General features: G+C 37.5%; 1 protein-coding gene across 1 annotated transcript; it reads right to left on the bottom strand.

Moving 5' to 3' along the window:
• Positions 1-33,477: 33,477 nt before the first annotated feature.
• Positions 33,478-68,642, bottom strand: ARL5B (ADP ribosylation factor like GTPase 5B). Its single transcript, XM_036759507.1, has 6 exons — positions 68,503-68,642; positions 47,867-47,927; positions 46,149-46,296; positions 43,424-43,507; positions 42,129-42,280; positions 33,478-39,907 (listed from the first exon to the last, which is right to left on the bottom strand). Exons 1-6 carry the CDS (start codon positions 68,546-68,548, stop codon positions 39,859-39,861), a joined length of 540 nt encoding a protein of 179 aa, XP_036615402.1. The 5' UTR covers positions 68,549-68,642; the 3' UTR covers positions 33,478-39,858.
• Between the last annotated feature and the right edge of the window lie 3,447 nt (positions 68,643-72,089).

The following is a 72,089-nucleotide window of genomic DNA, read 5'->3' as shown; positions in this document are numbered from 1 at the left end:
CTCCAAAGTACAGTCCCCATGATAAATCGTATGTCTTTTATACAAGTACCATCATTACTTAGTTCACAGGGGATCACTACCAAATTGCCCATAGGTTCATTGTTTGGTCACAATCCATCAACAAACATTTATTAAATGCAGACTATATGAAAAGCACTATGCTAGATGTGGAGGATACAAATACAAAGACTGCAATAAGCCCTACTTTCAAGTAGCTTACCTTCTAAGAGGGGAGACAAGAAGTTGGGTTGCGATTTGCTCCACTGGAGAGAGTGTCCTGAGTAATGAAAGCATGGATCCATGGAAATTATTTGCACTAGCATGGTGGGTAGGGAGGACAGCTAGACAGTACAGAGGATAGAACACTGGGCCTGGCAGAAAAAGCAAAGTTCAAATATGACCTCAGATACTTGCTAACTATGTGACCCTGGGCAAGTCCTTTAACCCTGCTTGCCTCAGTTTCCTCATCTGTAAAATGAGCTAGAGAAGGAAACAATAAACCACTCCATATCCTTGCCAAGGAAATCCCTTGGTCCATGGGGTCACAAACAGTTGGACAAAACTGAACAACAAGAAGTAGATAGGATGCTGAACAAGAAGACCTAGGCTCAAGTCCTCTTTCTAGCTTTGTGGCAGCAGGCAAGTGACTTAACCATCAACTAAAAGTAATCACTATTGGGATTAGTGATAGAGGTTTCCACTCCAGGAGTTTCACAAACCAATAACTCACAAATTTGAACAACAACAACAAAAATGTGTTATGCCTCCAAGGTAATACATTCACATTTTAACAGGTGCTTTCTGGAAACATCATGCTTTAGAAAAATGGACACCACTGATAAGAATTTGAAGAACCTTATCAAGTTGATAGGGCAGATATTTGGGGGCAGACAAAACTTTTGGGTATTCTTCCTACATATGAAATATAGCCACATCTCCATCCTTAGTATACCAAAAGAGAGAATGTACCTGAGATTAAACCACTGAGTGAATCATTAAGGATACCCCAGACAAGTAGCCTCTAACTTGTTTGCCTTTCCACACTAATTGCACACAGCACTCCCTTTCGATATGAGCTTCAGTTGGCTGATTTTTGTTCCCTGTACATGATATTCCATTTCCAACATCCATAATGTCCTTCCCTCCTCATGTCTGAATCTTAGACTCATTAGTTCTTCAAGGTTCAGCTCAAGTACTACCTCTTTTACAAAACCTTTCTTATTCCCTCCATTTGTTTATCCCCTCCTATTGCATATTACTTACATATACTTTATATTTATTTACATGTACACATGTCCCTCTAGTGCAATGTAAGTTCCTTGAGGACAGGAACTACTTGGTGTTTGTCTCTGGGTCCCCACTGCCTAGCATAGGTCCAGACACATATCAGGTACTGAATCAATGCATGATTCCTCTTCCCTGGGTGTTAAAAAGAAGATACCACTGAACCTAGCACCATTTCAATCTTTAATGAATTTTCTATGGATCCCACTTTTCAGGATTCCAAATAAGGATTTGCCAAATATCCCTAGACATGAATTCGGTACTGTAAATCTTCAAACTAATTTGCTATTTCCATTATTCAGATCTGACAGCCCCAAACCAGAAAGTTCAATTTCTGTCTGTAATGATGTATGTTAGAGAAACTGCCCATCCTCTGGCCTTCTAAGAGCTTAATAGATATATCATAAAAAGAATCTGATTTACTTTTTCCTAGAAATCAATAGGCACACCAACCTTCTTTATAGTCACCTTCTTCCTCATCAGCATCACATTAAAAAGTAGGCTTTTCAAGTGTCATCTCTGGCTTCCTAACCAATTCTAGTCAGTGACAATTTTTTTCAGTCATCCAGCAATTACATAGAATCTCTGCTGCAATTCATCAACTTTCTGCAAATAAGTTATTTGCTGACATGCTGATCTATTAAGCAAAGTAAGAAATAAACCACTGTCTTAAGAGATTCAATTAATTTTTTTAAAAAACTTGACAAACTGCAGCAAAATGTGGTGATGCCATGAAAATAGGTATTTGGTTATAAACATTGACTGTTTGTTTGTTTATTTGTTTTTCCCTAAGCAAAGCTGTTTTGGTACGAATGAGTTTACTCATTTACTGAGATTTGTTTTGAGAAAGAAACCTAATGACTTCCTTAAGAACAAATTTAAACACTTTTCTCTATGTTCTTCATCTTCTTTTGTGACATAGAGGAGAAAGGGAAGAAGGATCACTGAACATTTGGTAGGAAGTAACAAATACGACCTTCTTCCCCAAGAGTTAGACCCTCTAAAGAGACAGCTGATGCTTTTCCTCCAAGAAAGAATTATATGGTTCTATAGACCCTGTCCAGGTAGCAAGGTGTCACAGTAGAGTGCTGGGCCTGGAGTCAAGAAAAGTCATCTTCCTGAGTTCAAATCTGGCCTCAGACACTTACTAGCTGTGTGACTATGGGCAATTCACTTAACTCTGTCTCAGTTTCCTCATCTATAAAGTGAGCTGGAGAAGGAAATGGCAAACTACTCAAGTATTTTTCCCCAAAACAAACAAAAACAAATGGGGTCACAAAGGGTTGGACATGACTGAAACAAGAATGGCTCCTGTCGTGTAGGAGATAATCCATTAAATCTCAGAAGAAGGTGAGACAAATACAGGCAGTTAATGACTCCATCCACAGGAAGCTTTTTTTGTCAATCTTATAGCAACAATAAAGAGTTCTACCAACTCCAGTGGGCATGTTTTTAATAAATACATGTAAAAGTATAAAAATGACAGGCTCTTGGCCAGGGATGTAGTACACTTGACAAGGACCTGTAAGAGGAAATTTGTATGAAGCTGAGAAAGTCTTATCAGAAGGATTTTAAACCAAAGAGTAAATAGGGAGCCAAAATCAATGTTTGTTCAATGAATGTTTTTAAGTAACTAAAATGGACGTTGCTGGATTGCTGAAAAATGAAAAGCAGTCCCTGATTCATGGAACTTACCATCTACAGGAATCCACTTTGTTAGATACCATAAAAGAGAAACTACAATGAGGAAGACGAAAAAGAGAAATAGACACAAAAAGGCCAGATATCTTGACCTAATAGTTATGAATAAGATCTGGTGAAATGAGACCTGTCAAAGGAATTTAGATTGGGAAGGTAATACCTTATACAAAAGAAATAGAAGAGGTAAAAGGAAAAGGTAGGGCTATCTAAAAAGTCTGAGGTAGATGCATAATGAATTAACCAACAGATAGATATTTTTAAATTTTCTATTTTAATTTATGGAATAATACAAGCATTTCCATAACACAGTGTAATAATAAAAAAGATGATTGCACATGAAACTACAAATATATTATGTACAGATTTTTTAAAAGATGTGCAAAAGATGAAAGCAAAAGTAGACAGAGGGGGACATTCACTACAAAAGGATGGCATGGGCCTTTACAAATAATGGAAGCATGGAAGCTCAGAATGAGACTAATGTGGTGAGTAAACCCATGGACAACTAAAGAAGGCAAGTTTTTAGCTCTATTAGAAAAAGAGAAAGTTTAATCAATAAATTTAGCATTTATGGAGCACTTTATGTGAACTGGTCACAGTTCTGGGGATGGAGAGATAAAAGTGAAACAATCATTGCCTTCAGGGAGCTTACATTCTATTTGGGAAGATGATGTGTACAAATAATATATGCACACAAATATATATATTGCGTATATTATATTATGACATGTAAAATATATATATATGTGTATCTGTGCATATGTTATTGTGTGTATATATGACAGATACAAGGTGATTTGTGGAGAAGAGAACTGACAGTTGATAGAGGTGGTCAGGAAAGGTTCCACGTAGGAGGTGGTTTTTGAGCTGTCTTAAAGGAAAGTCGAGATTCTTTCAAAAGTAACAGAGGAATGCACTGCAGGTATGGGAAGTGGTCAGTTCAAAGGCAGAGAGGTGGGATATGGAGTGTCACGGAACAGCAAGGAGGCCAGATTGATTAGAACTTGTATAAAAAGGGAGTAATGTGTAATACAGCTAGAAATTTTGGTTGAGACCAGATTGTGAAGGGTCTTAAATGCCCAGCAGAAGAGTTTATATTTGCTCTGAGACATATTAAGTAACCACTCAAGTTTAAATTGAGAATATTGTCAGACCTGCAGTTTAGGAAAATCATTTCAGCAGCTATTAAAAGGATGGATTGGATTGGGAAAAGACCAATTAGAAGGCTGTTGAAATAGTCCAGGTAAGCCTGAACTGGTGAATTAGGGTCAAGGGGATGATGGCAAGAGACCTTGTGGGAATAGAAATGACAAGATTTGGTGACTGATTGATTTTGTGGGCTGAGGAAGATGGAAGACTGAGGTTGTGAACCTGGGTGAATATAAGGATGACAATGCTCACAGTAGTAATCAAAATATCTATAAAAGGAGTGGGCCTGGGGAAATGACAATGAGTTTTGCTTTGGACATGCTAAATTTGTGACATGATATAGGTTATACAGCTTAAAAAGTCTAATAGGCAGTTGGTGATATGAGCTAGAAACTCAGGAGATAGATATTCAGGCCAGATATATTGATCTGAGATGGATGATAGATGTTAAAATGGAAGACAGAATAGAGAGGATAATGATGATGAATGACAAAGAGAAATCAGAGCTGCTCAACAATTATTTTTCTTTGTCAAAGAGAGTGATCTTTAGATTGGAAAGGACAGAATAAAAATGGGTAATAGAAACTGGATATCCACAATAAATAGGAAGGCCACATGAGAGCAGATAAGTATTACTCTTACTATTATCAAGGCCATAAGAGTTACATCATAGAGTATTGAAAGAACTGATAGATATGACTGTTCAGCTACCATCAGTAATTTTCAAAAGATCATGGAGACAGAGAGATATACTACAGGCCTCAAGAAGGGGAAATATCTGAATTTTTAAAAATATATGGGGGGTGGGACAGAGCCAAGGTGGAAAGCAGGGACTTGCTTAAGGTCTCCCCCAAATCCCTCCAAACACCTGTAAAAAAAAAAGGGCTCTGAACAAATTCTAGAGCTGCAGAACCCATGAAATAGCAGAGGGAAGCAGGTCTCCAGCCCAGGATGGCCTGGATGGTTGATGGGAAGGGTTTATCACATGGTTCTGGGAGGAGACCACAGCCCAACATGGGCCACACCAGGACCAACCAGACCAGGAGTTGGGTGGAACAGGGTTGAGGGCCATGAATCATTGAGCTGTGGCAGTTATCAGACTTTTCAACCCCAAAACACCAAAGACCATGGAAGAGGTTAGTGTGAAAACTTCTGGATAGGGGTGAGAGCAGTCTGGCCCCAGCCCTGGGGATGGCAGAGGTGGCGGGCAGTGGCAGCAGCAACAGCAGGAAGCTCCTGCAGATGCTTCCAGAGCTCTGGCTGTGGCTGCTTCCAGAGTCCCTGGCTCACACGGTGGGAGGAATCAAATAGCAGATTGGAGTGGAAGTGCAAGGAGAACTTTGCTGGTGCAGAGGCAGGTTCTCTTGCTGTGCCCTGCTTGGATCTGGGTCAGGATCCTGGTTGGTGGTTCTTCAGGGAAGAGGAGCACTGCTGTGGCAGAACTTGAGGTGACAGTGGAGTAGAAGTAGCTCTGAAAACAGCAGCACAGCCCCTAAAGCTTGGGACAAAGTAGTCTCTACTCTATAAGCAGTCATACACTGACAAAAAACTCAAAGGTCAAGTAGTTAGCTGGGAACATGAACAGGCAGCGAAAAAGTACTCTGACTCAGACTCAGACTATAGAATCTTTTTTTGGTGACAAAGAAGATCAAAACACACAGCCAGGAGAAGTCAACAAAGTCAAAGAGCCTACATCAAAAGCCTCCAAGAAAAATATGAATTGGTCTCAGGGCACGGAAGAGCTCAAAAAGGATTTGGAAAAGCAAGTAAGAGAAGTAGAGGAAAAATTGGGAAGAGGAGTGAGAGTGATGCAAGAAAACCATGAAAAACAAGTCAATGACTTGCTGAAGGAGACCCAAAAAAATACTGAAGAAAATAACACCTTTAAAAAATACACTAACCCAAATGGCAAAAGAGCTCCAAAAAGCCAGTGAGGAGAAGAATGCCTTGAAAGGCAGAATTAGCCAAATGGAAAAGGAGATCCAAAAGACCACTGAAGAAAATACTACCTTAAAAACTAGATTGGAGCAAGTGGAAACTAGTGACTTGATGAGAAATCAAGATATTATCAAACAGAACCAAAAGAGCAAAAAAATGGAAGACAGTGTGAAATATCTCATTGGAAAAACCACTGACTTGTAAAATAGATCCAGGAGAGATAATTTAAAAATTATTGGACTACCTGAAAGCCATGATCAAAAAAATAAAGAGCCTAGACATCATCTTTCAAGAAATTATCAAGGAAAACTTCTCTGATATTCTAGAACCAGAAGGTAAAATAGAAATTGAAAGAATCCACCAATCGCCTCATGAAAAAGATCCCAAAAAGAAAACTCCTAGGAATATTTTTACCAAATTCCAGAGTTCCCAGGTGAAGGAGAAAATATTGCAAGCAGCCAGAAAGAAACAATTTGAGGATTGTGGAAACACAATCAGGATAATACAAGATCTAGCAGCTTCTACATTAAGGGATCGAAGGGCTTGGAATATGATATTCCAGAGGTCAAAGGAACTAGGATTAAAACCAAGAATCACCTTCCCAGCAAAACTGAATATAATGCTCCAAGGAAAAATATGGATTTTCAATAAAATAGAGGGCTTTCAAGCTTTCTCAATGAAAAGACCAGAGCTGAATAGAAAATTTGACTTTCAAATACAAAAACAGAGAGAAGCATGAAAAGGTAGACAAGAAAGAGAAATCATAAGGGACTTAACTAAAGGTGAACTGTTTTGTTTACATTCCTACATGGAAAAATGATGTGTATAAATCATGAGACCTTTCTCAGTATTAGGGTAGTTGAAGGGAATACATATACAAGGGCACAGGGTGAGTTGAATATGAAGGGATGATATCTAAAAAATAAAATAAAATTAAGGGGTGAGAGAGGAATATATTGAGAGAGGGAGAAAGGGAGAGATAGAATGAGGTAAATTATCTCACATAAAAGTGGCAAGAAAAAGCAGTTCTGTAGGAAGGGAAGAGGGGGCAGGTGAGGGGGAATGAGTGAATCTTGCTCTCATCGGATTTGACTTGAAGAGGGAATAACATACACACTCAATTGGGTATCTTAACCCACAGGGAAGTAGGGGAAAGTGGATAAAAAGGGGGGATGACAGAAGGGAGGGCAGATGGGGGAGGAGGTAATTAAAAGCAAACACTTTTGAAAAGGGACAGGGTCAAGGGAGAAAACTGAATAAAGGGGGACAGGATAGGATGGAGGGAAAGATAGTCTTTCACAACATGATTATTGTGGAAGTGTTTTACATAATGATACATGTATGGCCTATGTTGAATTGCTTGCCTTCTTAGGGAGGGTTGGTGGGAAGGGAAGAGGGGAGAGAATTTGGAAGTTTTAAAAACAGATGCTCAAAAAAAATTGTTTTTGCATGCAACTGGGAAATACGATACATAGGGAATGGGGCATAGAAACCTATTCTGCCCTACAAGAAAGTAAGGGGAAAAGGGATGGGGCAGGGAGTGGGGTGACAGAAGGGAGGGCTGACTAGAGAATGGGACAATCAGAATATATGCCATCTTGGAGTGGAGGGGAGGGTAGAAATGGGGAGAAAATTTGTAACTCAAAATCTTGTGGAAATCAATTTTGAAAACTAAAATATTAAATATGAAAATATATATAGGAAGCAAATTCAATATTCATACTGTGGACCAGTGAGCTTGACTTTAATTACTAAGGAATTTGTAAAATGCGTTTGTAATACCCTTTCTGGACTACTTCCCTAACTTGTGCTGACAGGTTGATTCTCCAGAGGGCAACTGCTACCTTGGGTTCTAGGGATAACTCTTTGGAGGGCCACTGTTAAAACACTAGCTCATAGCAATTATTGATGTGGTTCTCTTTAACTATCATCCTATAAACCTAGGGCACAGTCTCCCACCAATATATATGATGTCCACACAAAGAGTGGGCTCAAACTTAGAATATAATAGTGAAACATACACAGCAACAACAACTCACAACTTCTAGTGCTAATGGAACTTTCTCAATCCATAAATCCCTCATGCGACACCCCTTAAGCACATCATCTCTGTTGGGAGTGTTGTTCAGATAGGTTCCCAGGGTTTGATCCTCTCTACAATTCAATTCTAGTCAGGGCTAGCTCTCTTGAGTCCATATCCAATTCTCTTTTCTGCTGCCAAGCGTCCCACTCCTCCAAGCAGCTCACTCCCTCAAGTGACTGCATTTTTTAATCCACATCTACATGAAATTTATTATAGATGGATAGATAGATTGGTCCCTTCAGTCATGCATCAAGCTCTCTTAAATTGACAAACACACAAACTTCTGGAGAGGGTATCTCCTGGTCAAACCACTGCTGGATGCCATGGCTGATGGAGGGAGAGGAGGAGAGAGAAATTCCTTTCTTCATGAGACACTCCAGAACCCACACTCCTATTCTGAAATTCCTTCTAAGGCTTAGCAATATATAATCCCTCAAAGTTATTTCCAATTTTGACCTGTTCAATGAGGCTATTCCATTTAATTCCCTCAGAAAAAAAAAGGTTCACACTTCAAATTGGAATCAACCTTTTGACTACAATATGATATTTAGTTTAACATCCTATTCCATACTTAAAACTCATCACCTGTGCATAAATCCTGTGTCTATATCAACTAAATTTGGGAGAGGGAAGAAATTACAGTCCTCAACACTTACACATTATTACAGAGCTCTTAGTGACTATCTATCTAGAAAAGAAAATAGCTAACACAAAGAACCATCATGGCTCCATCAGTAACAGATCATACTAGGTCAAACTCATTCCCTTCATTTATGAAGTTGCTGGACTGATGATGGATCAAGGGTATATTGCAGATATAGCTATACTCATATTTAGACAAAACACCTGCTAAGTGACACATGCTATACAAAATACAGTAATACAGTAAGATAGTTGGAACTGCTTGAATGACCAGCCCCAAAGAGAAGCCATCACCATACAAATGGCAACTTAGAGTATAGTGGAGTAGCCCAGGGATCTGTACTTTGCTCAGTGTTGTTTATCCAAGCTGTTGATAAAAAAAGAAATGTTAAAAGCAAATAGTGTACTTAATACATTTGCTGATGAACCAGAGCTGCGAGAGACAGTGAACGTATTAGGTGACAGTCAGGATCCAAACATTTCTCGACAAGCTAGAAAATTGAGCTAAAATTTTTATGATAAAATTTAACAAGGATAAACATAAAATCTCACATGTGGGTTCAAGAATCTGACCTCAAAAGTGCAAGATGGAGGAGGCACGATTAGGCAAAAATTTATCCTAAAAAAACCTGAAGGTTTTAGTGGACAACAAGTTCAATATAAATCAACAGTTAATATGGCAGCCCAAAAAATATGCTAATCTGATCTTGACCTGCACTAATGGAGGTCTCACTTCCAGGAATCAGGTGGTGATAGTCCCTCTGCATGTTGCCCTGGTCAGACAGCATTTGAAGTAGTGTGTTCACTTCTGGCCAGCTCTTATTAGGAAAAACAATAATAAGATAAAGATAAATAATCCAGTACACAACAAACAGAATAGTGAAAGGCCACAGCTTCATTTGACAATCATATCAACTGAAGGAAATAGGAATGTTTACCCTGGAGAACACTTAAGGAGACAGTATAGGTGTCTTAAAGCATTTAAAAGGGTGATTCTTGTGTGGGGAGGAACTAGACTTATCCTATTTGGCATAACTAGGAACAATGAGAAGAAGCTACAGAAAAAAAAATTTAATTTGATGCAAACAAAAATTTTCTAATGATTAAAAATATACATAACTAGAATAAGCTCCTTTTTATAGGAAATGTTTCTTAGCGCTCCTAGTTGAGTGTGCTCTCTCTCTCCCCTCAAATTATCAAAATACCTGTTTCTGTGATGTATTTCCCAAGTAAGGTAAACTCCTCAAGTCTAGGAACTGATTTACATTTCGTCTGTGTATCCCCAGTACTAAAGACAGTGCCTGGCACACATTAGGTGCTTAATAAATGCTCGTTAGTTTGGACTGATTAAAGAATGGTATCCTATTGTAAGGTCTCACTGATCAAGTATTTGTGGCTCTGGAGGCTATAGTTATATGTCAATGGAATCACCACTGATGGAGTCCCATGGTAAACTTTCATATGTAGATTCTTGGGTGAGAATAAACTAAGGTATCATCTTTCTTCAAGATGAGGCAAGACTAAAATGGGATAACCTTCCAATTTAGTGGCAGTAACTTCATAGTTATAACATATGTCTAAGGCACTTTAAGTCTTACAAAATATGTTCCTCAAAAAAACCTGTGAGGCACATGATGCAAGTACATTTTACCAATAAGGAAACTGAGGCTTAAAGGCAATGTAACTTGCCCAGAATTACCTAGGGAATTTGAATCCAAAGGGATCCAAACCTGGGTCTTTCCTGACTCCAACACTACATTCTTTCCATCATGTGAGGCCTAGGTATTTGATGAATATGCTTATTTACATTTCTGTTTTTGATTTGTTTCTCTACAACACTGCTCATTCTTGGACATTTGACCCCAAAGTTACAGTTGTAGTATCTCCTACAACAATTTCTATTTTATATCTATACATAACTAAAAAAAAGATAAAAGTTAGGACCTAAAAAAGCATATGATGGGACACAAATGGATGCAAACATGAACCCTCTGGAAGAAGTATCAAATCTTTATCTTCTGAAAATTTGAAACTCTGAGTTTAGAGCATTACAAAATGTAAAACCTCTCCAAATGTGAAATACTTCCAGGTTTCATGCTGCTATATCATAGATTTAGAGTCATAAGGGACCTCAGAAATAAACTCATCTGAAATAAATTCAATGGATTCCTTACCCACAACCCAGCTGTCACTGATGGTTCTTCCTAGCATAAAACACTAAACAATTTTATGTACTATGTGGAAGAGCTCATCAGAATTTTGAAGTCATTGATAACCATGTGACTATGAAAGAATTAGCTCCCTTCTCACTCGAAATTCTCTTAACTAGGTATTAAAATAATCACTGCCATTTGAGATGCAAAAATATTATTTCAAAATTTAAATTTTCATTTCAAATTTTCCTTTCAAAACTTTAATCTTACAACTTTCAGACTTTCTGAAAACTTTAAAAAATCTTCAGAACTTACAGGAAATCACATAGAGACTATGTGAAAGTCCGCATAGAAAGGTGTTTTTTGATTGTTTTAAATTTCAAAGCAGTATTTATCCTTAGAGGGCGGGGAGACAGAGAAAGAGAAACCATCTTCATAAATATCTCTATAATCTCCAACCCAAATAAGTTCCCTTGGGAACCAGAGTAGCCCTCCAAAGTGCTACATGTATAAAAACCCAGCAACATTCTGCTGCAGAAAGTATTTCAGGGCAAAGAAAATGAAACTTCATGTTACCTAAATAGAAAGAAAAAAAAAACCTCTTTTAAGAAGTTAAGTGCACAGCAAAGATGTACTTCTATTCTGAGATTCTCTGAGTCCAGAATTGAAATCTGGCAAGCCTTACTCTAGACCATAATATAAAACCACCCCAAACTTTTTTTGATATATAAAAACAGTTTGGGCGGGGGGACAGAGCCAAGATGGCACCTGGAAAGCAGGAACTTGCTTAAGCTCTCCCACAAATTCCTCCAAACACCTGTAAAAATGGCTCTGAACAAATTCTAGAGCTGTGGAACCCACGAAAAAGCAGAGGGAAGCAGGTCTCCAGCCCAGGACAACCAAGATAGTCACTGGGAAAGGTCTATCTCATGGTTCTAGGAGCGGAGTGCAGCCCAGCATGGGCCGCGCCAGGACCAACCAGACCAGGAGTCGGGAGGAGAAGGCCTGAGGGCCATGAATAACTGAGCTATAGCAGTTATCAGACCTCTCAACCCACAAATGCCAAAGACCACGGTGCAGGTTAGTGGAAAAACTGCTGGATCAGGGGAAGAGTGGTCCAGCCCCAGCCCCGGGGGTGGCTGAGATGGTGCTGCAGCTGCTTCCCAAGCTCTGGCTGTGGCTGCTTCCAGAGTCCCTGGCTCACACGGTGGGGTGGGAAGAATCAAGCAGCAGATTGGAGTGGAAGTGCAAGGAGCTCTTTGCTGGAGCAGAGCCAGGTTTTCTTGCTTTGCCCTGCTTGGATCTGGGTCAGGATCTGGGTTGGCAGTTCTTGGGGGAGGAGGAGCACTGCTGTGGCAGAGCTTGCAGTGACAGTGGAGTAGAAGTAGCTCTGAAAACAGCAGCACAGCCCCTAAAGCTTGGGACAAAGTAGTCTCTACTCTATAAGCAGTCATACCCTGACAAAAAGCTCAAGGGTCAAATAGTTGGCTGGGAACATGAACAGGCAGAGAAAAAGGACATGGACTATTGAATCGTTTTTAGGTGACAAATAAGATCAAAACATACAGCCAGAAGAAGTCAACAAAATCAAAGAGCCTACATCAAAAGCCTCCAAGAAAAATATGAATTGGTCTCAGGCCATGGAAGAGCTCAAAAAGGATTTGGAAAAGCAAGTAAGAGAAGTAGAGGAAAAATTGGGAAGAGGAGTGAGAGTGATGCAAGAAAGCCATGAAAAACAAACCAATGACTTGCTAAAGGAGACCCAAAAAATACTGAAGAAAATAACACCTTTAAAAAATACACTAACCCAAATGGCAAAAGAGCTCCAAAAAGCCAATGAGAAGAAGAATACCTTGAAAGGCAGAATTAGCCAAATGGAAAAGGAAGTCCAAAAGACCACTGATAAAACTACCACCTTAAAAATTAGATTGGAGCAAGTGGAAGCTAGTGACTTTAGGAGAAATCAATAAATTATAAAACAGAACCAAAGGAATAAAAAAATGCAAGACAGCGTGAAATATCTCATTGGAAAAACCACTTACCTGGAGAATAGATCCAGGAGAGATAACTTAAAAATTATTGGACTACCTGAAAGCCATGATCAAAAAAATAAAGAGCCTAGACATCATCTTTCAAGAAATTGTCAAGGAAACTCCCCTGATATTCTAGAACCAGAAGGTAAAATAGAAATTGAAAGAATGCACCAATCACCTCATGAAAAAGATCCCAAAAAGAAAACTCCTAGGAATATTGTTGCCAAATTCCAGAGTTCCCAGGTGAAGGAGAAAATATTGCAAGCAGCCAGAAAGAAACAATTTGAGGATTGTGGAAACACAATCAGGATAACACAAGATCTAGCAGCTTCTACATTAAGGGATCAAAGGGCCTAGAATATGATATCCCAGAGGTCAAAGGAGCTAGGATTAAAACCAAGAATCATCTACCCAGCAAAACTGAATATAATGCTCCAAGGAAAAATATGGATTTTCAATAAAATAGAAGACTTTCAAGCTTTCTCAATGAAAAGACCAGAGCTGAATAGAAAATTTGACTTTCAAATATAACAACAGAGAGAAGCATGAAAGGGTAAACAAGAAAGAGAAATCATAAGGGACTTACTAAAGTTGAACTGTTTTGTTTATATTCCTACATGGAAAGATGATGTGTATAATTCATGAGACATTTCTCAGTATTAGGGTAGTTCTAGGGAATATACTTATATACAGACAGAGGGCACAGGGTGAGTTGAATATGAAGGGATGATATCTAAAAATTAAAATAAAAATTAAGGGGTGTGAGAGGAATATATTGAGAGAGGGAGAAAGGGAGAGATAGAATGGGGTAAATTATCTCATATAAAAGTGGCAAGAAAAAACAGTTCTGTTGGAAGGGAAGAAGGGGCAGGTGAGGGGGAATGAGTGAATCTTGCTCTCATCGGATTTGACTTGAGGAGGGAATAACACACACACTCAATTGGGTATCTTACCCCACAGGAAAGTAAGGGGAAGAGGATAAAAAAGGGGCATGAAAGAAGGGAGGGCAGATGGGGGAGGAGGTAATCAAAAGCAAACACTTTTAAAAGGGGACAGGATCAAGGGAGAAAATTAATAAAGGGGGACAGGATAGGATGGAGGGAAATATTCTTTCACAACATGATTATTGTGGAAGTGTTTTACATAATGATACATGTGTGGCCTATGTTGAATTGCTTGCCTTCTTAGGGAGGGTGGGTGGGAAGGGAAGAGGGGAAAAGTTTTAAAAGCAGATGCTCAAAAAAAAGTTGTTTTTGCATGCAACTGGGAAATAAGACATATAGGGAATGGGGCATAGAAATCTATCTTGCCCTACAAGAAATAAGGGGATGAGGGGGAGTGGGGTGACAGAAGGAAGGGTTGACTGGCGAACAGAGCAATCAGAATATATGCCATTTTGTAGTGGGGAAGGAGGTAGAAATGGGCAGAAAATTTGTAACTCAAAATCTTATGGAAATCAATGTTGAAAACTAAAATATTAAATAATAAAATATGAAAATGTTAAAAAACAAAAAGACAGTTTGGTACAAATTTCTCAAGTTCTTAAATATGTATTTACATTATAGATCTTATATATTTATGTGTGTTATACGTTTATACATATATGCATATGCAAGAGAAAAATAACTATGAAATAAAAGTATAAATTTTAATAGTAAGAGATAGGCAAATCTTCAACACGACATTCCTGCATTGCTATAAAATAATAATAATAATAATAATAGTCAACAATGATATAGCACTTTAAAGTTTGTAATGTGCGTCACATATATTATTTTATGTGATTGTCACAATAACCCTGGGAGATAGATGCTATTATCTCCAGATGAGAAAACTGAGGCTGAGATCAATTAAGTGACTTGCCCAGGGTCACACAGCTAGTAAGTGTCTGAGGATATGAACTCAGGTCTTTCTGACTCTATGTCCAATGTTCTATGTCCTGTACCACCCAGCTGCCAGCCACTTAAATGGGCTGTCACCCCCAAATTACTGCAAGGCAGAGTTAGTATAAGGAGGCAAAGAGAATTTAAAAATTGACACCGGACCACAACATCTACATTGCAAAACAGAATAAATGTCCAAATGCGGATGCAAAGTCTCTGGACACTATAGATTAAAGCAACAAAAATCACCCACTTTCTTCTGGACTCTCCTTTTCCTCTGTGATACTTCGCAGGAAGGAATCTTTTGGTTGCTCATTCCCTGTTTCTTAAGTCCTTTGAAGAAGCTACTGCCTTTTGGCGACAGGTTTCTAACCCTGGACCAAAGCAAAGGAGAGTTGGGGTGGGGGAGGGGAGGGACTTACAGGTAAAAAGCACACAGGGTGATTTAAAAGGAAGCCAGGCACTACAATAAATAGAACAATAAGTGACATAATGAGAATACACAATCGCGGGAACACAAAGCTAAGCCAAGACAATTTTATAAAACAAAAACTCAAATTGTCACCACAGTTTCATCCTAAGGAATTTCTGGCAGTTTCAGTTTTCCGTATAATAAGGAAAAGAGGTGTGCAACCATTCAGATCATAATTGCTCAGATTTGTGGGGTTTGGGGTGTGTTGCTGCTACTAAAAATGAACTCATCTTCTTTGCTGAAGCTCTTAACAGTTCCCACTGGAGTCCCACACTGGAATAGGAAGTTCTCATCTGAGAAAGCAGAGCAGATGAGAAGCCCGTGGCAGGTTTAATAAAAAATCAGCTCAGGAAGGCATTACTGAGAAGACAAAGGGGCAGAAGGTCCTTCTCAGGGCAAAGCTAAAAAAAATGGAAATTCTCTCTTCATTTTCTCCCCTTACAAATCCACATTTTAAGGACCACATCTTTATAAGAACAAATTGAGGGAGGGAATTGTGGGGAGACGGCGGAATAAGGCCAGAAACAACTGGCTCTCCAGAATTCCCTCACAAATAAATTAAGACCTCAAATTAAGTTTTAGAGTGGCAGAAATAATTAGAAGTTGGGGTAAAGCTGTCTCTAGCCTAAGACAACTTCGGAGGATGGTGGGCCAACCTGATACCTCAGTTAACGAATCACAAGCCCCAGGGGCAGCCTGTGTCAGTGGGGGTTGGGCAGCTGATTAAGGGAAGAATATTGAGGCCCAGGTGCACTGAGCAGACACGGGCCCAGGTTGTGGGTGCAGGTGAGGAGGAGCTAACACACGCTAATGAAAGTGGTCCCAGAAGGACAGCAGTCACTACCATGTGAACAGAGTCCCTGGTTTGGATTCCATGGCAGAAGCCCTGCCTGGGGGACAACAAGGAGAAAGACCCTTTGGGGTGGCAGTGGGGTTCAGTGCCCTGGTTATGGCTCAGGGGCAGAGAGTAGTGCCTGAGGTCACTTATAGCCCAAGGCGGGAGCTGGAGGGGCAGCATCCACACCTGGCCTTTGATTATAGAACACTGGAAGACCCAAGAGGTCAAATGCCTCCAGATAAAACTCAGAAAACAACAGCATGAAAAAGGTGAAACCTGAGACATTAACCCCTCACACCCAGGGAGCAAAGTGGGACTCACAGCCAAAGCAGTAAATTATTGTAGTAACCTTGTGTTTGACAGATGTAAAGATTTGAGCTTTCCTGATAAGAACTCACTGGTAAAAATTGTTGGGAAAACTAAACAGTCTGGCAGAAACTAGGTATAAATAGATCAACATCTTACACCACTTACCAAGATAAGGTCAAAATGGATACATGACCTAGACAGACTAAAGGGAGGTATCATGAGAAAATTAGAACATATTGCCTATCAGATTTATGGATGGGGGAAGAATTTATGAATATACAAGAGGTAGAGAGCATTGTGGTATGTAAAATGGATAATTTTGATTACATTAAATTAAAAAGATTTAGTACAAATAAAGCCAATGTGGCCAAGATTAGAAGGAAAGCAGAAAATTGGGTGGAGATTTTTATAGACAGTTGCTCAGATAAAGGTCTCATATCTCAAATATGTAAAGAACTTTGTCAACTTTAAAAGAATACAAGTCATTCCCTAATTGCTAAATGGTCAAGGGATATGAACAGGCATTTTTTGGATAAAGAAATCCAAGCTACGTATAGTCCTATGAAAAAACACTCTAAATCATTATTGATTAGAGAAATACAACAAAGTGAAACAACTTTGAGATATCATCTCATACCTGTCAGATTGGCTAAAATGAGAGAACAGGAAAATGACAAATGTTGGAGGGGACATGGAAAAATTGGGACACTAATACACTGTTGGTGGCACTATGAACTGCTTCAACCATTTTGGAGAGCAATCTGGAATTATGCCGAAATAGTTCTAGAACTGTGTATACTCTTTGACCCAGCAATACCATTATGAGGTCTGTTTCCAAAAGTAATCAGAGAAAAAGGAAAAGAACCTATATATTATAAAATATTTATAGCAGTTCTCTTTGTGGTGGCAAAGAACTAGAAATTGAGAGGATGCCCATCAATTGGGGAGTGGCTAAATAAGTTGTGGTATATAATTGTGATGGAATACTACTGTGCTGTAAGAAATGATGAGCGGGCTGGTGTTAGGAAAACATGGAAACACTTGCATGAAATAATGAAGAGTGAAATGAGCAGATCCCAGGGAATGTTGTATATACTGACAGCAATATTGTTCAAAGGGTAAATGTAAATGACTAAGCTATTCTGAATTATATAAATATTCAAATCATCTACAAAGGACCTTTAAAGGAAGATGCTTACCTACCTCCAGAAAAAGAACTGATACATAAAACTATGTATTGTACAGTTTCACCTATATATCTGTGTCAAATGTTGGCCTTCTCTAGTTTGGGAGGGAGGGAGGGACACAGCTTAGAACTCAAATGAAACAAAAAATAAAATAAATATAATTTTAAAATAAATTTTAAATCTTTTTAAAAGAACAAGTGGAGGGACATTAAAATTAAATTCCTATCTACAATGGGAATCGTTAAAATGTACTTATATTTCACTGCTGGTGACTAAAGAAATGTAGAATGGGCTCTGATTGCCTCAACGAATAACCACATTTTTTATTCAATGTGCAATAGCTCTGGTCTAGCATACAATTTCTTTTCATACATATTTGTGTAAATAATATATTTAAATTGCAGATTTGCGTTATAAATGTGTGTGTGAATATAAGTATGTGTTTGTACGTATGTCGCACATGATTCAAAAATGAGGCTCATTTTAAAGTTAACACAACCTACTTAAACCTCCACCAATTTGTATATATTAACAGTGTTTGCCCCAAGGCTTATTTGATTTAGACTGGACTTACACAAAGCTAAGTGTTGGAAGAACCCCAGGACTACGTAAATAAAACTCTAAAGGTCAATCCATTTTGAATCTGCTCTGTGTATAGACCACAAGAGTTCAGTTAGGATTGGCTTGAAAAATAATTCTAATGAGGACATTCATTACTCAGTCATCAGGTCTAGCCAGCAGCTATCTACTAGCCCCTACAGGTTTCTACTGCTGAATTTTTAGGCAGACTTGAGTTGACCTCATGTTAATGGCTGAATAAGCAGCTGTCTAATCATTGGGGGAATTAAAAGGAATAACCAGAAAATCAAAGAAAAGGTGATGGGAAAGGAAACAAGAATGTAAACGCCTCGAGGGCAGGATCAGTTTCACATCCGTCTTCTAGAAGCTAAGTATCATCACTGACAGTGATAGGTGCTTAGTAAATCCCAGATTGATTCGCAAAGAAAGTTAGGCCAGTGAAGTATTTATTAAGGGGAGAGGAAAGGGAACTGGAATAAGCATTTCTGGAGTGTTTACTCTATGCCAGGCATTGTACGAAGTACTTTTACAAATATTATCTTGAATATTTGAAATATTTGAATTATTTGAAACTCACAATCACCTTGCAAAGTAGATGCTATTAATATCCCCATTTTACAGCTGAAGGAGCTCAACTTAGTAAGGGCTTACTACCTATCAGACACCAGAGTAAGAGATAAAGATACAAAGAAAATCAGAACCAGTTCCTACCCTCAAACAGCTTATAGTCTACTGGGGAAGACAATATGCAAACAACCATAATTTGGAATTAAAAAAAAGATAGGAGAATAAATTAAAAGAAAGAAAGGCACATAGTGGTGAAACATGATAGGATGACCTGAAACTCAGGTGACTTACCTTGCTTAGAGACAGTAAATAACGTGTGTTTTTCAACATATTTTCAGAATTCCATGCTGTATAAACTCTTAAGGTTCCTTCCAGCTATAAAGTTATGACTTGGGATAGTTTTTGTAAAGATAAAAATGATACTCCAAAAGAACAGCATTTATTCCCTGCAACATTTACTTCCCACCCCCTTTCCCCATGTGCTTTGTAGTTTTTAGTTCATAGACTTCCATGGCAGCCACCTGGGTATTGGCAATAGAACCAAAGATTTCGCCATAATTCAGGAAACCTAAGAATTTCATCAAAGCATGCAATGTGCCACAAGGGTCCCCTAGGGCCTTCTAGTCAGCGAAACAGACACAAGGCTTTCTTTCTTTGATCATTGGGCCCTAAAGTTGGCTTTCCTTTTTTCTTCTTCATAATCATTCAAATCAGGCTGTCTTTGAATGTACTAAAATGACTTTTTAAAACCAAACAGAAGTGAGGGAAATTATAAAAGTCCTTTCCATCTCCATAAGTTCCTTGGATTTCAGGCTAGAAGGAACTTTTGTAGATCACCCCATCTTGTCAGTCCCCAATAGAATATTAACAAACCGCTGAAGCTAGAAGTTTGCTCCCTTTTTCATCTTTAAATTGAACTGAGTCACATTGAACTTAGAAGATATATAGCAAATATTCTTCAAGGTCATAAAATGAGCAGGTGTTGATACGGCCTTGTCTCTGACAAAGGCCTCACTTCTGAAATATATAGAGAACTAAGTCAAATTTTCTATAGGCATATGAAAAAATGCCCTAAATCACTACTGATTAGAGGAATGCAAATCAAAACAACTCTTAGGTACCACATCTCTCTTGTCAGATTGGCTAACATGACAAAACAGGAAAATGATAAATGCTGGAGAGGATGTGGGAAAATTGGAACACTGTTACATGGTTGGTGGAGTTGTAAACTGATCTAGCTATTCTGGAAAGCAATTTGGAACTATGCCCAAAGGGCTATAAACATTTTCATACCCTTTGACCCAGCAATACCACTTCTAGGGTTGTATCACAAAGAGATCACACAAGTGAGAAAGGGACTAATATGTACAAAACTACTTATAGCAGCTCTTTTTGTGGTAGCAAAGAATTGGAAATCAAGGGGATGCCCATCAATTGGGGAATGGCTAAACAAGTTGTGGTATATGAGTGTAATGGAATACTACTGTGCTGTAAGAAATGGGGAAGATATGGACTTCATAATAACCTGAAAGACCTACATGATATGATGCTGAGTGAGTGGAGCAGAACCAGGAGAACATTGTACACAACCACAGATATATTGCTTCTGTGATGACTAACTTCAATACTTGGCTCTTCTCAGCAATGTAAGGTTCAAAGACAACACCAAAGGACTCATGATGGAAAGAGCTATCTACATCCAGAGAAAGAACTAGGGAGTCTGAATGCAGATTGAGGCAAACTATTTGCTCTCTCTTTTTTTCTTTATTTTTCTCTTTTTTTTTTTGGATTTTGTATCTTCTTTCTCATGATTCATTCCATTGGCGATAATTCTTCTTTACAACTTGACTATTGTGTAAATAAGTTTAATGCAAAGGTATATGTAGAAGATATATCAGATTCCATGCCATCTTGGGGGGCAGGGAGGAGGGTAAAGAGGGGAAAAAAATCTGGAACTCAAAAACATGCAGAACTGAGTGTTGTAAACTAAAAATAAAAAATCTTAGTTAAAAAAAAGAACACAAGTTATTTCCCAGTTGATAGATGGTCAAACAATATGAACAAGCAGTTTTCAGATGAAGAAATCGAAGCTGTCTATAGTCATATAAAAAATTGAAACAACACTGAAGTACTACCTCACACCTATCAGATTGGCTAATATGACAGAAAAGGAAAATGGTAAATACTGGGGAGATATGGGAAAATTTGGATTGTTGGTGGAGTTGTGAGCTGATCTAACCATTCTGGAGAGCAATTCGGAAATATGCCTAAAGGGCTATAAAACTGTGCCATCCCCTTTAACACAGCAATACTACTACTGGGTTGGTAGCCCAAAAAGATTTTAAAAGGGGGGGAGGGGGAAGGACCTATTTGTACAAAAATATTTATAGTAGCTCTTTTTTGTGGTAGCAAAGAATTGGAAATTGAGGGTATTTCCATCAACTGGGGAAATGGCTGAACTAGTTGTGGTATATGATTGTAATGGTATACTATTGTGCTTTAAAAAACGACAAATAAGATGTTTTCAGAAAAACCTGGAAAGACTTACATGAACTGAAACAAAGTGAAATGAACAGAACCAAGAGAACATTGGACACAGTAAGAGCAATAGCGTATGATGATCAACTCTGAATGACTTAGCTATTCTCAGCAATAGAATGAATCAAGACAATTTCAAAGGACTCATGATGAAAAATGCTATCTGCCTTCAGAGGAAGAACTGATGGAACCTGAATGCATATGAAAGCATACTATTTTTAACTTTATTTTTTCATGGTCTGTTTTTTCTTTTATAACAGGACTAATATGGAAATATGTTTTGCATGATTGCACATGTATAATGTATGTTAAATTATTTACCATCTCAGGGTCAGGGGAGGGGAAGGAGGGAGGGAAAAAATTTGAAACTCAAATTTTCTTTGAAAAAGAATGTTTAAAATGTTTTTACATGTAATTGGGAAAAAAATAAAATATTATTTAAAAAATAAAATAAAAGTGTGTTGTGTATACATTTGTTTGTTTTTTTGGAGAGACAGTTGTCAAACTTTTAACAGGACATCTCTATTCATATCTACTGTTTCTTATAGGGTAATAATATTCCATTATATTGATAAGCCATAATTTGTTCAGTCACTTCCCTTTCTATAGACGTCTACTTTATTTCCAGATTTTTTTTGTTGTTGGTTTTTTTTTGTTTTGTTTTTGCTAACAGAGTCTGCTATAAATCTTTAAAACCAATGTTTATAAGCAAAGCAAAAATGGGGCAAAGTTTGTTTACAGAAATCTCAAGTATGCTTTGTCTCCTTTAGAGAACTCTTTCCACTCTCAAAAACATCTCTCAGAGCCTTCATTCATACCAATGTGTAAGTAGCTGATAACAACTTAATGTGTCCCTCTCCCAATGGTATTTGCATCTTAGCAAGAATTAGTGCTTTAAACAGATTTTTAAGACTAAAGTTCTGGAATTATAGCCATTAGACAGCACACAATATAATTTGGGCAGAAGTTCTTAACTTTTTTGTATCATGAACATCTATGGATCCTTTTTCAGAATGTTTAATTCATAATGGAAAGAAATGCTAAATTTTAGTCACGAGGTTGGTGAAAACAAATACGTAAATTTTTCTCATCCAGGTTCATGGATCTCTTGAAATTCATCCATGAAACCTAGTTAAGGATACTGTCTTAGGGCACTGGGGCCTTGACAGTTCCCTGGAATTATACCACGCAGGTGGGAATCTACTCAGATTGTGTGTGTGACCATCTCAATTCTTCAGCACACTTTCAGACTCATAATCTTGAGTGTTGGCTGGTAACTGGTTGGTCCAACTCTCCTGAAAGAGAAGTGGTACACCTCCTCCTCTCCAATGTGCTCTGGCTCTTTTTCCATGAGTCTATGCCCCAAATCTCCTTTGCTCTCTCCATCTTTACCTCCATAAATATGACTAGTCTCCAGCTGTTACTTGTACACTCTTGAGTTATTTAACCAATCTCTTGGATGTCCCTCTTTCAGTTTGCCTGAAAGGACTCTAATTGCAGACATTGTTGACAAGAACTTTATTGCTTCCTAACAAATGGGCAGGATGTGGAACCACCAGAATGGGATATTTAGATAAGCTCAGGAAAGGAAGGCTGCTTTACAATTTTCGCTGGGAACGTAGGATCCAATTAATGATAACTGGCAGCCTCTTTCCTAGGGAATCATTCTTTTCCAGTCCATGATAGGTACCAAGTCACAGACCTATCTATCTATATTTTAACTTGTTGAGCATCTTTTATTCTTCTACAATAACAAACTTTCATTTCAGACTAATGACTTGTGCAAAAATCAGTAGAAGGCAGAGTAATGATAATAATACCACACACAACTAAAGGGTGCTCATCAATTGGGGAATGACTGAACAAATTGTGACATGTGGAAGTAATAAAATATTATTGTAATATAAAAAAATTATGAAAGGGATGGATTTAGAGAAACTGGGGAAGGTTTGTATGAACAGATACAAAGTGAAATGAGCAAAACCAAAAGAACAAATTGTACAGATATCCCGAAAATCTTAGAGCATTTTTAAGGTTTAATAGCAAAAAACTACATTAAGACTTTTGGGACATGCTATATGAAAACCATACTTTGAAGATAAACAATTAAGACTTAAGAATTATGATTGATCAATGCAATGACTAACCATGATTCCAGAAGACTGATGATGAACAGTGTTTCTCACCTCCTGATAGAGAGGTGACAGATTCAAGATACAAAAAAAGACATACATTTTTGGTCATGGACAATATGTGACTTTGTTTGGTTTGATTATGGATGTTTTTTTTTTCCTTTTTAAATTGGGAAAGGATGCCTAGAGATAGGAAAAATGCTTATTAATTGAAAAATAAAAGAAAATGAAAATAGATTAGACAATGACATAGCACTTTAAAATTTGCAAAGAACTCAATAGACATGGTTTTCTTCATCCCAATAATAGAGTGAGCCCTAGGAATATACCCATTACTTGATTGCAGAGTGGAAAAAATTGCCTGGGGAGTAAACATCACCTGGACCCAAGCTAACTTTCAGCATGTTGTTTACAAGCCTTTGCCTAGAGATCCTATTTGCTCCACAACTCACTTCTCTCCTCCTAAGGAAGGATGTTCTTTAGTTACATTAGCAGTCTTAAGCTGTTAAGAGCAAAATTCTGGCGCCAACTGTCACATCCCTAGGTTTCAGGACCTATTTGGGAGAGGTGAGGTGAATGAGTGGGTGGGGAAAAGACTGTATGAAAGTAGCTATGACTATTTAGAACTACTTAGAGACTTCTAAAGAGGTATCATGCATAGTGGACAGAGAGGGGGAATCAGAACCAAGAAAATCTCCATTCAAGTCACATTCCTGAAAGACACTGGCTATGTGTGTTTTAGACTCACATGACCTAGGCAAGTCATTTGACCTCAAAAAATTCAAAGCCATTCTCTAAAACTATTGTTGCAGAAAGGTGCTGACTTTCCTTGATAGAATAAAGTTTCTCATCTGGGAGTTCTCATCTGGGAGTTCCCTATACCACTGAAATCACAGGTATTATCCCTATCCCTAGACTTGGCTAACTTCTCTCCAACTCTGCACACTTAACTAAATCTTGTCAATTAAGCCACAACATGCTCCACTGTGCCAGACCATGGGAATTATTTTAACCTGAAAACAAGAACTCACAATGCCAGGAGTCAATAAATTCAATGATAATGTTGATTCAAAGTTGGTCTTTTCATATAACTTTACCTTTTCTCCAAAGATCATCTCTAAAGAAACTCTTTCTTCAATGAATGGAACTCTTCAAATATTCATCCTCTTCCACCTTTATAGACTTAGATTTTCATCATAATGCCAGCACTGACCTTCTTTTCTACCCTGTCTTTAGAAACAGCATCCAAATTCTTTGGATGAAAGTTTTATAGATGTTAGAGTTGACCAGTGAGGATCACATTTTTGCCTCCAGTTGTCCCAAACCTGACACTCGTCTCAAAGAGGCAGTTTTTGTCTTTGAAGCCTAGATATCTTCGAGTCAATCCACCTGTGTAAGGTTGGGAAAGCATTGCTCTTCCACAATCTCTGAAATCTATCATATCTTGTAATATGCATATATTTGAGTATTAAAAACATAATGAATGATATAAACATAATGAAGAAGTAAGTTAGGTTAGATCTTTAATATCTTGGGACCTTACACATAGCACAGAAAAAAAAAATAATTGAAGCTGCTTTAAATAAGGATATTTTTCTTCTTCTTCTGAAACTTTTGTTTCAGAACTACAGCTGCTCTTTTATTTCCCTTAAGAGAGTTTTATGGACTTAGAAGAGAACATCCAAAAACTAATTTTAGGAGAGCCCAAAGCCAGAAGATTTCCTTTGTTATTAAGGAGAAATGTCATTTTTCCTTCAGGCTCCTTCACCCGTATGATTTATTGTTCCCCCGATGGTAAGGTCATAAAAACACCAAGCTGCACTCCAGAAGTTCACATTATAAAATTCTACACTGGTCAGACATTCTCGTTTTTAAAAAAAGTAGAGAAATAAAACGTATAGGGATTGGAAATCTGAAATGTCTTAAATAACTCAGTTGCTCTCTGTTTTATGAGCATGATCTCCTTAATTAAGCAGCCTTGACTTTCCATTGAAGTATGAAGGCAACTACAGGTTCTTTGCCAGATATGCCAATAGAGTTTTGGCAGGTCCAACATAGTTTGAAAAAATTATACTGTGGATATCATCATTTGGTAGATTGTGTGTCTACCACATGAGGACCAGCCTAGCTAAATTCAAAGATTACCAAATTCAGCTCGGGATGATATATTTTTCAGCTATTTCCACTCCCCTCAAACCACTGACTAAGATGCAAAGGTGTTGACAACCTACTCAGTGGATGGAAAACCAATGCCACTGAAATCATAGATCTTTGAAGCATGAGAGTATGTGGTATGCTGAAACTGGGCTGAGCCAACTTGCAAGAGCCATTATTAAATTTAAATGTATTTACACCTCAGAAATCTGTCAATGCTACAAATTGGAACTTGATTTATTGTTTTATTGATTGTCTAAGAATGTGATGAAGAAAATATTAATAATGCAGAACAAACCTAAAAATGTCTTGGGAATATTTTTTTAATGGAAGGTTGGCTGTTAAACATTTACCAGCACATCATGAATAAGAAGAGGTGGAGTCTATAAGAGTGAATATGAAATATAAAGAATACACCGCATACACACATCCATTCACTGCAGAATTAACTTCATTTGACTTTGATCCCCCCAAATTACCTTTGTAGTTATTTGTGTGTGTATATATATATACATATGTACGATATATTATCTGATAGACATAATACATATTATAGACATTAAAGATATTAATTTATATTAGAGATACAATACTGACATAAATATATATGGATATGTGTATATATAATATTCCCATATGATATATAAGCACCATGTATATGCATATATACGTGTATATATGTACATACACACGTGTATAACTGGAGGCATGTGTGTACGTGTATTTGTTACAAGTGTTTGCTCTCTACTGGAGAGGAAAGAGGGAGACAAAATAAATGTTTATTACTTGAAAAAAATTAAATTTTAAAAAAATGACTTTTACTTATCCATCAAAGTAAACCCAGAAAAATCTCTACCTGACAAGATGGTTGATAACTGTTCATTCAGGTTCCTATATGTATTTGAAAAGTAATAAAAAGGGTGTTTCTTTTTGAAACTCTAGAAATCAGACTTTTCACTAACTCAGGTTGACCATTCTCTCAATTAGTCTGAGTCATTGAAGTCTACTGTGTTATGTACGTTTGTAAAAAGCCATAGACTCTTTTTTTTTTTTTTTTGCTACCAAGTGACCAAAAGCTTTTGCCAATGGAAATACCTTGGTCCAATATCCGAGAAATCTTCAAAATTGTAAAACAAAATCCTTTTCTGCCATCTAGAGGACATATGCTAAATGAGATACCAACAATTTGCCTCTAGATGGCTCCTGGAACTCAGAATGCCAGGAATGTAAATGTAAAAGCAGACAAAGATTTTGAAGACCATGAATTGCTGTGGAGGTCCATGAAATTTAACCAGCCTTCACTCCAGACATTAAAGTATCAGGCAAATTCTCTCTTCTTTCTATTGTAAATGGAGAAACCGTTTCTATGCTGATGATCCATACATCCAACAAGGATTTATTAAGCATCTGTTATTGTGGTCTGCCTCTTTGCTAGGCCTTGGGGATACAAAGATGAAAAAAGAGAGAAATACTCTTTACCTTCAAGAAACTTGCATAATAAAGATTAGTGTTAGTATGCAGTCTATTTGTATTTATGATTTGTTTTACATGTAAGCAGAGCAAAAAGCTGCTTGTAGGGAGGACTCCTCATCCAAAACTAACTCTTTTACTGATGCCTCAGAATTACACTTTTTCTGATTCATTCAGTGGGTTAAGCTTTGGCCTCTTTCTATACACCCACTTTTAAATGCAAATCTATAACCTGGACAAGGAGTTACAAGTTAGATCGTAAGCTAACAGACCTAGAACTAGAAGAAACCTCAAAGGCCATCTAGTCTAACACTTCACCCTCCTCCCATTTTACTGAGGCCCAAGAATATTAAAGTGACTTGCCCAAGGTCAGATGGGTTAGTAAGCATCAGAGGTGAGGTTTGAACCCAGGTTCTGATGCCAGGTGATCTTTCCCTATGGTGTTACTATCAATGAGTCTCCGCTCACCTTTCTTCCCTAGGAGGAAGAACTAAGGCATAAAGAAAACACTGTTTACCTCATAGGGAAAAGGGCATGGGAATAACAGGAAATGATTCAAAAAGGGAAACCAGGGTTCTGCCAACAAAGCTAAAGGCAAAAGTCATCTACCACAATGCCATTTAGCCAAAGCTGCTTTAACCAGGGGAGATCAGAGGTGGAGGCCTCTCCTTGTCTTCAACTTTTATTTCTTCTGGGATCAGATCTTTAAAGATAACTCTCCCCCTCCCCAAGGCCCTAGCGTCCCCTGCTGTGTAAATCATTGGAATAAAGGAACCAGAAATTTTCTGTCTTTCCTCAGAGATTTAAATAAAACTAGTTGTATAAACTACACTTTGTTCTATGGCATTTAAAAAGTTGAGAGAACATTCCTGGGTGATTAGTCATTTTATTAATAATGCTAGCATTTTTTATGGAGGTGGGCTTATAGAGAGGTATTCCTGAGGGTGGCCTTTGATTGGTTAACAATTGAGAGGTGTACTTTACAAAGAGAAGTGAGCTCACTCCCATGAAGGGCTGAGTGACCTCAATTCATTCTTGGACAGACAATCCCTACACCCAAATTACTCCCAGCGTCAGGAAATCCAGACAAAAGGATGTATCTCTACCAAAGCTAGATGGAGTGAAATTCACCTTAGATTAGAGATTCTTTGTAAGGTTTGGTGGGGGTTGGCCAAGATTGAGGAGAGTTAATTCACTGTCCTTCAAGAGACTTTACTTTGAAATAAGGACAATCCAGACAAAAGGTTCCATTTCTACCAAAGCTAGATTGAGTGAAATTGAACTCAGATTGGAGATTCTTTGTAAGGTTTGGTGGGGTTTGGCCAAGATTGAAGAAAGTTAATTCACTGTCCTTTAAGAGATTCTACTTTGAAATGAGGACTATAGAAAAAGGGGGAATTTGGGATGTCCTCAAATCATTGGTTAGTAATTTCTTTCAGTTCATGCATTCTACTGACTGGGAAACAAGAAAATTTTCTAGACAGAAAAAGATAGGACCACAATATGTTAGCTAAAAAAAAAACAACAACCCACAATTCTTAGTGACAAATATTGAGGTGACATCCCATAGAAAGACATTTTAGTGCTTCTGTTTAGAGTGTCAAAATGTTGCCTGCTCTACATCCTGTTTCTGAGTGAAGAGGTGGTGGAGTAGGACGGCAGAATGTTGTCCTCATTGTCAGATGTGGTCATGTTATTTGTTGTTTTGTTTTCCTGTTTTTCTTTGTTATAATGGAGAATGCAACTTTGGGTGGAGATAAGGGAAGAGGTACATACAGAAGTGATGTCAATATAAAAATAAAAGGTATAAATAAAGCTCATTTTTAAGCTTTATCAATGCTGCCTGTTCAAAAGAGCAATTCCCAAATAGCATCTGTCACTTACTTCCTCTCTCTCTCTCTCTGTCTCTCTCTCTCTCTTTCTCTCACATACACACACACACACCCCACCTATACATAATCTGATGGCCTATATATTTGAGGGAGTCTCTTTTATTTCCTCCAATATTTTCACATAACTGTCTAGCACACAGAGGGAAGCTAAGTGGTGCAATAAGAGTGCTGGGCCTGGAATCAGGAAGACTCCTCTTCCTGAATTCCAATCTGGCCTCACATACCTACTAGCTGTGCAACCCCAAGTCACTTAAGTCACTTAAGCCTGTTTGCCTCTGTTTCCTCTGTAAGCTAGAGAAGGAAATCGCAAACCACTCCTGTGTCTTTGCCAAGGAAACCCCAAATGGGGTCATGAAGCATCAGATAACTGAAAACAACTAAACAATGACTTCCTGACGCCAGTCCCAGTACCCAGTACTGAAAACAATGATATCATCCCACACCTATCAGATTGGCTAAAATAACAGAAGGGTTGCCTGACGCTGAAAATTTCAGTGACTTGGACAGGGTTCACACAGCAAATGTGTCAGAGGCAGGACTTGAACCCTAAACTTTTTTGACTTCCAGGTCAACTATTTCATCCTTCAAAAAGTGGAAGAACCAACAAGGGGGGAATTCTATCCCAGATCTGATTTTTCCTAACTGGTAGGAATTTGTTGCTAGGGTAGGAATCATGGGAACCTTGGGGTTAAGTGGCCAATCTGTCAGCTTGGAATAGAGAAGGAGTGGAAATCTGGGTATAGTCCAACATGCATCTCAGATTCTGGAAAATAACTGTTTAGAGGTCAAAGGAAAAATAGGTGGAATCTCATACAATATTTAAGGGCAAATTGGCCCAGGAAAGATGAAAGATGCTCCAGAATAAAATTATGAAGACACAAAGGTGTAATAGCAAGCAAAGTGGGACTTTTTGTTTTGCCCTTTTTTCTTTTGGAGTCCTAGTTCTTCTCAGCACTAAGGTAATCAAGTGCCTTTGATTGAGACTTGCCTTTGTTTGAATCAAGAGTCTTTGATGACCTGCTAAAGTCACAAGAAAGCCTAAGTCACATGAGTTCAAGTCACATGGTTGTGACATCCTCTGTGGGCTGACCCTGAAGAAGTGTACATATACTCTGACGTTAGCATTTTGCTTTGGGGGCTCACTCACCGGAGGAATGTCATATAATTTGACCAGATGAGACTCTGGGTAGCCATTAAGGGGGCCCCCAGCTTTGAAAAACCCAAATGTTGGTGCTTCTCTCTGGTAACTATGTATTTAATGTCTTGGGCAGACACTTAGAAGCCTGTTTGCTGATTTGTGTTATTTCGCTCTGTTTATATAATTTCCGCTTGTAATTTCTGTTTCTGTTTTCTCTGAAGTTCAGGGTGCTGACTTTTTTCCCCCTGAACTAAGTGAATGATATATGCATGTTTAATTAAAGTGAGACTGTAAACCCCTTAAAGTTGCTTTCCTTAGAAAAGCAGATCAAAGAACCTGTGCTGGCAGCCCTTCTGTGTGCTGGTGTTATTGGTCTTACACAGCCACGGTAGCTGCAAGCAGCACAATTGTTACAAAAGGGAAAAGAACAATGTGGATGCACAAGGAACTTAACCAACCAATTTTAAAATAAATGTAGAGAAGATGAATATAAAAGCATGGTAAGGTCCAGTTAAAATAGTGCGAATAGCACTAAAGTTCAGAATGAGCGGCCAGTAAGAGAACAGAGACAACGACAACACACACAAAAAAAAAGTGGCCTTTTTTTCCAATACTATTGGGCCAAAAAAAAGATATAAAATAACAATAGCTAACATTTATATAGTGCTCACTATGTGCCAGGCACTGTGCTAAATGCTTTATGAATATTCCCTCATTTGATCCTCATAATCACCCTGGAGGTGGATGCTATTATTATCCCTGTTTTACAAAGGAGGAAGCTAAGACAGACAGAGGTAAGTGACTGAGGCTGGATTTGAATTCAAGTCTTCCTGAGAAGCTAAGTGATAGTGGATGGGGTGCCAGGCCTGGAGTCAGGAATATTCATCTTCCTGAATTCAGATCTGGCCTCAGACACTTACTAGTCTTGTGACCCTGGGCAAGTCACTTACCCCTGTTTGTTGGTTTTTCCAGCTGTAAAATGACCTGGAGAAGGAAATGGCAAACCACTACAGTATCTGCCCAAAAAGGCCTCAAAAGAGGTCACCAAAAATTCAAATACAACTGAAAAAATGACTAAACAACATGCTGACTTCAGGCCCAGTGCTCAGTACTGAAACCAATGATTTTTGAAAGATTATGTAAGAGTAGAAATTAAAAGGGGAAAAAGGTAAATTTCTCAATTTTCAAAAGAGTAAAGAGAACAGTCTCTAAACTATAGGTCCATGAGTCTGACTTAGAATCCCAGGGAAATCTAAGATGGATCATTAAAAAATTGGTGAGATCTATGGACAGGAGAAGTGATTATGGAAGTCATGAGGCCATCATTGGAAACAAATCAGCCTTGACTAACATCATTCCCTATTTTGACAAGGTTACCCAGGTGAATGCTGTGGATTTTAGCAAAGCTTTTGTTAAAGTACCTCATCTTCTTGTGGAGATGGAAATGGATAATAATCACTGCCTGAGCCCCAACCTCTGAGAACTCCCATCGCTGTACTTATTACCATATAGAGCCTCCCTGGACCAGAGGCTGGCATACTAGTCAATATTTTACTATGCTGCCAGCTCTGGATGATTTAGAGCCTCTTTAACCTCACTCACTTTGGCCACCAATTAACTGTATTTGTTTATTCAGTAATTTCTAGTTTGAAGATAATTCTAATTGGAAGACTAAGGCAAACACCTATACAGAGGAGCAAACACAAGCTATCTCTCAGGAAAGGCTTTATATAGGAGGGGGTACCTGAACTGCATGGTGAAGGGACTTGGGATTCTAGGAGGCAGAAGGGATGAGGGAGAGCATTCCAAGTGTATGGGGAAAAGCAAGTAGGAGTTTAGCTAGAATACGCTCAAAAAGGAGCAATGTAGGATCAGGTGGTAAAGGGAGTTAGCCAGATTTGAAAGGCTTCAAATACCAAACATTAGAATTTTTATTTTATCCTAGAGGGTACATGTAGCTACCAAAGTTGTCATTGTTTCATTTGTTTGAGTGAGGGACTCGGTCACACTTGCACTGTAGGAGTATCAAGTTGGCCACTGCGTGGTGAATAAATTGGAGAAGTAAAAAGCAGACCTGGTGGTTGGTTGAGTAGGAGAGGCTCAATACAAGAGATGCTGCAGGAATGAAAAAAAAGAACAAACAAATTTTGCAACTTATTGTATGTAAGACGAGGGAAAGTGGAGATACCGATCTGTGTTCTATAAATCTAGGGATTTGAATCTTAAATGTGGACCTGTGGACGTCTTCACTCTCCCCTCCAAAAATGATTTGATTCCCGAAGAAAAAGTACCTAGATTATTTCCTATCAAGGATTCTTCAGACTTTAAGTTCACGTTCAAAGTTGAAAAGAACTTAACTGATCCTACTTGTAAAAAGTTGGGGACTTAACAAAATTAGCATAGATAGGTGCAGTGCCAAAACCCTGTAGAATGCTACAAGGCCACATTTTTGGACAACTCAGAAAAAGCAATTGGAGAGGACTGGGTATCTTATTTGGGGCCTCAGCAAGTTTAAGCACTACTAGGGAGCTTTGGAATACAGATACTCCCATAAGGACTTTCCCTGTAAAGCCAGTCTAGATTTCAGAGGTGCTCGAAGGAAAAGAAGCTGGTATTTACAGTACTTTAAGGTTTGCAAAGTACTTTGCATTGGTTCTCTCATCCGATACGCTTCATTCTTAAAAAGATCTGGAAGTCACTTGAGGGATGGTTCAACTCCTGTATACCCAACCTATCTTCTGTACTTTGGATAGGGAGGGTCAGAAAATCAATGATCTAGCTTGGAAATAGAACTATAATAATCAAGTTTTGAGTTTTATGGGTAATTGTCAACAACCCACCTTATGGGGGGAGTAAAAGGGGACTTTATTTTTTGTCCTCTATGAATGAGTAGCAATAAATACCTTCCCCCCCCCCCTCTTCTTAAGTCCTTTCTGATAATCCTAAAAATAATCTGTTGGGGGGTGGGGAGAATGGAGTGGAAGGAGGAAATTCAGACAGAAACAAACAGCTGAACATGGACTGCATAGCAAAGGTCTGAAGAGGGTTGCACCAAGTCAGTGTTTCCCAAAACGCATCTGTTCTGCTGCTCCTAATGTGGTGATAAAAAGACTTTTACCAGCCACCACACCATTAAGAATGCAGCTACAAACAGAAGTTAGAATGTTCTGGAGAATTTGAAAAAACTGAACTCTAACTCAAGGAAACTAATTAATATGATTCCCTGCACTATTAGACTATCAAGTTTAAGAAATGTTTCATTTTTGAATAGGTGTATACAGATGAACTTAAATATTTCTTAGTTTTATCAACGAAAGAAACCAACACAATGACACTTCATATTGAAAAAGTAATTATTTATTATGACAAAAATAAACCGTTGACTGAAAACACATGAATACACGATATTGCACTGTGATTGCAAAGAAGCTAAAACCTGTTTGAAAAAAAGATGGGACATTCCAGAGCAAACAGCATCCCTTTAGTTGGGTAAGTAGTCATGCAAACAATCCACTAAAATACAACAGCAGAAAGGAAAACCATTCTCTTTCATCAGACAGAACCCTGCCATGCTTCCCCAACCTAAGCTTCTCCCATAAGGGAACATAGTTGTTGAATTTTTCATTGACATTTTGCTATCTTCTAAATATGGAGATAAATGCTCCTTAAACCAGAATATGCTTTGAATTTGTTATTCCAGTAGTGGTGATAGGTTTACATTGAATCATTCACATATTCTTAATTCCTATTATGAATAATGGCACATAGCTATGAGTCAGCTGGTTGGGGTCAAGGGCAGAGTCTGTTGCTGTGGAACATTTTTTTTTTGTGCAAAATTAAGTGGCCCACAGAGGGATCCAAACCATGACTTTGGCCTCATTAGCACCATTTTCTAACCAAGTGAGCTGATCAGAAGAGACATTATAGTTTTTAGAGAAATCTGATGCTTGGTGGATGACAACTGTTCACTTTTAAATCTTAAGAAATGTACACAAATATAAAACATAAATATTTGAAATGGTTTTACATTCTAAGGCAAATAGCAAGCTGTACACAGAGCCTGCTGCTCTCACTTTAACTCTAAAGCACCCATTTATGTCAAGATGGCAAAGTGCAAATATAATCATTATATCAAACCTGATTGGAATAAATGTTGGGGCAAAGCTATCTTTGCTTTATGGATAGTTCTGAAAAAAAAAATGCTCCATGAAATGGTTGCAAATGGAAAATTCTATCTTAGCTACTACATAAGCTTAAAAATCATAACCATAATTGTTTATCCTTTGAATGAAATAGCAGCAGTTAAATATTTTTATCAAATAAAACAACTCGGTCACTACACCTGTACTGAACAGTTTACTCCAAGAGAACATATCAGGGAAATTCATATTCCCTACATTTAAGAGTAGCTATAGATAAATTTTTTTTTAAAGAACTCAAATAAACAAATGAGCTTTGTGGGAATGGAGATAAACTGATACTCATTTGACACCTCCTCACAAACACGGGGGAAATACATTATAATGAAATGAGCCAAGTTTTATAATTTGTTCTATCTTTGAAATTTGTTCAATTCACTAATTATCACTGAGTACTTCCTGTCTTAACTTATCTAAAATTGACCTATATGTAAATTTTGCTATTTGCACACACAATTTAAAAAAAGGCATGCTCTCTAATTTAAAAGTTGTACTGTTTCAAATACAGTTTTAAAAACAAACACCACAAAATTCACATCATGATATGCCACAACTTGATCAAAGCACCACTTGGTGATTAATGAGGTAAATTTATGATTCAAAATCCTACAAGATCATACATTAAAAATTCTTGTGACTTCTATTTGCCCCCAGAACACATGTTCTACTTCAAGAGATGAGCAGAGAACATCCTTAAACACTTGCTTTTTACTGTCATTTTGCCATGCAGAGATGTGCAGAAAGAGACATTTTATTTAGGGTTACTTTGTCCTGAACTAAGAGATAGGGAGGAATTCATTATTTCCATGAACAAAATTTTCTAACGCACCCTTTGATCCTTCTATGAAAGTATCTACTTTACCTTCGTATTCTGTTTAAAAGTGCCCTATTTAACATGATTTAATCTGAGCTCCCAGATACTTTAAATCTCCAAATATCTACTTAGCATTTTCTATCTTGCCATATGCTTAGGCAGTTGTTTCTATTTCTATTTAACATTATTTTTACTTGGAATACTTTAGCAGTTGCTATATGCTCTTCAGTCTGGCCCTACATAATAAATTCATAGTCCTGAGTGCTCTAAGAGAATACTACCTTTGGAAACAGTAGGTGCTTAAAACTAGCATGCAAAATAAAATGGGCCAAGTCTTCATAATGATAAGTAGATGTGGACAAAAGGGACGCTATTAGGAAAACTTCTAAATAGGACATGCTATCAATGTAACACTCATAATCTCAAATTTAAAACACTGGTTTCACACCCATGCTGAATTTCTTACAAGCTGGCAAAAGCCAAACAGGATGGCATTTTAGGCTAGCATCCATATTTTTCAAAGCCCATTTGTACCACTTGCATTCCAACAAGGAAACACTCAAGAAAAGTTAAATTTCTGCATAGTGCTAGCAAACAACATTGCTGATTTACAAACAGTTTTTAAAAATCATTTTTAAACAATATGATGATTTTGTTCAGCTAAGATGAAAATCACACACACGTACATTACACAGTGGATATCAACTGATTATTTCATGTTTGCTTCATCTACTAGAGGCAAATCCCAGATGAGATGAAAGGACAAAGGGCTTAGAATAAATCAGCAGAGAGGCCAGTTGCATTTTGTGTAATATTTTTCCTCCAACACATCGGGATCTGGTTTTAAAACACATCTGCATCTTAAAGTCAACTTGTAAATATTCTTGCGTCTGAGATCATTCTGAAGAGCACTTTCAAAGTGTATAAAAATTAAGACTAAAATTTGAACATTTCTAGATGTACTGTGCAACTCAGTCTCATATAGTCACACTTCAACAAGGTAAATGCCAATGAATGTAACTACTCACAGGCATGAGCCCAGTTTTTCCTATTACAAACACACTTCACATACAGTCAAGAGTTAGATGAGGACACATTAAATGTACTTCTAAAAACATTCAAAAACTGCCTAGAAATCACCATTAGTGACTTTTGTGTACTTCATTTTAAGATCCTCAATTCAAAATAGAACTCACTGAAATTTCTGTGTATGATCCAAAAAGGTTTTATTGTTCTCATCAATAGTCTAAGAGCCTAAAGCTATTTCATACAAGGCTCTGTTTCCATAGGAAACAAACCAATTTCTCTTTGAATTACAGATTCAGAAAAATGTATTATGTTCAACTAAAAAGGCTATGAGCCAAGGTCATTGTTTTCAAGACACTTTCAGTAATGTGGTGAATCACAGGGGACCAGTAGACTTTGATTCTCACAAGAACATTCAATGCATAGGAAGATCATTCTCACTAATCTTACCTTCTCACAAATGAACATGAAAAGAAAAGCATTACTACGCTAGTCACAATTCAAGAGGTCAAAATTAGAATGTAGATATTATTAAAGTGTTTTAATTTTGGATATAAAAGGAGTTGTTACATTTTGGAATGCAAACTATGCCCTATGACTATAAAGGGATCAAACATACTTTTCAGAATGGTAGTTAATTGCTGAAAGACTCCTACATATGACCTTCCTTTGTTAGGAACTGCGGGTTTTAAGATAGAAAATATGACTTACAAAAAAAAATCCATACCCAATCTTCAAATGTATAGGGAAGGAAGTTTAATGATAATTTATAACAGCATATATGAATCTGTGGTCAAAATTTTATCTCTTCATCCTCTACCTGAAAACAAAACATAAGTAATCTAAACATGCTGATTTTATGAGACTCTCAATTCCCTTTTCCACTGCTTGTAAGAAGTGTCATTAGAGTAATACAGGAAGAGTACTAAAGGGATGTAAAACTCAAATCAGTTCATTTATTAGATTAATGGGAGTTAAGCTAACTGCAAAACTCTTCTTTTTCTGTACAACCTCTAAAAAGATAATGTTGCTTATCAATCTTTAAATCTGTTTTTCTTTGAAAATATAATTTGACTAAAATATGAGCCAAGGCACTAAGCAATTATGAAGACACATCTTTCCTATTACACTGGTTCATAATAAAATGCTAAAGACTAATGATGAATTACAATGAATGGTATGCTTACTACACTTTTGTGCCAAAACATTCTCTTGGAGTAAAGGATAACTAAACTATATATTACTGTGAAATAAAGTATCTAATTTTTAAAAATACTTTGTAAAGTTTGAATGAATTTCACAGTCGAACTTTTGCCAAAGGTTGACACAGAATCTCAACAGAATTGTCATTTTCAATACCCCATCAACATCAAACAATTCTCAGTCCCAAACATAACATTTTAAAATAGAATCTAGGAAATAAAAGTCATATTGTATTTCTAAATTTGTATGGGCAGATGTTCACCAAAATATAAAAACTATTTTAAACATTTTAATGTAATGCTGATAAATTTTTACAATCTTACAGTCTGACAGAAAATTAAGCCAGCCAAAGATCTCTTAGGCAATAAGTATACCAACTTTTCATTTAGGAATAGATATAGGTGTACTGAATATGTTGTAAAGTTTTTTTTTAAAAACTTCTTTTTCTTTCCCACTGTTTACTTAAAGATAAATAGTGTAACCAAAGTAGAAAATAACCACAGGCATGGTGTGCTTTTGCTGAAATGGTATTTACAATTTTACCCCATAAGCATGCATATCAATTTGTTTGCTTTTCCTTCCCTCTTATGGTTTTGATTATGCTAAAAATCATTTTTCCCACTACTAAGCATAAAACTCTAAGAAAAAGGTTCAAAACACACAAATTAGAAAACTAGATATTAGATGAAAATAAAAATTGATTCCTAAAGGGTGAAAACTTTCACACTGAACATTGTCAGTTCTGGTGTATGCTGTCACCAAATGGAAATCAATAAATCATTACTAAATACAGTTTAACTAAGTACAAGAAAGCCATGACAACTAAAAACAATAATAAAGGATAACTGGCTTAAATGTTCTAATGAGGATTTTAAATTTAAGAAATCAGTTCTGAATATCCATTCTAATATTCTTACGAATACTGAATCTTTTTTTACCCAAATAAATTAAATACTGATGAATTAAAGTGGTGTTCTTTAATAATAAAAGTATGTATTTTGGCCTTTTTAGCTGAGCAAAAATAACTTGAAAAAAGTAACACTGAAATTCTATATTCCTCCTCCTCAACTTAGTTTTTAGTGTCATTTTCAAAATAGGTACCTACTTCTTGAAAACGTTTCATTTTTAACACTCTTTTATAAAGCAAGACAACCAATGGAGTGTTACTTTTTTCCTCTTTTTAAACATTACATGATTAATAAATGTTATCATATTAACTGTGAACCTAAAAGCAATCTGATGAACACTTGCATTAATTTCAGCAGCTGCCTGGAATTTGGATACTAGAAAGTAAGGCTTTAGAATATGAAGGCCAACTACCTACATGGCAATTGTTTCAACCCTATTGTAATAAAAAACCTCAAAACAGGTTTTTTAAAAGCCACATACTTTCCCTATAATGTACTGCTGGTGGTAGACATATTATTGTAGACATACATACTTTATATATGATCAATTATGAAATGGCCCATTTATTCATTTAGGCTTTAATATTGCCCAGATTATATGACTTAGAGCTGTGTTGTTGCTCTTTATACAATGAACACTTGAAAATGTTGCTGTTTATATGGCTGTCTCTGATAGTAAAACATGTTTTAAAGTGATCTGTTTTAATTTAGTGCTGGTATGCTTTCATGACTTCCTATATAAATGTGTACTAATTAACGTGGCATTTATACATAAAATGTCAGAAAGAGCTGCCAAACTTTATATCAAACCTTCACTCTCAAATAATCTTTCATCCTGATTCAGTTTTTTGGCCAAATGTAAGATCACATATATACCCTTTCCCCAAGTCATACAGATAGAAAATTAATCATAATTCTATAGGCCAAGAACAAGGAACATGAAACCTTAAAAAGACATACTAAGAATTTAACAAATTCTTCTATGACATGCATTGAGGTGAGGACATTTACCCACTGGTGGGTAAATTGTCACAATTCTTAGGATTCCAGATATCACTCAAACATATTTTTCATTGGGTTAAAATTCTGCACACAAAGGATGGATAATATAGAAAGAAGATAATCTTTAGACCCCCAAAAATCTGCAAACATTAGTCTGTGATTTCTAGTGCTCTTCCAGATCAACATTTGCCTAAAAATTAATAAACGAAAACAACTGGGCATGTTAGGATCAGATAAATAGTATGTTTTCAATATTACAGAAAGTATAAAACATTATGACAAACATTTCTGGCAAGGCCATCCTTGAATGCATTAGGATAAGTAGTCAGGAGAACTTTGTTGCTGAAACACAGACACATTACGTTCATCCAACTGAGGATTAGTGCATTTTTAAAATGTTAAGAAAAATTTTATGTTCCAGTTCGGCTGCACTTGATTCAAGTGTTGCTCATAGAGGTTTGTGTTGTTATAAATTAAACATGCCGCTGCCTAAGCAGCCAAAAGTACCAGGAAATATGTTCATGTCCACAGAATAAATAGAAGCAGTCCTTCTTGAACAAAAAGTTAGCTCACACCAATTCGGGAAGTCATCCATTCTAGACCTTGGCATAACCTGAAAACAACCAGAGATAACAATGCAACTACTTTGAAAAATAAAGCTTTATACCTAAAAACTGAGTTCTGTTTTTTATACAGTTTTTATCCAACATTGATACTATAGCCACATTAGAACATTTTGACATTCACGTGGAAGAAATGTTAAAAAAAAAGATTATCAAAGTGAAAGATTCATTTCAACAAAATCATGTGATTTTATCAGTTCAACTTGGTGAGAAATTTCCTTTGGTTTCATCTTTAAAAATAGAAGACAGAATAGCCTGCTGAATAGTTTTCTCAACAAGTTCAAACCTATTAGTTATAGCATACAGGAAAGTCAGCAGTGCTAGCTTTGAGACTGGTCTAATACTTATCAACTGTTCAGTCATAGGCAAATCACTTAACTTCTGAGTCTCATTTTAAACTATTAATTAGTACTGTGTTGTTATCTACAGTAATGATAATAGTAATAGCCAGCATTTCTATAGTGCTTTAAGGTCTGTAAAGAACTTTACACATTTTGTATTTGATCCTCCTACTGATCCTATGAGACAGGTGCTATTATTATCCCCACTTTACAAATGAGGACACCAAGGCTAAGAGAGATTTAAGTGGCATGTCCGCAGTCAGACAGCTATTACCTGAGGAAAGATACGAAATTAGGTCTCCCTGACTCCATGTTTAGTGCTTTTACCCACCGTGATGACAGCCGCCTCTAATATTTAGGATAATACAAAGGCCTTGGGTAACTCTATAAGGAGCAGAACTAATCTAGGTCCTTCTTGGTGGAGTATATCAGAGGCCCCACCCCACCAAAAAAAGAAAGATGTATAAATTTAGTAATGATTATGGCATAATCTAAAACATGTAGTTTTAGCTAAGCTCAGAAGGGCCTCAGCTCATTTCCAACTCCAGTTCGGAAGAAATGAGGTTACTTTGTGGGATTGACATGGCTTCCTGGCCCTCTGGGTTGGAAAGGACATGGGACTGACTGCTCTATATCATAGCAGTACCATCAGACTGACTCAGGACAACCTATAGTTTATCAAAGACAGGTCCCTATGTAAGGAGGATAAGGCAGTGTGAAGACAGTTTTTTAATGATGTCAGGTATTTTGTCAGTTAATAATATAATTACTAATGTAATTATGAAGTCTGCTGATTTCATTATTATTTCTCTGTTCTGATAGAGGGTTTAATAACGATTAAAAACCAAAGGATTTTAGAACTAGAAGAGGCTTTAGAGACCATTTAATTCAATCCTTTTATCTTGCTGATGAGGAAATAAAAGCCCAGAGAGATACCACTTTACACTGACAGCAGCAGAGCCAGGGGGACCTAGGTTTCATCTCCTCCCCTCCTTCTCCAGCATTCTTTTCACAACACCAGGCAGTCTCTATGAAAGTTCATTCCAAATAAACAGACTACACAATAACTCATACTGCCCCTCCTGCCTAAGGCACTAACTCAAGGGTACAGTATAAAGTAGATCTGAAAGAATGACAAGGAATGCTCAATCTTAGGCTGTATCTAGCCGGAAGAACCCACAAGAAGCCACGCTGATATGACACTCTTTATTTTCTTCCAGAATGAAAATGATACAAATTAAATAATAACAGAAACAAAAACTAACACATAACTTACATGTTAAGAGGTTAGCAAGTGAGTTAACCTTTCTAAGCCTTGGTTTCCTGATGTGTAAAATGGAATTAATGATACCTTTAGCACCTACTTCATAGAACTCCTAGGAGGCTCAAATGGAGTAATCTATTTAAAATTCTTTATAAACTTTAAAGATATACATACATACACACACACACACACACACACACACACACACATATGCACATACATACATAAATTATATATGTCAATTATCAATAAAATATTGACCTAGCATGGTATTATTATTATTAATTTGAGCATTATTTGGACAGCAGACGAGTCTTTATAATATGAAGTGTTAACTATACAAATGACAACTTTTTCAAACCTGCTTCAGTGATAAACTTAAAAAAAGATTTTTTTTAAAGATGGGAATATTTATGGTGAGAACTACCAAAAAACACCCTCATTAAATTATTTAATTAGTTGAGAATATAAAAATAATCTATATGCAAAGAAAAACAAAAGGAATAAGATCAACAGAGAAAAGAATGACCTGCAAATTTAAGGAGAAATGAGAAACTAAATAGTAATATCATCTAGCCATGTCTCTCTACAGGCAGTAACGCTTACCCTTCTCCTGTTAAAGCACAGCAAGACTGAATATGCCACGGATGATCCTTAATAGAACTAAGGGTGAGGTATTTAGAGATTTCAGCTGCCGTCATACACCCCTTCATATCTTGCTTATTTGCAAAGATGAGAACAGCAGCCTTCCGTAAATCCTACAATAAAAATATTTCTGATATTTGAAATGTAACAATTAAGAAAATCTAAGAACTGAAATGGGATATGACAAATATTTATTAATAAACCCCTACGTGTGCAGAGTACTGTTCAAGGGACTAGGAGAAAGACAGTAATGCAGAATATCTTTTCAGTTATAAAGAATTTATTCTATTTTAAAATTATCAGGTAGTAACATTTAATTTTTAAAAACTTATTATAGCCAAAATAAGTTTTACCAAGTAGCCAAGCCTCATTTTAAAGATGTTCTGAGTTAACGATGGGTAGACAATACATTAAATTCATTTTGCATATGTTGAGTCTTTCACTGTGTCAAAGTTCAATGACAACACTAAAACATAAGACTAACTATTTACACTAGAATTAACATTCTGTTTCTAATGTATGGTCAAACATTTGGCCAATTCTTCTGAAGTTTAAAAAGATCATCTTAAAAGACAGTTCTTTCTTTTATCTTAGAGTACTGCCTTCCTTAGAAAGAAGTACACAACCTATTTCACTATGTGCAAATACAGATAAGGAAGACTAATTTGTGGAGACACAATAAATTCTGAAATGTAAAGCAGCAGACTATTTGGAGGCACTGAATATGTTTGTAACATTTTTCCTAACAAAAGAAAAACTTTAAGATTTATCAGTTTCATTAGTGGGAGTGACTACTCTCGCCAAGTAGACTGTCACTCCTCTATGGTAGACTGTACTGTCACAGCCAAAAACATTCATTAGCCAGCGGTCAACCTTCCGGAATGAGACTCTGCAAACAGCCTAGTTTGGTCCTCAGACAAAAACAAAGTCCACTACTGGGTCCTTATGCAAAGTAGGACCTTTCAGCACTTTCAATAGAATGGCATTATTAATAGCCCTTGAGAATTCAGGGTGCAGCATGCAGCATTAAAAGAGGAAAATAAGGAAAGTCAATTAAAATAATAAAAATCATTTATTGGACATCTATAAATTAACCTCTTTTTATACCTTTTAACCGATTATTTCTCACCTAACCAATATCATATCATGCTAACAGTAACACAATTATCAAGCAAAATCAATGTAAAAAGACAAAGTTCTATGTGCACTAATAACTGAGGTCATTTAAAAACAAACAAAACAATGTTGCTATTTACCTCATGAGCCAGCATTCTATACAGCTCTTCTCTAGTAATAGCCAGTCGTTCTCTGTCGATGCTATCAACAACAAGGATGATGAACTAGAAAGAAATTATGTTTATCACTTATATAACATATGACAAATATGTTTGAAAATAACCCTCCCCTGCCACACGCGCGCGCGCGCACACACACACACACACACACACACACACACACAAATCCCACCACCAGCATTTTTCCTCGTATTTAAATAAAAAGCTGGCAAGATCTACCATTGGTTTAACATATTAAATGAGATTTTTCAATCCACTTTATAAAATCACACTAGGGTTTTAGGAATGAAAGTGCTTCTTGTTAGAGTGAACTTATGCATTCATAGACAAATATATCTGATACCTACATTACTATTTATAAAACTCAAGGCTAGAACTGGATATATAAAAAATTTCTCCAAATCCATTATCAAGTAATAGAAATACTATTTTCACATAGTATATCAGCATTATTACTACAAAGCTATTATTTATTAGCCTTATCACAAAAGGTCGCTTAGAATTTATAAAATGTATTTAAATATTTAGATATCTTTTTTTTTTAATGACTTGAGAAAACTTATTTGCATGACTTTCATTCGGGTTCAACAATTCCATAAATATTGGGATTTTCTTGTTTGATCCTACATTGTAATATCTTTCTATGAGATGATTACAGATAAATCTTAACAATTTTCTTCTTTCTCAAACTATCAGATAATTATAAAGTATAGCATCACTAGATTTCAATTTTGAGATAAGTATAATACCATTTCTAAGTGAGCCACAGTAGACAGGGAAAATTTAACGGCAAGGTAGGTCTTGAATTAAGACATTAAAGAATGGGAAGTTTTAGAAAAAGAGGAATACCATTCTTTGAAACTGGAGGTACATAATGAAGAATTAGGTTTGATAACCTAACCCTGAAAGCTAGGAGAAGGAATTTAAATCTAATATGCTAAGTAAGAGAACCACTGTAGGTTCTTTTAAAAAAGGAGTAATGAGGAAAATGATGCTGTAGAAAGATGGCAATTACATCCAGAATGGTCTCAAGTAAGACAGAAAGCAGGAAAGAGAATAGTATGACAGTGGAAAAAATACCAGTCAAGAAACCTTGATTTCCAGTTTTGTCACTAGAAAATTTTGTTAATCCAGGCAAGTCAATTAACCCTTCTCTCGGCCGGCCTCACTTTATGAAATGAGGTAGCTGGAATAAATGATGTCTATGGTACTTCCAATTCTAACATTCCATGAGTCTATGAGCTAGAAAGCAACTATGATGTGATGTGATGTGATGAAAGGTTGGAATAAGGTGTTAAAAATGAGAAGTGAATCTGAGAAGGAAAGGAAAAATGATATTTGGTGACTGAATGGACAGGAGGAACAAAGAAGGCCAATAATTTATTAAGTCATATAAAAAACTCTCTCCAATAATAATAAAATTAGCAAAGTGAAGTACTGGCTAACATGTCAATGTAAAAGGAGGAATGGCAGACATACAAGTCTACAGAAGGCATTTGGTGACTACTAAAAGCACTAGGGGATAAGAAGCCAAACACTGGACCATAAAGCTTTTGTATGTTATATTAATGTGTTGACAAAGTTCAAGATACTATGCTGGAGTGAATTAACTTTAATATTTTTGACATCTGTAGACACATACTACCCGCTTAAAAAGCCCTCTGTCATAGGAGGTGACAGAGTAACAAACAATCTCTATGTCTGAGAGCTGAATACACACTATAGTCAAAAATCTTCCAAGGCTTCAGCAATTGCAAAAATTACCCTCTGAAATGCTTTGTTTGCTTTCTTAACATAACACTGATCAGCTGTAGTCAACTTTGACCTATTCATCAAAGGCACCTTTATTACTACGCTGTGTTCTCTTCCCAGCTGGAGATACAAAAGCACCAGCTGCTGTGCTTTTTAAATAGTGTTGTATTCCAAAAACTTCTGTTCTTCTCCTACTCCCTTCCCAACATCTGCCAGTGTGTCAAAATTTCACTTGACAGCAGAAATAGAAATCAAGCTACCCTGTAGTTAAGGCCTTTGCTCAGTTGCCTCTCAGTCTGAATATATATACATTTTGTAGTAAATACATGTATTATTAGGAAAAAGTCTTAGCATAAAAAAAGAACTTCAATATAAATACTCTTGACTTCACTTTGAATGAAGACCTCTAGTTACAGTTCCTTCTTTATAAAGGAAAATATTTTCGGTGACAACAGTGCACTTAGTCTTAAAGAGCTAACCCATTGCCCCACCTAATAAAAATTCTAAGCCTAACTATAAATGAACAACCTGGAAAATGGAAATACTTACTTCCCACACTATGATGAGGCACTGAAGCGGACTTTCACTATGATTTTATTTTTATCAATAATGTCTTTTCTGTCTCTGAGTCTTCAAGCTGACCTCCAATGTATTTCTTTAAGAGGGCCTTCCAACCCTAACATTCCATGAGTCTATGAGCTAGAAGGCAGCAGCAGTGAGTACAGTGCGATGTGAAGAAAGCTTGGCAACGTGTTAACAATGAGGAGGGAAAGAAAGGCTTGAATCTGAGTGGCAATGAAAAAGAAAAATAATATTTGCTGCCTGCTCAGATATGAGAAACCTCTGAACCCACATCAACATCTGGTCTGTCAAGCATTTGGGTTTGCTATTTTGTGTGGTGTGCGTGTTTATTTTCAGTGACTTTTTCATATACCTCTGTGTTAGAGTAGTAAGTATTCCATGATGACCGCAGTGATTCCTGACCACCAATATCCCACATAAGAAAATGAGTGTTCTTCACAACTATTTCTTCAACGTTGCTTCCTATGGTTGGAGAGGTATGGACCACTTCATTCATTAAGCTGTGGGAAGAGAGATATCATACAGGCCATTCAGTAAAGCTTTTTGGTAAGAGCCATACAACAGGTATGTTATTTTGAAAATTAATTTGGGTCAAAGAGCCACTCCTCAAGGCTTAGGGTACATCCTTAATCATTATCTTTTAAAATATTAATTACAACTAATTACGATGTTATGTTTCTTTCAGGCTATTTGATTTTCGCTATGTCATAAACTACATGATCATTGACTAGTAAGCATTAGATAGAGCAAGAACTCCTGAGTTTTCTAAATGTCTTCAAATTTATTTCAAAGTTTCAACAACAATAAAGACTTTTCAAAAGTTTATATTATCACATTAAAACACCTGAAGACTAAGAAATCATTTACTTTAGAGTAACTATTCCCTATTAAGTGCTATCCATAAACTACCTTCAGCAAAAATGTAGCTCAAGAAGCATGCTACAAGAAGGGGGCCATCAGATGCAGGCCCTGACATGAAGGCAGGCATTCTAGACTTCACTATTAACTGTAACCTCTCGGGCAAATCACTTCAAAATGCTGGGCTTCATTTTGCACCATTATAAAATGAGGAGGCTGGATCAGATGATCCCTAAAGTTCCTTTGTAGCACTGAAATTCTAGGACTCTTAAAAACTGTTTTAGAAGACAAATGAATGGAGATTTAAATGGTCAGGCTGACACTGAACTGACGATGATGGAGGAGCTAAGAAGGAAAAGTTTGCAGATCCACACTAATACACGACAGTTATTTGTTAAATGCCTACAACACAAAACACCATACTTAATTTCACAAGGACTACCATTTCATCATACACATACCACATTAAAGGAAAATGGAGGTGATTTTGAGAAATGGATTTGATGGAGTGTTTTAATTCCTTCAAGATTAAGTATAACTATTCATCTGCTGAAACATTTTCAACCTCTACTTTATAAGCAAGAGTGATCTTGAAGTTACTCTCTCTTCAGTGAATATTCCTATATCATAAGGGCCATAATTAATTAGAAAGTTGTAGGTACTTTCTTTAGAGATAATGCTTTTCACCTGGGGGTGGGGCAGTGGCCTGGCACCCACAAACCTCACCTTCCTGCTAGGAGGATCACAAAACACTACAGAAATGTGAGTTATTATTATCTACTTTTTACTTTCAGCCAGTACTTTGTGTTGGACATTCCTTGAGATACATAGCTGTATACTTCATCAGTTTTACACTATTTTCACAAACCCCAAAAAGGAACAAGAATCCTCAAGGGCAAAAAGGCTTTGAGTTATTTTATGCTTTTGAGATATTTGAGATGTGACAAAATAAAGTCTATATGCAATGACATCTTTTTAAATATTTTAGATCAGTAGTGTCAAATTCAAATAACAAATGGAATGCTACATATTGACTTAGATGAACACAAATTAATATTATCAATATTGTATTACATTTTTATTTATTGTTAAATCATTTCCCAATTACTTTTTAATCTAGTTGGATATTTGTTTTAGATTGTCTAAGAGGTACCTCAATTTTTATTGTTTATACAAAAAAAAAATTAAAACAATTTGAATAGCCATACTTACAACTGATAGAGAATGGTGGTTTTCCCTGCATTATCCAATCCCACTATTATTACTTTGTGTTCTAAAAAAAAAAAAAAAAAAAGCAAACCACAAGCATTAAAACTTTTGTAGGCTACAATCACTGCCAAAAATTATTATTTTAATTAACTAATGGGAATTAATCACTGGTGATTTATTTGTATACAGTTAAAAGAGATGGAAAAGGAAGGAAAGGAGGCTGTCAGTTTACTCTGCTCTTTTTGAGGTACTCTAAGACTCAAGATAGGCATCTACTCTTGGAATTGTTCTTACAAATGTGTGAGGTAGTGAGAGAATAAAGTGTGAAGACTTCACAGGGTATATGTATATATATATATGTATTATTAACGTTTGAGAATCAATATTTAGAGAAAAGGGAAATGAGATACATTTGAGTCTGTGGGAATCTGATTATTTAGCCTTTAGGAATGTCTTTCTCCCCCTTCTTCTTTAGATTTGTAGATGTCACCTCAGTTGTGAATGGCATATAAGATTGTGAAAGCTTCCCTATGAATAACTCAGGCAAGGTGATACTCATATAGTACAAATTTAGTTAGGATGTGGACCTCACTAGGCCTAAGTTTCATTTTCCTGTAAATCATATGATTTCGGGGAAATCAGGTGTATTCCCCTCTCCCCCTCCCTTAGCCTACTCACAAACCGCCATCTTAACATTAAAGTTTCCTTATAAGGTAATTCTGTAGTTTCTGGGCTGGTATTGGGTAAAACTTATTCTTGGTTAGATTGTGAGGCCACCTGTCCCCGCAAATGGGGACAGAGGTCCAGCCTCTGGGGTGGGATTTCTTAGAATTGTTTGTACAAGGATATATATCCCCTTGCTTGCCTTCTCCCCCTTTGCCTCTCTTCACTACCTTCTCCGCCCTAGTAGTGGGAGATGCCCAATTCTCGCAAGACTTGCTCAAATAAAGCTTCTGTTTTGTTTCTACCTTGAGAAAGCTGAGTCACCTCTGTTTTTTTATTTGAGTCAGTGGACCCACACACAAAACTACCTGAAGAACGGGGAAAAGGGAAGCTTGGAGTTTTTATCCTTGATTTGAATTCTGAAAAAACAAACACTGAAGCCCTAAAAAAAAAAGACAAAAAATCACACAGCAGTAAATGATTATAGTAACCTTGTGTTTGACAAATGTAAAAATGCAAGCTTCTGGGATAAAAATAAACTATTTGGTAAAAACTGCTGAGAAAACTGGAAAGCAGCCTGGCAGAAATTAGGTATAGACCAACATCTTACTTTATTTACCAACGTAAGGTCAAAATGGATACATTTATCCCTATCAATTTTTTTAAACTTGGATTTCAATTCATCATCCTAGCCTGTGAAATCTTTTTGAACTGATTCTGATGAGTATGCCCTCCTTTATTCAAATGAATGATAAACAAGACAAAGGCCAGGGCAGATTCCTGCAGGCACTTTGCTAGAGACCTGACAGCATTCATTAATCATCACTCTTTGGGTTTGGTCACTCAGCTAAATCTACCTAGCAGTACCCTAACGCTGGCCCATATCTCTCCATTTTTGTGGACAAGGATATTGTGGGATTCTGTCAAATGACTTGTTGAAATGCTGATGTTATATACCAGTGACATTCTCCTAATCTACCAGTTGAGTTACTCTGTCAAAAAAAGGAAATGAGACTTAGATCTGATATTTTCAATTGAGAGCCCAGTCTGGCATGGTGGATAGAGCTAGTCTCAAAACCAGGGAGACCTGGGGTTGGTTCAGTCTCCCACCTCCTGGCCAGGTGAGCCTGGCAAGTTACTTAACCTCTTAGTGTTCTAGGCAACTTTGTAGGACTGTATATTACAGAGAGACTGCTGACCTGCATTGAGTCAGAGAGTTTCTGTATCTGGGAGTTCACTAAACTGACGAAATCACTATTCTATTCCCTATCCCTAGAGTCCTCCCCGCTTCCACTCCCCAAGACAGATTATAGAACAATTCCTCAAGAACAGGTATCCAGTACTGTTTCTGCTCTTTGAATTGCAAACTCTGCACTATATCCTATTTAATAATCTGCACTAAATGTTCCTCAGTCATCCAACAAGGATTTATCAAGCTCCCTTATACTGCTTATACAGCTTACTTTAAGTACAAATATCGAACCCCTGGAGCAAAGATCCCTTTCTCCTTTCCTCTCGGAGATTTCCCCCCGACGCTGTAAGCTATATGGATGTTCTTTTCAGGTCAAAGTCCCACTCTTACCTGATACTTGCTACACTTACACAGCCATTAGCCAAAGCACTTTCTTTCTCTTCCTCTATGTAAGTTAGGCTAACTTTTCCTTAAAAGGTATTTAAAACATCCTTGAGACTTTTAATTGCTCCAGGGACTAAAAGTTCAGGCTATTGACATTATTTCCAAGTCATTTATGTACAAAAAAGGAATGAGGTGCAGTAAGAGCTCACTTATACTTGGCTGGCAGACCACCATGGACAACTCGGAGGCCAAGGGGCTTCACTCAGTTTAACCAACTTGAAATTAAAAGTAAGTAAATCTCCTCTGGTTAAGGAACTAGTTTGAGTCAGTCTGTGGTGCTGAGAAACAGCCCAATCAAAATTTGATGTTACCACCTTCATTTTACAGATGAGGAAACTGAGGCAAAGGGGTTAAATGACACTGTCACAAAGCCAGGAAGTGTTTAAGGTGGGATTTGAAGTGGCCTTCCTGATTGCAACTCCAGAACTCTATCCACTGTTCCTACTGCTTCCCAATCATTTGAGCAAGCTCTAGTGCCCCACCAACCAGCAGACACAAGCAACACAGTGAGCTATTAGAGGAACAGACCATGTATCCTCCACAGTGTCCTAAACATGTGCATGTGCGTGCGTGCACATGTGTGTGTGTTGAGTAGGGACTTAGTCTTCGATCTGAGAAGTATTTATACTTTGCCTAATGATCTAATTTACTAACTTTCAACTTTCTGTGTTCTCCCTTGTCTTACTGCATTTTCCCTAATTTACATGAAACCTGACTTTGAGGTACTCCCTAATTTTCCAAAGATTTAAGTTTCTTTCATCATTGCCCATTATTATAGTAATGAAGGTCAGGGATAACATACCATTTTACATACACTAAAGATATATACACACATATGCATATATAGTGTGTATATATACCTACAACATGTATATAGAAATGTGTGTATATATGTATAGTGTGTATATATAAAATATTATTTCTGACTTTCATTACCATAATAATGGGAAGTGGGGGAGGGAGTACTGAGAAAGCATAACAAACATTTGAATACTAAACTTCTATGATTCTGCTACAATCAAGAGTTCTTAAATTTCTAACTGATTTATCTGCAGTCTTTTCTCAATTAGCAAAAGTTTTGAAGGGGAAAAACAAGCGTCACCAACTTCAGCTTTGTCAAAGTGGATTTTATCCAGGGAAGGGAGAAAAATCTTTAGACATGTTAAGATCCCATGGTATGTCTTAAAAAAGTATTTATTTATCATTAACCTTAAAAAAAAGAGTGAATCCTCAAAACGAAATCAATGACAAACAAGAAAGCAACTTTTCTTTAGAAATCTCTGTGAGATTATCTAAATGAGAACTAAGTGTAATCCCAAAGGTCATGTTATTTTTCTTTACTAGCATTTAGACCAGAGAAAACAAACATAAAATCCAGCCATCTGTACTCTAATCCACACCTGTAACTTTTCTCTCATCCTCTACATCTGATTGCCTGTACACTCAAATCTGCCATGGTGGTTCTCAGCTAGTAGTGAAGTCGGGTCGTTTGACAGAGTAAAGTCAATAACCAAAGGGAATGCACAGGCCCTCTATATTAATGTACCACTCAATAGTAAATCTCTCTTCCATCTTCCTTTTCCTTAATCAGTATATGGTGTCTTCCTCTCTCCTCTCTACTTCTTTCTCACCACCAGGCCTCAGGTGCCCTCACTCTGGCAGTGCCCGTGGTGTGTTCTCACCCAGCCACTCAATTTCTTCTGTCCCTGAGGCCCTCTTTTCCAACTGGTGAATTTCTCTCAGAACCTCTTTTCAGAAGAAAGGTCTAAGCCAGTCATCCTTCCTTCCCTTTGCCAGGTCTACTTCTGACTCTCCGGATTTCACCACACTCCAGTGTGGGTATCTTCCGTCACTCACCCTCACGTCTTTTGAACTCCATTTTGTATGTGGTCCTCTCCCCTCAGAATGTAAGCCTTTGGAGGGCAGGGACTGTCTTTCTGCTTGTATTTGCATCTCTAGCTATTAGCAGGATGCCAGGCATATATTAAATACTTACTAAAAGCCTTTGTTGACTTGACGATGTTTAAGCTTTTTCTTGAAAACCTTGTGAAGTAGGTAATACATTATTGTTGGTTGTTGCTGTTGTTACTACCATTCCTATTTTCTGAAGGAGATAACACGTTCAAAGAGGAGAAGGCCTTGCCCAAGGTCAAATAGCAAAGAACACAAGCCAGGATTCCAATCCAGCTTTCTGCTAACACCAACTTCAGCGCTTTTCCAATGCTGCCTTGTTAGTTTTTAAGGTTTACAATAAAATCACAGCTGATTCACCTTACCAGCCCAGGTTGGCACAGGGAGATACAGTGTCTGTGGACACCGGGGGCCAGCCGTGGGGAGGCATGCAGCAGGAGTATTTTGCTCAACACTCCAGAGCAAAGAGAAGCTATGCAGCAAAGCAAGATGCAATCCCAGGCTCGTAATAGTACAGAAACATGTGCCAAATGGAAAACTTATTGTCCACTACCCAGTTCTGTGTCACAGATCCAAAGTGGACTGAGGAAAAGCCCCGTGCCCGGGGGCTAGAATAGAGAAGGAAAGACTGATGCACTGAACGAGACACTTATTTTTTAGACATGATTTGCCTGACTATATGTGTTTGTAACAGGGGTTTGTTTTTATCGCATTCTCATTTAACTAGAGGAGGGAAAGTAAAAGAAAGCAGATTTTCACATGTTGAAAAAAATAAAATAGAATTTTTTTTTTAAAATATGCAATCCTAAGCCAAGAAATTAATATACAAAGTGACTATAACAATGTAAATGAAAAGAAAAATTATAAACCAAAAAATCAAAAATAAATGTAAAAAATTATAAAGATCAAATAGAACTGAATGAAGAGATATGAAAAGACATTTTCAACCTACCCCTTCTTGGAGGTGGGAGGTCCATAGGTGTTATACATTACACATATTTTCAGAAGGGGGGGGGCCATAAAGGATAACTATGGCGATATAAGAAACAGAAAATATCAATAAAAATTTATTTTACAAATATATACATAGAAGCTAGGTGGCATACTTGGCCTGGAATCCAGAAAATCCCACCTCAAACACTGTGTGACCCTGGGCAAATCACTTAACCTTAATTTCCCTCAGTTTCCTAAACTGTAAAATGCTAGTATCCACCTTCCAAGGTTGTTGGGAGGATCAAATGAAACAAAAATATGCACATTTTAAAAAAAGTTCTGAAAGACAAATTCTGTCAACTAGAAAAAATTATTCAAGTTAGAAAACTAAGTATTCAGTAATATATACTTATACTAAAATATAGTCAAGTCTTTAATTACCTGGAGCAGAGAAGAAAGTAATGCATAAATAATTCAAAAGTCCTTTATTTTTGGAACAGGTCTTTGGAAAATGCTATATAATTATATTTACTACAGATTCACTTTCCTAATTGCACTTTGCATGGGCTAGCCTTAAAACTAGTTTACATAAACTGTAGTGGGTAAAGGCAGGCCATAACACACTGACATACCAAGACAGCTACATCTAAAGTACTACATTTTAAAATTACTTTCAGTATTTAACTACACAGTAGAAGCTTACTTTCATTTCCTCATTTTTTTGTTCTTTGTATATTGAAATTTGCAAAATTTATAGTAAAAATCTGTTTGGCCTCAAACATGAAAATGATTTTTCTGTGACCTATACTCTTGTTAAACTCCTGGCTGGCAGTGTATACTATGGCTTTTCCGCTATGCTGGCATCTGAATGAGCAATTTGTGGTGTCGGTGCTCTTACATAAGAGGTATTCAGCAACTCAAGAATTGGCCTGACTTTTCCTGCCAACAGAGCATAGAAAGTGCTACCAGACAGGACAAAAAGTCAAACAAACAAATAAACAAATTCTGAGATTATCAAAAGGAAAAGAAATGAGGCAAAAAACAGAGGAAGAGAAAAGGATCTTTAAAAGAGGAAAAGAGGTCAGAGAGAAGAATCAAAGTCCAAAAGGCCTTTAAAATAAACCTTTAAAAAATTTCAAAGTTTTGGTTATTTGTACTTGTTTGTTTTACTTTTACTATGGTATCGCAAAAGAATGAAAAAGGACTAGAAGAGATGTGCCTAAGTATCTGCACAGATCTATCTAGACTGATTTTCTTTTAGATGGACAGCCTACAGAGCTACTGTATCCAGACAAAGATCTTGTATTACATGTGATTATAAATCTCATTTATTTATTTCTAATCATAAGGCTTTTCAGCGTTCTAAGCCACCAAACAAACATAACACCATCTGCAAACAGGAGCATCTAGCACAGTATAGAAAATCCTTTCCATATTGCACAGCCTTCATGACAATGTTGGTAAGCTAATCAATCAATCCACAAGGACTTATTAAGCAGGTTATCACTTTTGGGCTGCACTGTCCTAGGTACTAGGGATATAAAAACAATGAATGAAACAATCCCCTCAAGGAGCTTACCCCTCTCTCAATGGAGGAGCACATTGCAGTATGTTCCAATTATCTCTCTGAAATTAATAATTAGTGGGCTTTAAACAAAGTTATGACTGTTGATGTTTTGGAAGGAATCTTGTATAATTTCAACATACAAATAGAAGAAATTGAAAAACCTTTAAGTGCTGCATTTTGCTCTACAGAATGAAACATCTTTTGATAGTCCTAAACAATAAGCACAATGGGATCTTAAATTCTTTCAATCTTTATGCTCAAAAAGTTGTCTAAAAGATGTGATCTACTCTAGAATAAAATTCCTGGAGTAGTGGATAGAACCCTGGACTTAGAATATGAAAAAATCTGGTTCGAATTCTGCCTCATACACTTACTAGCAGCTTTGTCTTGAAGCAAGGAAACTTGCTATGTCTCAGCTTCCTCATCTGAAAAAATGAGGGGGTTTGATTTGTTGACCCTAACATCCCTTACAGCTCTGAAACTGATCCTAACATTCTTTTCATATCTTCATTCAGAGTATAACTAATAAGTGTGTAGATTATTCTCACAATGATTTCCAGGGTTCAGAAAATAAGAACGTTGGATCAGTAGTTACAAATAATTATTCTCTGTGCCCTTTTTTGTAATCATGTTTCTAAGTTTTTCAAATATTTGGTATCCTCCCCTTCTTTCAATATCTTGAGAATTAATCCCCGAAAAACTTTACAATTATGCCACCTCCATCACAGACCTGTTTGTGTATACTTAATGTAGTCCCAGCTGTTTTTCCATCTTTGTTTATTTTAAAGTCATTTCTATTTCCCCTTGCTGCACAGCTGGGACAGTGATGATAGAATCCAAATGTGATAGCTCATGACAAGAAAAAGAAAAAGTATGTGCAGAAATTTTTGCTAATCCAACTTTTGTTTCCCTTCATTTCAATTTCATCCTTAAATGCCTTTAGGATGACTGGGGCTTAGCTGGGGTCTCTTTTATATTTTTCTTACTTTCACGGTGTGTCGTGGATTCATCACATAATGGCCAACCTACTGAAGCCTCCATGCATCACTAGGCTGGTCCTTGGAAAATAGTCCAGTTAAAACTGTATAGGAAGCTCTTCCACCACTGTAGATCCTGACAGAGGTTGCCAATGGGATATCCTTCAAAAACCCGGAGTCATCTCCATGTACCAAGAAAGCAGTGGAGTAGCATTTCCTAAAGTCCTATTTTATCTAAGATTTCCAAAAAGACATTCATGTAACTAGGGCTGGTCCTCAGTGTCTATATAGCACTTAGGTGGTGATTTCAGAAGCCCCTGGCTAAAAAATATTTATTCTTATTTTCATCTGGTTAAGGTAACATCTTAAGCCATTATTTCTTCATTAAAACTTCAAGTGAACATGTCTGAGATACTTGCACACAAGTGAATTCTGATTGTTTTAAAGGGTGTAGGGATGTTAATGGGTTATTTTTTAAAAATAACTGACATTCATATAGCATTTTAAGGTTTACAAAACATCAAAATACATGATTTCACCTGAGCAGCACAAACTCCGTTGACTCTCTAGTTAACTGGAGAGCTTGCTTTACCTCCATCTACTCAGGACATCTTGGGATATCTTGCCATCTTCCTTTTCACTGACTGGCCCCTCTCCCCATAGGGAATAGTCCCCTCTTTTGGACCAGAGATCAGGCCTTCCTCCCTCGGTGAGTTAACTCCCACCACTACGGAAGTCCTCCCTGGGACTGAGTGTGATTGAGAGGCAAGTATAAATTCACCTAACTCACTATTATTGAGATGGCCTCAGACAATGCTTCACATAGCAAACACCTCAAACATCTTGGAATATTTTTGCCATCCACTCTGCCAAAGGCAAAGCCAGCTGACACAAAACACCAAGTGAAGAGGAATACAGAAATACAAGAAGGGAGCAAAAAAGAAACTAAATAATTATTGAAGAATGTTTCTGAATACAGTTTACATAAATCACTTTCAAGCAATTACTGTGTGTCCCTTCTAAAAACAAAACTATCATTGAATTTTAATAATTGAGGTGATGGGAAAGAAACTAAATGTAGTGTGTAAAACAAGTTTTATCAAACTTATTTAAGCCAAATCTATCAGAGTGTATACTTTTTTATCAACTACTATATGTTTTATAGTTGTTATGGCTCAAATATGCTCATATCAGAAAAGAGAAAGACACAGAAAAGGGGAAGTAGGTAAGTATATAATGTAAATTTTGCCTACTTCACAATTCTTATTGGGCTGACCCTGCACTACACACAAACTGCTTTGGGGATTTTTCTCCCCAAACATGACAAGTCTGAATGCTAATTTAAAATTTTTTATTTTCCTTTTGTATTGAGTAACATCATAAATATGAAACAATGTAAAAATTAAACTTCTGGCTGACTTTTCTGAGGCTCATTTAAAAACAAACACAAAAGCATACCGTTTTTATTGTAATGTCTATACTGCATGTTACCCAGCATATATGTTCCTAGAAAGTTTCAAAATGAATTTTTGTAAATTCTTATTAAGTTTTAAATGCAGTAGGACTCAAAGGGAACACAGTAAATCCTTTGGCAAAGTGAATGATGATCATGTCTGGATGTTTGTATTGTGTTTTTTAAGGCAAGAAGATCTATGTAAACTTATTATAGAACCACACAACTAAAAAAGGGGCTTTAATTGATCTGTTAAAGCTTTTGATTGTAGAGATGGAGAAATTGAGACCCAGAGAGTTTACATAGCTTGCCTAGAATTATAAAACCAAGGAATAGGAGAGCTGCAAGTAAAGTCCAGATGTCCTGGTGATACTCTTGATCTCGTAAAATACACTGAGAACTGTGATCAGATAAGGAAATTCACAATCTACTGTCATTTCACCTCTCTCCTTTATAACCTCAATTTTTTCTTCATTGTCATCTTTATTACCAATCCCTCAACCTCTACTTCTCCCCAGATGACCACCCCATGCACTAGCTACATTTTCCTCCCTTCCCCATAGTAACCCCTGGGTGAAACCCATTCAAACCCACACTGTCCTCTACTTTAATTTCTTAGCTCTTATCACATCACCAATCTTGTCCAGTCAAGCCTTGGATCACTCCCACCATAAGCTGTCTTTGCTCCTGTACAAGTAGGAGCTGCTACTTTGCTGCTGAACAATGTTGCAGAAAATCACAAAACTGTGTTGAATGGGTCCACTACAAATTTATGTTATATAAATTCAAGTGGGCCCTCACTATGGCAAGGCATTATACATCCTTAATTAACTCACTATCCCACTCAACACAGTTGCTCTTCCAAAACCTTTCATCCCTCCTCAAAGCTCCAACGGTTCCCTTAGCTAGACCTCACAGCTGATAAAATTGCCTCATATTTTACTGAAAAAACCTGGGCCTAGCTGCCATTGAAACACCTGAGTGATCAAATACATAGAGTTCTGGGCCTGGAATCAAGAAGTGAATTCCAATACAGCCTCAGATACTTAATAGCTATGTCACCCTGGCCAAGTAGTGAGAGTTGTCAACCCAAGGTGCTTTCCAGCTCCATCAATCTATAAGAATAAAAAATGATATAATTAAAGATTTACAAAGTAACAATTCTTTCTGAGTGCCTTCTAAGAGAAATAACTGGTTATAACAATTCTCTAGTACTTAATGTGGTAGGAATTTAACACAATATCACAGGTGTCTGATCCATTTAATACTGCTGTTATATAATAACGGATAATTTTAAGAGTAGTAAATATCACAAATATATCATTGGCGGAGAACTCTAAACAGAGAAATTAAGAAGAGATTGAAATTCAACATAAAGAATGATTTTTAAAAATTCGAGGAATTAAAAACATTATTAAGCTAGAGGGAGAAATGAGTTAGTAAATGAAGATATCCTAAAAGTAGCTACACTAAAAGTTAGAAATTAACAGATAAGGTAAACAAGGATGTCAAAATAAGACACTATTATTTGTTCCTGAAAACGAACAGACAGAAATCTTGAAACAATTTATCTCTCCCATTATGCCCTCCCATTTTTCTTTCATTTGGGGGAGTCATAAGGCAAAATAGTCCATAAATACAGAAAAAACCAAATTGCCTAACAGATTTTAAATTCATCAGCTTAAACATTACCAAGGGAGAGTTAAAGTGAGTGATCTTCAGCTTAAAATTATATTCAGAAAAACAGTAAAAGATTATTTTTGTATTTTAAAGTGCTTTTTTCCTTGGAGATAAAACAGTTAAAGTACGGGATCTCTAGGAATGTACAATACTTGATGAATTACTGAGAACTCTTAAACTAGTAAAAGAATACCAAGGAGGAAAGAAAAGTGAAAATGAAGTTTTTGAACAACATTTTTGGTAAAATCACGTGACAGCTAAAACTACTATAAACAATCAAACTAATCTATGTCTAAGGTAGAGTTATATAGAATAGGCATCTCTGAATCAAAATAAATGAAGAATCTGCAAAGGGGAAAGGTAAAGAAAAGAGAGGTTAATTCAATATTTCATAACATAAAGATAAGGGGCAATTCTGCTTTCAAAATCTGTTACATGCTTATAAAGGCAAGAGGTGGACTATAGTAGGGATCCTTCCTTTGCATTGTTTCAATCCTTATCAGAGCTAAGATAAGAGGTCATGGTCTCTTTCATAAAGAAGGCATGAAAAATAATAACCTCAAAATGTGTGATTAAATAGATTTTTAAACACTAACATTTTATGGAGATATGTAAAGAAAATTATAAGTGGTTTGGAATGGGGAATGAACAGAAGAGTGTTCAGCCCAGGAATAATAGTAAAACGTAAAACACTTTAAAAATTACTGTCAAAGTGCAGCAAATGAACATGTACAAAAATTCACAGCAAGGTTTGAAATCTGGCATGGCTTAAAAAGTCGTCCGTCACTGTTTGTTTAACGAACAGTCCTGTGGGGGAGGATAGGGCCTATTTTCTATTCTCCTCCCAGTATAATGCCTTTGGCAAGAATGGCAGCAGATTGCTGAGATGTATGTAACTAGTTCAGCCATAACAAGCCACTATACCAAGAGCTTTATTCACAAAGATTAAAAGCAGTAAGGTATTTAACTTTGTTTCTTAAAAATATATACAAGACTGGCAAGATGTTAAGAAATAAAACCAGAACAAAATTACCATTACAGAAGCAAAATTATCTTCATATTTCCAGATAAATAACTGCAGGGAATAAGTAAATCTGAACCTCTCTGTAATGAAAAGATGACAGGGGCTCACAACAAAGATGGTGTAAGAGGAGAAAAAAATACATGAAAAAAAGGAACATGATTAAATTCTAATAGGGTATAAGTTACACAGAACCACACTCAAAGAAATCACAAAATGTCAGAGGTGAAAGGTAATTTAGAGGCCCAATGAGCCAATCTATATAATCCCCTCCAAAAGAAGCTGTATACAGGTATAATGGAAAGTATGCTGGCTCTGGAGGCAGAGCAACTGGTGTTTAAACCTTACCTGATATTTACTAACAGTGTGACTGCAAGCAAGTCACTTAATCTTTCTGGCCAACAGTATTCTCATTTGTAAAATGGGAGGGAGAGAGGGAAGAAATAAAGGAAGGAAGAAGGAAGGACTTATTACACACCTAATATGTGCCAAGACGTGATGATAAGCACTTTACAAAGATTATGTAATTTGACCCTCACAACAACCCTGTGAGATGATATTATTCCCATTTTGCAGATTTGGAAACTGAGGAAGACAGCTATTAAGCAATCTCCCCAGGGTCTCACGGCTAGTAAAATGTATGAGACTATATTTGTACTCAGACCTTCCTGACTCCAGGTCTGGCTCTCTATCCGTTGCACCACTGAGTTCCTAGATTAAACCAGGTGGCCTCTCAAGAGCCTTCCAGCTCTAGGTCTATACACCCTATGATCACACCACTGTCACTCAAAGTACTTTCCTCCATTTTAGTACCCCCCCCCCCCAAAATTCCAATCAAGTCGATTTTTTATTGTTTATGATTTTCTTACTTTGCTCAGACTGGGCTGGTGCGTTTTTTCTTACATCTCTATGTAGTGTGTGTGTGTATATATATATATATACACACATATATATATATGGTATTTTAAGAGTATAAGTAGGAGGTCATGGATAAAAACGACTGCCACTCCCTCACTTTAAGATGAAAACTATCAGGGCCTGACAAATCTGACTGATCTGGGAGCCACATGACTCCCAAATTTAATAGCAGATAAATTTTTCAGCTTTCCAGAAAAGGAAAAAAGAGTGGGGGGGCATAGGGGTGGTGGGGTGGAGATGAGGTTAGCGCAGGATGTTGTCATAAGGAGTCGGCTCCCAACACCAGGTTGGGACAAAAATCAGCATCACTAAACGTCTCCATCCTTTGGATAAACTCACAGAGAAAGCTAAGCAAATCTGACCAGGGCAAGATAATAATACTGAAAGGAGCCAAGTCTAAGTGGTGGTTAAGAAGCTGAGTAGCTCTATTTTTTAATGATCAATAAGACAGAGTAAACAAAGGGAGAGAGAAGCAAACAAACCTTTTCACCTAGTGTTGATAAACCCAAAGACTTCAGCTACTGGAGTAGCGACAAAAACTGCTGGGAAAACTGGAAAAGTAGTCTAACAGAAAATTAATAGGTTTAGATCAACACCTCACACTCAAAAATAAGATAAGTTCCATATGGATATGTGACAGATATAAATGGTCACATCATAAACAAATTAGAGAAGAAAAGAAATTTCCTGTCAGATCTATTGATGAAGAATCCATGATCAAAGGATAGGGAACACAAGATGAACAATTTTGATTGCATAAAATTAATTTTTTATTTCAAAATAACAGGGAAAAGAGCCTTATAGCAAGTTTCTGATAAAAATTTCATTTCCAAAATACATACAGAACTGATTCAAATTTCTACAAAAAGGATCCATTCCCCAATTTATAAATGGTCAACACAAAAGAATACACAGTTTTCAAAGGAAGAAATCCATGATATGAAGAGCCATAGGAAAAAATGCTTTAAATCACTAATAATTAGCAAAATGCAAATTAAAGCAATTCTGAGGTTCCATGTCTCTTCCATCAAATTGGCAAAGATGTCAACAAAGTAGTATGACAAACGTTGAAAACGCTATGGGAAAACATGTACTCTGATACACACTATGGATAAAACTGTCCAGCCATTGTAGAAAAAATTTGGAACTATGCCAAAAAAGTCTCTAAACTGTGTGTGCCTTTTAATCCAATAATATTTGGCCAATACCACAAAAAGATGATAAAACAAAAGAGGAAAGAACCCATTTGTTTCAAAATATTTATAGTAGTAATTTTTGTGATGTCAAAGAACTGCAAACAAAGTAGGTTTCATCATTTGAAGAATGACTGAACAAATGGAAGGTAGTATGTTATACGAAATGATGAAAAGAGATGGCTTCAGAGAAACCTAAGAAGACCTGTCTGAACTGATGGAAAATTCTTCAAGTTCCAAAAAGAGCAGAACTAGAACAATATATCTAAAGCAACAAAACTGCAAACAAAAACAACTTTAAGAGATTTTACAATTCTGATCAACACACATAAAATAACCAATCATGCTTCCAGAAGACTGAAGTGGCAAAGGACTCAGTATAAAATGCATATGGCCAATTCAAGATTTTGTGTCATAAGGATTTTTGTTTTGCTTCCAATGGAGTTAGTGAGGTGGGAGGGAGAGAAAATAAGATTTTTGTTAATTGAAAGAAATCAAATTTTTTAAAAAGAAAAAGAAATTCACTGATGTCTAAACCAAGTAGCACTAACAACTGCTTTGGAACTTTTTTTCCAAATCATCATAATAGGAAAAGCCAAAATACATAAACAGGCAGAACAAAATGCACTCAGTAGTTTTGGCTAGAGTTGATATGAAAATATAACATTGTCCCATATAATGCAATTGCTACCAGGAGCCATAATGACCTGGCACCTGGAATTTGTTGAGTCTAACGATATCAACTGAAATACAAGATTGCAGTAACTTTCTTTGACTAGTCAGCCAAGACTAACCTTCAAATAGAAAGGAAAAAAAAGTGCCTCATCAAAAACGTTGAGACTACAATTAGGGAACTTTTTTGGACCAGACCTTTGATTTCATTGCTATAAGTAATTCCAAGTGAGGAAATTCCCTCTAGTAATGCAGATCAGCAAGCAGAATGTATACTCCTTGAGAGCTGAGGGTCATGCTTGCTTAGATTTAGTTTTAGTGCTTAGGGCATAAATAAAAACTTTTTCATTCATTTATACATTCACGTATAGAGTGGAACTTGAACCCAGGTCTTCAAAGATGACAGCCACTTTGCCAAGCTGCTTCTAAAAATCAATACCTAGGTTTCATTTAAAGGATAATGGCTTTAATCATCAAATATATAATCTGAAAGGAAGATAATAATACCACAAATTACAAGGACATTTTCCTTTCTGTACATAAGTTATAATGTTTAAAATATTAACTCATTTTCATACTGAACCAAATGTCAGAACACATTACTAAAAATGTGATGTAAATATTCAAGCCCCCATTGACACTTCACTCATTTTTAGCCACATTCAACATAACAATCACAATACAATGAATTTCTCCCCACTTAAAATTCAACATGCCCTTATGTACAAAAATAATTATAGTAGATTTTTGTAGTAACAAAGAACTGGAAAACAAAGGGGTGAACATCAATAGAAGTATGGATGAACAAATTATGGCATCTGAACCTAATATTCTTATGCCATAAAAAAAGGGGAAAAAAATGGGGCTTCTGTGAAAGCTGGGAAGACTTGTAGGCACTGATGCAGAGTAATGTGTACAGAACAAGGAGAATAATGTATACATTAACAACAACACTGCAAAAACAACCAACTTTGTAATACTTAAGAACTGATGGACTCAATGACCAACCATGATTACAGAGGACCAACTATGAAAACAATCACTCACCTCTGGACAGAGAGGTGACAGATTGGCTTAAGGTACAGATTGAGACTATGCATGTTTGTTACAAGTCTTTTTTTTAATTGATGGGATTTGAGAATAAGAATAGATTTGTTAATTTTAAAAGATTTATCTTTTTAAATAATAAAATTCATTGTAGTATGGATTTATACATATAAAAGTCATAATATTATCAATAAATGTTATCTCTGTCCCCTTTCCACACAATAATCTCTCTCTAAAATAAGAGATATGCCTAATATTTTATCTCAGTGTATCACCAGTACCAGAACAGGCCTTACCAACAGTAAGCACTTAATATTTTGTTGACTTGATTCATTTATACTGTTGGTATGATAACCGAGTCAAAATATACCAGAACTCAACATAAATTAAGAAATTAACTTTCGAATGGCCCATCCAATCTCCAATATCCCACCCATCAAAACTAGAAGAAAAAAAACTGAAACTCTGAAACCAGTAACAGATACAAATACGTAAGAGAAATACAGAGCCAGGAAGAGAAGGCATAAGAACAGTATAAAGACACCAATATTAAGTTAAGAAGAAAACTATTTTTTTAAATAATAAACAAGATATTCAAGTAAAAAGAGATATGCTGAGGAATGAAACAGTCTATCATAGATATTTGTCAGGCATTATTTATTTTCTAGCTAAATGTTTCAGTTGCCAGTTTTCAAAGATAATTTGCTATCTCCATGACTGAAATAGTAATAGTAAGGCTCACATTTTATATTGATTTACAATTTCCAAAGTACTCTCTTGAAAGGTTGTAAAGTAGGAAGTTTATTTTTCTGATGAGGAAACCAAGGCTCAGAGCTGTTAAGGGACTTGTGCAGATTCACTATGCTAGTAGTGTTGGGAGTTAAAAGCCACAGTTAGTGGTAAAATTGAACTTGAACCCTGGTCACTTGAAGCTACCTACTACTGATATTTTGTCTTTCCACTCTATTGAATGAATAAAAAAAATGCATACATAGTAATCTTTACTATGATTGTCAAAATAGATATTCACCATGTGAAAACCTGCCACCTTTGAAAAATAAAGAATACCAAAATTATCAAAGTTATCTCTTGATGTTGACTCTAAATGCACCAACTGACTGCTGAGAAATAATCAGAGTTTAAAAAGAAACTAAAAAAACAGGGACTAATAGGAAAAATCCATGGGTGGAGGCATTTGGTAAGATACAAGAGGAAGGGCCTGGCTGAAAAGAGGCTCTACATGCGACAATGGCACTCATAACAACCTCTTAAAGATACTATAGACAGCTAGGTGGCATAGTGGATAGAGAGGAGGGCCTAAAGCAAAGGTTCCCAAACTTATTTGGCCTACAGTCCCCTTCTTCAAAAAAAAAAAAAAAAATTACTCAGCCCCCTGCTGGAAGTCTACTTTCTTTAACCCTTTTTAACAGGTTGGGTTTGGGGTTTCTTTTTTTTTCTTTTTTGGAAATTTACATCATTTAAAAAAAAACAATTTTTTTTAAATGACACATCTTAAATTTAATAATTTATTGTAAATTTGTAGCTTTTTTCCTGCACTGAAACTTTGATGACACAATATTGCATCACGTAACCATATAGTATGCTATTATAAACAAGTCATTACACGAACATATTCTTGCCAATTGGAACACTGGCCTGCCTACACTTGCTTGTTAAGACCTGTTGGCAGACTTGACCACTTGACCACTGACTGATAGGTTATAACTTGCATTTTGTGTTTATTTGGAAAATAATGTATTCACTACGAATTTAACTATGTTACACAACAGATGAAACATGTATGAATGGCTTTTCAAAATTTTATTATCTTCTCTTGTTTCTTTATGCTTCCACTGCCCTCTTATTTTTATTCAAGGCCCCCCAATTGCACTCAAGGCTACTACGGCCCTGGACCATTCCAGCTCCCCCAAGGGGCAGTGTCACCTACTTTGGGAACCTATAGTCAGAAAGACTCATCTTCCTGAGTTCAAATCTAGTCTCAGACATTTGCTAGTTGCATGACACTGGACAACTCACTCAGCCCTGTTTACCTCAGTTTCCTCATCTGTAAAATGAACTCAAGAAGGAAATGGCAAACCACTCCGGTATCTTTGCCAAGAAAACCCCAGATGGGTCACAATGAGTCTGACACAACTAAAATGACTTAACAACAAAAAAGATACTATCTTTACTGGGGGAGCCAGAAAAAGAAAAACTATCATTTAAGAATCTCTTCATTTTTTCTCAAAGGCTGGATCCACTCTACCAAGGATTAAAGCTTATTCCCACTTCACTGGGAAAACCATGGAAAACACAAAGCTGTAGCCCTTTAATACCTCAGGCGATTGGAACAATTTCAGAGATAACAGGGATCCTCTTCTAAATCTATGCTGCAAATGATAGTAGCAGCAAGAGGTAGAAGTACAATCACAACTCTGACACACTCTTCATCCCCAGGGGAAAAACATGCATTCTTCTGAGAAAATAGAGATGGTAACTCTTGATGATGGGTACTTTTTCAAATAAACTTAATAGTACAGTTTATTACTACCAGCATGCAGTGTGCATGTGGGTGTCCAAACACACTTCTTGGGGCTTTCAACAGACAGTACAGACTTCCATTCTTCTGAAATGAGACTATGCACTGTTGTACTGTCATTCTAAAATAAAGGCTAAGAAAAGATTGGAGTCTCATTTTTGTCCAGATATACTGTATACCAGAGGTGACAAATTCTTTGCGTGCAGGCCACAACTCCTGCAAGCAGCCTGAACTAAAATGTAATTGGGAAACGTTTAGCAAAATAAACAAAAGTACAATACAACATAATATTAATTGGTGGTTTTCTAAGTCAACATGCAGACCACAGACTTCTATTTTAATTTGACATCACGGCTGCACACCAGACCCACCTCTGAGCATTTGCTCATCCTTAAAATGCCTTTCTCCAATCTATTTATCCAAATCCTATCCAACCTGGCAGCCCAAGTTTAAGTCCAACCCCATCTTCATGAAGCTTTCTCTGAGTATTCTATGTTACACTATTTTCCTCTTACTAAACGTACAGTTAAGTCCAGATCTTGGCACTGTTTTTCTCTATTTCATGTCTTGTCTCTTCAAATAAAATGTTAAACTCCTTGAAAGGTATGGATATCTTATATTTCATTTGTAGCCTCTAAGAGGGAGAGTACAAAGTCAATAATCAATAAAGTCTTTGGAATTTCTATAGTTATCTTTATCTAGACCATCATTCCCTCAATCCAGAATCATTAAAACTTCTTTGCACTCTGTCCCTCCCTGTTCTGTCACTCAACAGGCTACTGGGATGATGATTTCTTTCAGTTTTCATTATGCTACTGAGGACACAGATTTTCTAAACATAGCAATAATAACGATTCAGATTCATATAGTGATTTAATTTTTAGTACTTTCCTTAAAAGTAAGCTTGAGGAAGGAAGTGCAATTACAATAAAATATACAGATGGGAAGACTGAGCCTAAGATTAAATGATTTATTCAGAGCCACAGATTAATGAATGTAATATGTAGGGACAAAGTACCCAAACAATACTTAAAGAATGAATTCTACACTAGCATTTAGTTCTAATAGTTATTACATGATTCCTTAAGATATTATTGTAGTCTATTTGCAGTTAGCAAAATGCTGGACATATCATCAAGAAAAGTAGTGGAAACCAAAAAAGACAAAAGTCACAGATACAGATCTTAAAGGGCTTCTTAGGTAACTTCTAGTCCAACCCTTTCATTTGAGAGATTAGATAATTCTAATCCTTGCACAAAACCATGGTGGACATAAACCTGGTCTGTGGCACCTGAAAAATGGTAAAAGTGATCCAGAAATACTGAGTGTTCAAACTAATTAAAATTCTCAAAGGGACGTAAAATTAACTTCATATAGGAATAGAGAGGTTAAGACCTCAGTCTGTAAAGATTAAGACTGAAGAAAAATATAATACTATTAAAGACTCTCTCTGGATAGGAAAGCACAGAGCGATCATTCACCAAATTCTAGAATTCTAATTCCAGACGAAATTCCTGGAAACGTGAAAGTAGCAAATAAAAAGAAAATATACTTTGTACAATTGTAAACTTGTAAAACAAAGATTGAAAAATATAAACACCCCCGCAAAAAAAAAAAGATTCAGCTAAAATCATTATTTAATCCACCGACTGGTATTTATCCTTATGGTTTTCTCCAAAGAATGGCCAAATTCACTGTGTCTCTGGTCACGTTCTGTAAACACTCCAAACAAAAAGCGTGCAAAATGTAACGAATATTTTAACTATGAAAATAAACTTTTCATCTTAAGCAGCATTCACAAAAATGCAAGCTAAACAATCTACTTGCAGACGCCAAGCCCTAGAAAGGGTGATCAAATTAACGCGGAATTCTGGGCGCTGGGAGCACTTGTTCGGAGATGAAGCGAAAGGCCTAAGTGGAGGATAAGAAGGTAGGAACTTTTAGGAGAAGGGGCTCGCGGTGTTTTAAGCGGCCGAGGTGAGAATGGCTGACACATGTGCGGGTCCTCCGCGTCCCCGATCCCTGTCCCAGCTCGCTCGTCCTCCCCGGGCGCACCCCGGTTCAGAACAGGTTTTACCACTATTGGTCTCCGGACCCGACGGTTCCTGGAGCTGGATTCGCTCACTCCCGGGAGTGACACGTAATCGATCGGAGCTGATATCGTTTAGTGCGGCAGCCCGGGAGGGGAGAGTGACGGAATGCGGGTCTGGGACCTCGGGGCGCCGTGCCTGTGCGGGTCCGCCAGCTCCCGGGCGGTGTCCTCCAGGGGACAGTCCAGGGAGCTGCGCGGGGCCGAGAGGGCGAACGGACAGAGAGGAGGCCTCGGCACGGGCAGGTGGGGCTCCCGGGCGCTGGCTGGTCCCTCGGTTCCCCGGGGATCCCTCGGCTGACCCGCGGCTAGCGTGGGGTCTCGGGGAGCCCCGTCTCACCTTGGTTACAGAAGAGGCTCCACAGCTTGGCGAAGAGCAGCCCCATCACGGGAGCCCGGCCCGCCGTGGGGCCCTCCGCAGGTGCCGCGGCGCCGGAGGACGAGGAGCCGCCGGGGCTCCCACCCCCGGGAGCGGCGCGGGCCGGGGCCGGGCAGAAGCTCGCGGAGGGCGGCGGCGGCCGGGGCTCCTCGCACCGACCCCCGGAAAGGCTGCGGAGGCCGCTCGCCTGCGCCGTCACGGAGAGCGGAGGGGACGCGCGTGCGGCGGCCAGCTGCTCCCGGCGGTCCCTTTGTTCGTCCGGCTGAGCCCGGCGGCGATCCGTAGAGCCCTGGGCCTCGACCCTCCTCCCCGCTGCAGCCCACCGCCTCTCGCTCTCGCTCTCGCTAGCCCTCTCGTCGGCCCCGCCTCCGCTCTGGCTGGCCCGCCCTCCAGGAGCCCGGCCCCGGCCCCTGCTGACGGCGTACTGCGTCATCGCGCTGACGGGCGCTGACGCCACGCACGTGACGCTGCCCGACCCTCGTTCCCATTGGCTCCCACAAAGCCGGGCATCCCCTGGTGGGCGTTTGGGGGCGTGGGCGGTGTCGCGGAGTTTCCCGGGACGGCGGTGGAAAGGAGGTTACGGGTCGCGGTCAGGCCGAAACCGTGAGATCACGAGCCGCTCCAAGGCGCGCCCTCCGACGCCTCAGCCCCTGCTGGACCCCCGCTAGGGAGGGGCCGAGGCGGGGCCCGGCTGGGCTCGCCCCTCCTGCCTCGGAGCTGGTGGTCGGCCTGGGGGGATGGGTGGAGCCCACCTTCATTTTCCGTGGACGACCCAACTCTATTGTTCTCAGACAAAGGAAGGAAAAAGCGAGAAGGAACGGAAAAATGGCATTTTTTTAAACGCTTGCAGTGTGCCCAGCTCTGTGCTAAGAAGTGGGGGGTGGCGGGAGGACGGTCCCTGACATCATAGAACTTCAGTTCTAACAGGAAGAGACCACAAAATGGAAAAAAAAAAAGTGGGTGCCCGTCAAGGGGGGAATGACTGAATTTAGTCAATAAACACGAACCTACCACGTACCAGGAACTGTGCTAAGTGCTTTACAAACTTCATCCGCTGTTACTATCCTTGTGTTACAGATGGGGAAACTGAGTCAAGTGAAGGCTTGGAATGCTGGTCTTTCAGACTCCTGCCCCAGCCCTCTTCTCTAGGCCACCTAGCTGCAGCTGGCGAAAACCAAGAGATGGGTGGTCTGGACCCCTTCCTTAAATTGAGGTCTTTGGAGTTTTGGCTCTGCCCTCCAGTTGCCATGAAATGGTATTCCACCATAAGAAACATTTAGGAAAGCAGGGATAACATGGAAAGACTTGGATGTGCTAAACGAAGCCAAAAGAATACATACAGCAGGACTAAGAGAAGATAAAGTCTGTAACTGTAACAACGTAGGAAAAGAATGTAGGAAAAGAAGCTAAAATGTGAACAAAGTGGTTAATGGTTAGGAATCACTGGGCACAGAAAAGTGAAAAAGAATCTTGCCACCTTCCTGTAAGAGACTAGTAATCAGAATTCTGAATGTGAAGTGCACATGTGCTATCAGCCACAGTCACTTTCCTGGAGTGTCAGCTGTGGTCCAGAGACCCCAGCCCCCCCAAAATGCTTCTGAATTCACACAGAAGTCCGCGTGAGGACGAGAATGCTGGAGTCATAATCCCAAAGTATTGGTTTGTCTCTTTGGCCTGTTACCCTCCTTAGAATAGAAGTTCCCAGCAATCTCTTAAAACAGCTTAGGTAGGACTCCTGTGTAGTTCCCCAAGTGTAGTTAACAGCCCATCTTCCAAAAGTACTCATGGTGAAGTAGGGGTATTATTGATGAACCAGGTTTTGTTTAACCCAGAAAATGCTTAAGATGCAAAGGACTGCCCACAAAGAAATACAAATGACTCAGTAGCTCACTAGACTCCCTATCTCCTGCCCCATTTATTGTAATAGCCTTCTGCTTGTTCTCCATTCCTGAAGTCTCGACTGAATCCCATCCATCCGCCACTCATCTTTCAAATTGATATCCCAGAGCACAAGTATGACCATATCACACATGCACACTCAAACACTACCATTTAATCAACTCCAGTGGCTCACTATTTTTGTTTTTAAGTCATGTCTGTCTTTTCGTGACCCCATTTGGGATTTTCTTAGCAAAAATAATGGTGGTTTGCCATTTCCTTCTACAGCTCATTTCATACATAAAGAAATTGAGCCAACAGGCTCAAGTGACTTGCCTGGGATCACACAACTACTATATGAGGGCAGATTTGAACTCAGGTCTTCTTGACACTAGGCCGGGTGCTCTATTAACTCCAGGATCAATCCTCCGTTTGGCTATGAAGCTCATAATAACCTGATGCCTTCCTATGTTTCCAGTCTTACACCTTACTCTTTTCTATATACTCTGAGATCCAGTGCTGGCCAATGAGAGCCAGAGTGATTTGGGTTTAAGGCAACATGGAGGGCAATCTTCGATGGAGGATCTTCTCTGAAAGGTGAACAAGAAGAAAACATCACTCTGGCAGTACTTCATTCTCAAACAACAGGAATTCTCAAAATTGGGAACTTTCCAATTCAGTGTTGCCCCAAAGATGGAAATGGCTACCCTCAAGATTGCTAGTCTCTGACCTTGCTCAAAAAAGATAACAGAAAGGCTAAAGTGCTAGCCAGGATTTGGAAGCCCAGTGACTCCTCTCTCAGGCTCACCTGGGCAAACACAGGTCACTTGTCATGTGTTCTTCCATTTTCTCTTTTTTCTTTTCTGGTAGCCCCCCTGACTTCCTGCCCTTGGGTCTAGTAATCCAAGGGAAAACAAGGACAAGAAAAGAAAACATCCAAGTTTTTCATAGTAGATCACAGAGGGGGTGACTTCCACCAAAAATCTGTTTATAAAGTGACCCAAGATTTGCAAAGCACTTTACCCTTATTATCACATTTGATCCTCACAACAAACTTATGAGGTAGGTCCTATTATTATTTCCAATATACAGATGCGAAAACAGTCTGAGAAAGATTAAGTGACTTGCCCAGGGTCACACGGCTAAGTGTCTGATGTAGAATTTGAACTCAGGTCTTCCTAAGTCCAATAGGGTTTGCTATATTATCACAAAGTGCCAAACCTTTCTGCACTGGGCCAGCACATGGCTCACCCAAAAGGACCAGGACAAATGTGTCAAGAGAAGGGCCCCCCTACTCCAAATGTGGCACAGGGAGGGGGTTAGCACCAGGGATGCTTCATCAGGTACACTCTGCCGATGGGAGAGAGGGAAAGTAGCCCAATTACATCTGTTACATTTGAATCCCTGCCTACAACATCACTGATAAATAGTCATCCTCCCTATATTTGAATACCTCCAAGGATGGGAAATGTGCTATCTTAGTCTAGCAATTTTCAAATATGTTGGTGTCAGAACCCTTTTACACTCTTAAAAAATTATTGAGAAGCCCAAAGAGCTTTTGTTTATCTTATATCCATCAACATTTACTGTGTTAAAAATTACAACTGATACATTTTAAATGGTTATTCATTCTAAAAGAACAATAATAAAACCATTACACGTCCACAACA

The sequence above is a fragment of the Trichosurus vulpecula genome, chromosome 5 (genome assembly GCF_011100635.1).
Source record: "Trichosurus vulpecula isolate mTriVul1 chromosome 5, mTriVul1.pri, whole genome shotgun sequence".
Classification (NCBI taxonomy): domain Eukaryota; kingdom Metazoa; phylum Chordata; class Mammalia; order Diprotodontia; family Phalangeridae; genus Trichosurus; species Trichosurus vulpecula.
The sequence above is the reverse complement of the archived record's forward strand: the minus strand, read 5'-3'. Positions and strand labels throughout refer to the sequence as shown.

Coding starts and splice junctions, on each gene's coding strand:
- ARL5B (XM_036759507.1), bottom strand. CDS start 68,548: ATGGGGCTGCTCTTCGCCAAGCTGTGGAGCCTCTTCTGTAACCAAG. Junction 46,297..47,866: donor ACCACCATTCTCTATCAGTT/GTAAGTATGGCT, acceptor CTCTTCCCACAG/CTTAATGAATGAAGTGGTCC. Junction 43,508..46,148: donor CTTACTACTCTAACACAGAG/GTATATGAAAAA, acceptor ATTTCTTTCTAG/TTCATCATCCTTGTTGTTGA.